Source organism: Camellia sinensis, chromosome 3 (genome assembly GCF_055761805.1).
Source record: "Camellia sinensis isolate YWXY chromosome 3, ASM5576180v1, whole genome shotgun sequence".
NCBI classification, from domain to species: domain Eukaryota; kingdom Viridiplantae; phylum Streptophyta; class Magnoliopsida; order Ericales; family Theaceae; genus Camellia; species Camellia sinensis.
Window position 1 is genome coordinate 114,024,355 of NC_138963.1, and position 72,089 is coordinate 114,096,443.

At 39.6% G+C, this 72,089-nt stretch overlaps 2 protein-coding genes across 3 annotated transcripts; one reads left to right on the plus strand and one right to left on the minus strand.

The window, feature by feature from the left end:
• Positions 1-38,647: 38,647 nt before the first annotated feature.
• Positions 38,648-55,694, plus strand: LOC145821779 (uncharacterized). Its single transcript, XM_082918344.1, has 4 exons — positions 38,648-38,908; positions 38,995-39,093; positions 39,335-39,539; positions 55,639-55,694. Exons 1-4 carry the CDS (start codon positions 38,648-38,650, stop codon positions 55,692-55,694), a joined length of 621 nt encoding a protein of 206 aa, XP_082774470.1.
• A 3,755-nt stretch (positions 55,695-59,449) lies between these two features.
• LOC114283822 (ADP/ATP translocase 3, mitochondrial-like) lies at positions 59,450-62,169 on the minus strand. 2 transcript variants are annotated; one of them, XM_082920552.1, is made up of 4 exons: positions 62,028-62,167; positions 61,236-61,302; positions 60,332-60,833; positions 59,450-59,891 (listed from the first exon to the last, which is right to left on the minus strand). In XM_082920552.1, exons 3-4 carry the CDS (start codon positions 60,809-60,811, stop codon positions 59,631-59,633), a joined length of 741 nt encoding a protein of 246 aa, XP_082776678.1. In that variant the 5' UTR covers positions 60,812-60,833; positions 61,236-61,302; positions 62,028-62,167; the 3' UTR covers positions 59,450-59,630. The 2 variants fall into 2 exon arrangements, with proteins under 2 accessions (XP_082776678.1, XP_082776679.1); XM_082920553.1 differs by lacking the exon at positions 61,236-61,302 and having other exon boundaries at positions 62,028-62,169.
• Between the last annotated feature and the right edge of the window lie 9,920 nt (positions 62,170-72,089).

A 72,089-nucleotide genomic window follows, 5' to 3' on the forward strand; every position in this document is an offset into this window, starting at 1 on the left:
CTAAAGGTGAACACAAAGTGTGATAGATGCACTATGTGAACAGAGTATGATAGATATACTAAAAGTGAACACAAAGTGTGATAGATGCACTATGTGAACGAGTGTGATGGATACACTAAAGATGAACACAAAGTGTGATAGATGCACTAAGTGAACAAGTGTGATGGATACACTAAAGGTGGGTGTGTGTGATAGATACAAAAAATGAGAATATGTGTGATAGATACAGAAAATGAGAATGTGTGTGATAGATATAGAAAATGAGAAGAAGTGTGATTGATACAGAAAATGAGAATGTGTGTGATAGATACAGAAAATGAGAATGTGTGTGATAGATACACAAAATAAGAAGAAGTGTGATTGACACACTAAGTGAAGAGAGTGTGATTGATACATTAAATAAATGAAGTGTGATTGAAGAAAGTGTGATAGATACACTAAGGGTGAATGAGGTGTGATTAATACACTAAATAAATGAAGTGTGATTGATACACTAACTGAACGAAGTGTGATTGATACACTAAATAAATGATCTCAAACAGAACTTCTTTGAATGAACCGTACATACAATATCGTGCATGAATGAGAAAGAAACTTGATAGGTACAATGCAATACAATGCATGATGTTTAAGGAATGCAATAAACAAGCGTAGCGGCGCTTTAGAAAGCACCTCATGAGGTGAGTGGCGGTGAACCGCTCTTCTCCGACGGGGATCTCCCCTTGTGCTCTTCGAATACTTACCTTCAACTCACAGTACAAAGGCTCTGAAATACTGACAAGGGTTCTTTACGTAGAACACTTTGGATGCTGCCGTTCTTCCTGATCATATTCACAACTTTCCCTATTCTCCAACGAGGTGACAGACTAGGTTGGTTCGGTATCCAGAATTGAGGTGCATACACGCTATCTCAACCTATGGGCCTTCCATACAGATTTGAAGCCGAGGATATACCCCTGGGTATTTAAACCAGACTTTAGTGTCGGAAATCCCGAAACTTTGCGTTCTAGGCATAAGCCATTTGAACTCTAGTTTCCACCGTCACAGTTGGTCTCCTAGGAACTCATCGCGAACACAGCCAAGATGCCTCTGGCATGAAACGGTACTCGAGGAGAGCACTTCTGATCGCCATTCTTGCTTGAAGCAGACTTGATCTTGAGCTTGAGGTAGAGGCACACTCATACTTCAGAGCATTGGCAAGACCTGAAGAGGTACACACAGAATGTAGTCTCAGAACTTACTGAAGTTAAAACAAACTCAGATACCCGACATTTTCCCTCTTTTCTTTTGCTTTGTAGTCTGGAACTTTCATAGCTTCAGATAGGTCCTGGTTTTACTGTTCTGACATGGCCTGGGTTGAACCCTGCGGTCTTATGAAAGAACGAATCTTGTTTTGCACAAATGTAGAGAACGGCACGGCACTCCGAGCGCAAAATGATTTTATTTTTGAAATTGAGAGATGAGTTTTTGACTGGGGCATTGAGCCTACGACTGAACACAGCGCACTACAACTCAACAACGGAAAACAAAAGGTAAACAACCTAAACACAAACACAGACACTAAAAAATGACTCAAGACAAGAATTGTGGTAAAACAAAAAGACACGACACTCATACGTGCACAGGGAGCCTGTTTTTCTGGGTATTGTTTCCCACCCTTTCTCATTTGTGATTCTCACATCACTCGGCCTTCAAGCTCGATTTTTCTCTCAAAACCCTTTCCTCGTTTTTCCTCTCAGCGCACATCTCTCTATTCTTTAATCTCTCATTTTTTTATCCCTCCCTAGGGTGGTTGATGGATAAACAAAAGGTTGTGGGCTCTTGCCCCTAGCACTCAGCTAGATTCTTCTTTTTCTGCGCGCAGCTAGTGAGTTCCTCCTACAGAGGGGTTGTGATGTAACTAAGCGTGTGGCGAATCTGCAGCTGACATCGGCTGTCGATGCTCTAACGGGGAGTTTGGACGTGGTTAGATCTGTCCAGATGAGGGAGTAGGATATCTTGATCCATTCCAGTTCGTGCTTCGCACTTGGCTTGATACCTCGTTGCTTGGAGGATGAGAGAGTTTTCAGCTCTTTTGTTGACAGTTTCAGCTATGCCCTTTTCTGGTAGGGAGAGGTGTCCTTCTTGGCAAGTATGGTGCCCTTTCTGGCAAATGCACTGACAACGGTGGAAAGATAGGAAGCTTGACTCAACTGTGCCCCTAGTTCATTATTTTGACAATTTTTTGTTTTTGACGTTCTGCTAAAACAATTTTGAACAACATGAGAGTTAGATTAACATGCTTGTTCGATTTTCTGATTTAAAATCATGCAAGTTAGGTTATGAGCGCTGGAAATTTTCCTTTTTGGGCCCAAGAAATGGTCCAGTTTTGGAAAAGTGGAATAATTTTCGAGAGAATAGTCAACCTCAGTAAAAATTCTCAAAAACTATTTTTGCAAACGACCACTGTTCAACGAGCACGGAACCTACCCTCGAGATGCACAACCTCAGATCCGAAGGAAAATTGTCCCTTGCTTGAAGGACACTGCATGGCAACGGAAAGTTGCCCCTTGTTTGAATAGCACCGCGGCACATTGTATGGCAATGGAAAGTTGCCCCTAGTCTGAATAGCGCCGCAGCACATGGCAACCAGTCCTCACAGTGACAATTACAACCAAATTCTCGGATACAGAGAAGACAAAGATGACTAGAACCATCACATGGACACAGCCAGATTTGAAGTGTTTTACGGCTGGACTTCAGAGTAAAGTTGCCTACGTATCCCAAAGATAGGAATCAAGCCTTACGTAGTTCGGGGTTAGGGTATACTCGGGTATTAACCTCTCCTTTTGCGCTCTAACTTTTGCCAAGGCTGCCCTTCTGGGTTTTCAGCCTTGCGAGCTCTGTTTTTCTTCTTTTCAATTCTTTTTGTTCTTTTTTCTCTTTTTCTTTGTTGTTTTTTTTCTCCTTTTCTTGCTCTAACTTTTGTCTGGGTCACCCTTCTGGGTTTTCGACCCAGCGAGCCACTCAAGAGTAAAAGTGTAGCTTTGTCCACATTGATTGGTCTGAGATCTCAAAGCCATCCGAATCCAGGAGAATGGCTGTTGCTCGCTGATGATGTAGAAGTCCATCCAATGGAAGGTGAATTTGTCCCTAGTGTTGTGGATAGGAACTTGGTTGTCCTTCAGCAATACTTTCTCCTTTCCCCCATTCTGGGATTTGGCATTCTTGCCGATCTTCGTCTTTGACTCTTCGAGCACCTTTGACATTTTTTGCCCCTAGTTCGAAGGTTGCTTCTGATCTAGCTTCGCAAGCTTCTATTGATAACATTTCTTGCCCCCTAGTTCGTGGGCTGCTTCAAATCTGGCCACACAGGCCTCACATCATGATTGGCCTTGGAACATTCTGAATCCGAGTTCAAGGTTTTGAAATTAAGAGGGGTCGAGTCTCGAGGCTGAGAGCGATCCTAAGAGCGATTCGACACAGGTCTTCGCAGGATCGCGCAAAACATTTTTTTTTTGAAATCTTTTAAGAAAGCGACTAGTCACTTGCGCTGAAGACAATGTAGAACCAATCTGGATCAAGCCAGGTTCCTTCTCAGTACTCACATTAACAAGCATGATCTCATTCATTAAGGGCTTAGCATGCCTCTCTTTCTCTCAATTGATCAAATTTTTTCAAAACCAGAGGAATTCCTTCCTCTTTGTTTTCACCGCAGTGTTAGAAAAAGTTTTGAAAAGCTTAGGTCAATACAATGATTTCAAGGCACAGAAGGGCAGGCAAAAAGTACTGTCGTTTCATTCAAATTTTTGGCACAACCGACACAAGGCAGAAGCAAGCACAAAAGCATGAAAAACCACTGCTGTTTCATTCAAATCTTTTGGTGTTACTGACTCCCCGGCAGAAACAGACTCAAAATGAAGCGAAAAGACAGACAAAAAACAAAATAGTGATATCCGAGGTAACGCCCTCGGGATCACCCAACTCCAACAAAACAGGACTAACTCGATACAATAAAACAGACCCAACTGACACAGTACAAAAAGACTGACTATGCACAAAACAACAAAACTGACCCAATACCTAAGTCAGAAAATACAAAAACTAGCATTCACAAATGCTCAAAACAGTGCCTGCCGCACGCCACATCTATAGTAAACTGTGTGCCACCCGCAGGTGGTTCATCCCCTGATCACATATTTGCACTATCCCCCAAGTTCACTGATCCAGTGGCAATAGACTTTGCTAAGCTGGTGCGGCGATGACCTTGTTGTCGAACAGATCCTGTACATCATGGCGCAGACAAAAGCAACAGTTAGTGTCATGACCGGTTTGTTGATGGTAGGCGCAGTACTTAGTCTGGTCATGCTTTGGAGGGAGAGGATCAGGTAGAGGTCGTTGTCCCAACGGTTTCAGATATCCTTTTCGGAGTAAGGCCTCTTGACTCGAGGTGGATATTTGGTTTTTTGTGAGCTACTTTTAGACGCACCGGTGAACGGGGTAGCTGTTTTTGATGCAGTGGTGGTAACCATGCCCACTTCAGAAGATCTTGCAGCTGCATCACCACTGGTGGTTGCATTTGAACTGCAGGAAAACGCCTTCCTGGGCTACTCTTTCTCCTGGTCAAGAAGGCCCTGTTTCATAGCGTCCTCGATCTGTACTCCCATCTCATGTAAGTCTGAAAAGGTGGGGAAGGGGAGAACGATCATTTTCTGCATAAGCTTGGGCTGGAGATTGCGCACAATCATCCGAATCTGATCTTTGTCAGTGGGCCTAGTGGTCATCATTGAGGCCTTGGACCTCCACCGGGTTACGAAGTCAGAAAAACTCTCCTTAGGCTCCTACCTAGTCGTCTCAAGATCACGGGTTGTGACCTCGATCTGGGTATTATAGGAGTACTGAGCATCAAAAGCCTCGGTCATCTCATCCCAATTCCTCTTAACATCGTCTTCTAATTTTGTGTACCAGATAGCCGCCACACCCGACAAGGTTCGGCCGAATAAAGAAAGCTTTTGTAGTCTGGTGAGGCCCATCGGCCTTAATATGTCTGAAAATAGCCGTAAGTGCACCATGGGATCCCCGGACCCGTCAAAGCGGTTGATATGTGGCATTTTAAAGCGGTCTGGCAGCGTCACGGCCGCATCGGTATACCCATCCTCAATGTCCAGGATGGACTTGATGCCCTGAGATCACCTTCAATGCTGTGGGATCCACCTCGAACTCAAAGGGAGAATCCGGCAGGTTGGTGGGTGTTTTGGACAATTTGGGTAGGATTGGGGGCAGAGCCGGTCCTGTCGGAATGTCTGTATCTCCCTGGACATTTGGTGCCTCCTCGGGTGCTGGAATTCCTGGTGGGGGAGGGGCTTGGTGCGAAGCAGATGCTTCGGTTTGCTGTTGTAGCCGGGTAATTAACTCTGCCTGTTGAGCCATGATTGCAGCTTGCTGTTTGGCAAATTCCGTCTGGCGGGTAGCGTCTTGCTGCATGAGTTTCATACTTTCTTGGAGTTGACGCATCATTTCCTCCATCCCTGCCATGTTCTGCTGTTCCGGCTGACTGACTGGTATATCTATCTCTGTGATAAAAACTAAGGCCTCAGCCTGACTGTTCACTGGTGGGGTGAATAAGGGCCACTGATCTGGTAACTGTTGAACCGGTGATCTGTGCCTAACTGGCCCTTTTTACCCTGCCTCTGGCAAAGGAACGCTGATTGCCCTTGAATTGAATCTCTGACCCAACAAAGTCTATCAACACAAGTCAAATGAATTCGGGGGATCTCAGAGCCTTTGAAGCTATGGTTCCAAGACTACCTAGCAAAAGAGAAAACATGCAGCATCTCAGTCTGATTTCACCAAAACACATATGAGCGTAGCTGAATGACCGTGCTCTCTACCAAATTCTGCCCAAAAGTCTGCCTGCAAACTGATACCCTTAGGTAAAACTGATTCCCAAATACTGATGCCCGTAGGCCTGATACCCAGACTTGTAAACTGTTACATGCATTCCTGTAGGGACACACCCTAAAAGCACATAGCAAGCAAGTGAGAGCTAAAACACCCCTATGGTGGGGTAGGGTTTCCCTGTCCTATTTTGTCAGGAGCTAGGGTTTCACTATGCACGCAGCGGTTTCAAACAACCCAAACTCGGGTAAGCAACCTGTCCTAACTTGGAATGGTCACTATGGATTCCGAATATGCACTAGGTCGAATGGTCAAAAAGGGTGCCGGTAAAACTGGAGTTTGTGTTCCCATACTGGCAGAGCCCGTAACTGGTAAGCCTTATGGCACGCAGCCTCTGGCAAACCGCTCAGGAATAACAGATGGCAAACACGGTGTCCTAGGCGCACCAATGCAAATGCAATGCAACGAAACACATAAGTGCAGTCAAAACCAAATATCATGAGTTCGAGTTAAGTTCTCTAAGTCCCAAGCAGAGTCGCCAGAAACTGTAGACGCGCCCTCGGGCCTTACTACAGTTTGGACTCAATTTGTGTCACGATCCTGTACCTAATCTCGCGGAGTGCAATGCAAGACCGATGAGTCATCAAAGAGTCCAAATCCGGCAAATCATTTTGGAAAACAGATTTTTTAGAAAGAAGTGCCAAACATGGACTGCTTTGCCAGATACAGAGTCGCCACCTAAATATTTATTTTGGGGGGATTTAGGAAACCCTGACTCATTGCCTAAGGCCACGCGTTTGTCATCACCAAAGTTGCCTCGGCTCGGGAACTTGGGTACGATTGGGGAAGGTCACTTCGTGAGCACCCTCGCTCGCCCGATCAAAGATCGGCCTCTACTAACCATGATATCGAGTTTTGAAAACAGTATGTGTTCTTATTCCGATTAATTAGCTAGAATTACTATGTGATGCGCACGGCAAAACAAGCATAGACTAGATCGCCTAATTTGGAACAAAGCATTGCATATTCGTTTGTTTGGAAATGTTTGAAGTTTGCTACTCGCAAGTAGGCTAAAATGCGGATTTCAATGAATTATCCCAATTCAAGTAATTCAACCTTCACCCATAGGCATTCAGGCAGTTTATCACATAAGCATATAGCCACATGGTAAGCATGCTGTCATGTTAACAATCACACTCATGCGAGATGTTAAAGCATAAATACTTACATCGTACTCCGCGCCAAAACAGAGAAGTCGTTAGCAATCATGCATGATCCAAGTCCTAAGAACTCTTCTTCCTCTCTTCCTAGAGCTTCTCTCTCTTCTAGGACAAAGATATAATAAATGATATGTTTTCTCACTCCACCGGCTGACTTAACCCTCTGCTGGGGCACGTGGCAATGACTAGTTGGCTCTCCTAAAAAAGGTGACTGACTGACAAGACAAGAGCATGACAAAGTGTGTACAACAAGCAAGATGACAAGGGCACTCTAACAAGGTAAGGACCTCGGGTCAAGACATAGGCTTCGACAAGTAAGGTCTCAATGATCTCGGCTAGGAAGGATAACACTTGGCCCACCTGTGCCACACCTCGGCCTAGATGTGCCACACCTTGGTCTAGGTCATTCCAGTCCCGGAACAAGATCCCTAGGTGCAAGGTTCAAGGATGTTGGATGCCTAGATGATAACATCTCGGCCAAAATGCCAGGGTAAAGGTGGAGGTCAACCAAAGTGGTTCCAAGATGGTCCTAGGTGTAAGAGGTTCAAAGGTGTGACCTAGGCTTAAGATGACCTCGGATTAACACACACTAAGCAAGGAACAAAGCATGCAAGCAACACTTAGATAAAACAAATCAAGGTCTGCAAATGCAAGTTTAAGCAGGACAAAGATCATGCAAATGCATGCAAGCATGACAAAGACAAGGTGAGGGTTGTTACACGTGAGGTGCCCCTTGGCTGCACTTGCGGCGTCCCTCCCTATACATGCCCTCAACAACTTCTTTTATTTCAGAAGGCTACCCTCGAAACTTAACCCTCACTGCATGTGTTGCACCTGCCCTCGCACGTGTGGCTCTTCCTCAGCACGTGCGGTTCTCTCATTGCACATGCGATTATGTATAAAGGTGTAATCCTAAGTGTTTCTAGGTGTTCTCCACCTTCCGATTCTGACTCCGCACTCGAAATAAGAAATTTTCAAATCCAGAATAGTTTGGGACAACCACACATGAAAACTACGAAATGTGACGAACTCACACAATTGACAAGGGCTCGAATTGAAATCAAAACCCTAATTAACAAATTAAACGAAATTAAAAGGAGAGTAAAGCGGGTGATATACGTGGGACATGACACATGTAATTGTAAGTCTAAGGGCAATTTTTATTTATTATATTTGATGTTTCATCATTTTATATAAGTACGATAGAGGACATTATTGTTATTTATTAATTTGCTTTCTCAACTATATTATGGAAATGGACTTTAATAAAGGATTTGATAATGGATTCGGGTAATGAAACTTGGGGCGTTATAAAAAAATTGATGAAGAGCCAAAAAATATGAGTAGACAGTGATCATAGGCAATAAGAGTAATTATGACCTTTGAGAAGTGTGATCATAAAACAAGTACATATAACAATTATTGTAACATGATAAACTCGATGTTTCACCTCTTCACAATGTTTGAACTTCAAAATGTTGCATGAGCAATAAATCCTCATAGCTTCGAAGTAGTAAATCCATTTTAACGGAGACTTTGAAGCTCTCACATGCTATCTGCTCCTAGTGGTATCCACTAATAACAAATTAGACTACTTCAGAGCTAATCAACTCACTTTGAACATTAGTTTGAAGCTCCTACATGTTACTTGGCTACAATGGTGGCCACTTATATATAAGCTTTTATGGCTTTTGAAGAAACTTCATCAAGTTTACTTGGCCAATATTGTGGTTATTCAACATTTTTATTTGTTGTTGTGAAACTTTGTATTTTTACAAAATAAAAATAATATATTTTGCCAAATTTCTTTGTATAATTATTCACATTATTTTGAATTTAATAGTCTGTATGTTTCAATATTAAAAATTTATTCAAAAAATATTTTTACTTTTATATTATTGCTCTATATTATTTACCGAGTCTTTTGATATTTGTATTATATTTTTCTTTGTATTCTTCCTAGACCAAATTACACTGAAACGTAGTCTTTTTTGTACCAAAACTATCCCAACTTCTTCCCCACGTATGCTTACTGCCCAAGCCTGTAACGCCTCGAAAATAAAGACAACAAATACCCTCATCATACTCAATAGATATGCATAAGCTTACTAATAATAAATCTCTCAATCATCCAATAACTAAAGCATTTCCCCGAAATTCTTTGATTCATTGATTCCTTTAAGATATTACACAAGATATCACATGCATTAATACATTCATTAATTCTAGATTATGAATCTATAGCATGTGAAAGATGAAAAGAAACAAAGAAGAATTCATGCCCTAATGGTTACATATTTCCAATACAATGCTTGGTTACAACAAAAGTGGGTCAAACCTAATACAAATAAAAGCCCCAAGAATGTACAAAAGATATATACAAAACAAAAATAAACGAGCCTTCAGCTCTACGATCCTCCCAAGCTAATTCATTGGCGAAGGTACACCATCAGCACCTGAAATTTGGTTTCCATATATGGTGAGCTAACACCCAGTAGAGATAAATTTGATGTTCTGTATGATGCTTAACAAAGCTATATGATGAATGCATATGAAAGTCATTTACCAAAACAACATACGTTTTCTCTTTCAAACAAGGCAATGCCATGTTTATAATTCAATTGATAAATCGTTATTTCCAAAATAGAAAATAGGGTAATGGATATACACACTGAGAATCTCTAGGTATGTGTTTGCTAGTTCTTATGCAATTTCTACATCAATCAATGCTATCATCCATTGATAGCCAAAACAAATATCTCTATTAAAAAAATAAATTTCAAAGAACATATATAATTTCCAGAATTTCAATATAGGAGTAACAATACATGTTCAACTCCTCATTTCCAATCAAACATGAATTACATCATTATTCCACAATCCTATCCCTTTCCATCTTTGTTCCAAAACCAATCAATCCCAATGATTTTTAATATTTCAAAACAACATCTATTTCTTTAAAAAAACAAAAAAAACCTGTTTCAAGAGAAATTCCATAATTTCCAATATGACATATCAACACAACCATTTGTACAATGTTTCAAAACAATCCATCCCGAAACCCTCTTTTATAACTCATTTCAAACTCAAATCAATTCCAAATCAAACCCCAAATACCCCAAATTGCTACACTATTCAAGGAGCACAAAACAAAGCTAAACATCATGCAAAAACATTAAAGAAACCCTTATTTCAATAATAGAAAGAGAGAGAAACGTAAACCCAAATTTGACGAAGACCAAAACCTGAACTTTTCAAATTAAAAGGATCACCTCCTTACACTCTGGCTTTTATCCCAAAGCACCATGGTGGTGAGATTCACAGGTTTGGGCAGATCAGAGATTTAAAGTATGAAATTTATAGAGAGAGAGAGAGAATGAGAGAGAGAGAGAGAGAGAGAGAGAGATGGTCCAGAGAACATTTAGAGAAAGAGAAATCAGAAAAGTGAAATAAAAGATCTTTTCCCGCAACTTTATACAAACAGACCGCTTGAGCGACCAAAATACCGCTCAAGCGTCAGACATAGAACATAGCTCGATTCGACCAAAACTTGGCTCGAGAGAAGAAACCAAACTCTTAGAGGATTAACCCTGCAAAACAGACCACTTGAGTGACCAAAACATTGCTCGAGCAAAGAATAGAAACTCTCAATATTTCAAACTACAACTAGACCACTCGAGCGAAAAAGAGACTGCTTGAGCGAAGAATAACCCCCTCCTAAAATCCCAGACTGCAAACACAAAACTTGGAAGAAAAGAAAGACCGCTTGAGTGACCAACTTACCGCTTAAGCGAACCTAAGAACAAGCAAACAGAAACTCCCTAGAAAATACTAAGCCCAACCATTTCAAAACAAGCTCAAAACCACATTCTCAACTCCCAATAGATAATATAGGACTAGAATAGATATACACAACAACAATAGATATCAGACTCCAAATCAAATAGTATAAAAGGGTCGGATCTTAACTCGGGCTGCTATAGCCTCCCCCTTTTAGGAAATTTCATTCCCGAAATTGAGCTAAGTCCACAACAACAACAACAATCGCATCCCTAACAAATACAGCTCATCTCTAACAGTATATAATGCATAACAACTCAACTTAACATGCACTGATCTCAAATTTCCAAAGTATTTACAATAGTCATATATTACAACAAAACATGAATTTAACTACAAAAGTTCAAATAATAGAAAACTAGTTTGGATACTTATCATGGACCTCAGTCTTACGCTTCCATGTCACTTCTTCAACCTTGTGCTGTCGCTACAACACCTTAACCAACGAAATAGTCTTGCCTCACAAGACTTGCTCTCGAGTATCTAAGACTTGAACTAGTCTCTCCTCATATGAGGCAACCTCGTCTACCTCTAAATTAGTCCAATTTAGCACATGCGAGCTCATACTTTCGAACAAGTTACCTTCCCAATTTGCTCTAAGATCTCAAAAGGTCCAATAAACCTCGGAGATAACTTTCCACTCTTCTCGAACCTCATCAAACCCCGTCTCGACGAGATTTTGGGAAACACATGATCCTTCACCTCAAACGATAAGGGTCTCCTGTTTTGATTGGTATAGCTCTTTTGACGACTCTAAGCCAAAACTAACCTTTTACGAATAAGTGTAACCTTCTCCATTGTCTCTCAGACTAACTCAGGACCCAACATAGTGCATCGCTTACCTCGGCCCAACATACCGACAATCTACAAGATTTTCCATACAAGGCCTCAAGAAAAACCCCTTTGATACTTGCCTAAAAGCTATTGTTATAGGAAAACTCTATCAAAGGTAAATGTCTCTCCCATGACCCATTAAAATCGAGAATGTAAGCCCAAAGCATGTCCTTTAAAATTTGAATAGTGCGCTCAGACTGCCCGTCAGTCTGAGGATGATAGGTAATGCTAAAGGTCAACTTAGTGCCCAAGGCATTCTGTAGGCCCTGCCATACCGAGTCATAAAACAAGGATCCTTATCTGAGATGATAGTCTTTGAGACCCCATAAAGTCGCACTATGTCTCTAACATACAACTCGGAAAGATAATCCACCGAATCACTTGTGTGCATAGGTAAGAAATAAGCAGAGTTGGTTATCCGGTTGATAACTACCCACACAACATCATTACCCTGTTGAGTCCTTGAAAGAATCACAACCAAATCTACCATGACGTGCTCCCACTTTCACTGAGTTATAAGTAAGGGTTGTAGCAAACCAGTTGGTCATTGGCGCTCGTCTTTCACTTGCTGACAAGTGAGGCATGTTGAAACAAACAGAGCTACATCTCTCTTTATCCTCTCCACCAAAATTGGCTACAAAGATCGTGATACACCTTCGTGCCTCCCAGATGTATCACAAGGCATGAATGATGGAACTCTTGGAGTACCTCCTCTCTACAAGACTCTGGCACAAACAGGTAGTCTAGATACCTCACACTCGAGTCAGAATGGACATTTAAACCATTTTCTACCTTTCCACTGGAGATCTTTCCCTAATAGTCTCTATTTCACGGTCATGTTGTTGTGCCTCAATAACCCGACTAACCAAAGTAGGCTATGCAATAATAGTAAACAAAATAGCCAACTCAATAGACTCACCAAGATGTAAGTCAAACTCGCTGATAACACCCAATATCTGTCATTCTTGTATGGCAATACTCACTACACTGCTCACAGTCTTCCTGCTCACCATATTGACCTTCCTTGGATGAAAATGTAACTCAAAGTCATAATCTTCAATGAACTCCATCCACCGTCTCTGCCTCAAATTCAAATCTTTCTGTGAGAACATATATTTTAGACTCTTATGATCATAAAACACCTAAAATCTTTCTCCATATAGATAATGCCTTCAAATTCTTAAGGCAAAGATCATTGCCACTAACTTTAGGTCGTGCATTCGGTAATTCTTCTCATGGGTTTTCAGTTGTCGTGAGCCATAGGCCATAACTTTCCCCTTCTATATCAACACACACCACAATCCCTCTCACGATGCATCATAGTAAACCGAATACCCCAAGCCTCTCTCTGGAATAATCAACACTGGAGTAGTGGTAAGTCTAACCTTAAGCTCCTGGAATGATTTTTCACATGCCTCACTCCACACAAATCTAACTCCTTTCATCATCAATCTAGTCAATGACAAAGCCAGTTTAGAGAAATCCTTTACAAAATGTTAGTAATACCCAGTCAAACCCAAGAAACTCCGGATCTCAAAGGCATTCTTAGGTTGGTCCCAACCTTGCACTGTGTCCATCTAGAGGATTCCAATGTCACCCTTTCTCTAGACATAATGTGGTAGAAACTTAACTTCCTTGAGCCAAAACTCACACTTCCTGAACTTAGCATATAGACGATGGACTTTAAGCAACTAAGTACAACTTGCAATGTTCCTCGTGTTCTTTTTCAGATGGTGAGTAAACTAAGATGTCATCAACAAACACAACCATGAAACGGTCTACAAACTCACGCAAGACTCGATTCATCAAGTTCATGAACCAAGCCAGTGCATTGGTTAGCCCAAAAGATATCACTAAGAACTCGTAATGGCCAAACCAAGTATGAAAGGCCATTTTCTGAATGTCCTATTTGTAGACTCCCCATTTTTGACCGTCCTCAAGACTTGGACGTCATCGTTTGAACACTCGATGATCATCCATGTTCGTGTTCATTTTGAGTTCCTGGAGGTCTCGGCCGCGTGTCTTGCCTCAAGATCTCTCAACTTGTCTATTTTGTGCTTGGTTGTGGACCAAGGACTTGTGTTTTTGTTTCTAAGGGAAGAGGGTGGCTTGTTGGCCATCCCCTCAACCCATCGGCCAAGGCATGAAGCCATCGACCTTGTTTTCTTGCCATCGGCCAAATGTGTTGGCCGATCGGCGCTCTTTTTGGTCGATCGGCCATGTTTTTTGGCCAAACCTTGTTCATCTACTTTAAGCAGATATTTTATGCCAGTTGTCACAGCTGCCATGCACAATTCACCCCTTCCACACACGTGTATGGAGGGATTTGCCCTTTTACTTAGCTTCCTCAAGAAGCTTTGCTTTTGGTTCTCTATGAGAGAGAACCATCTCTTTCCTCCTCAAGGGTTCAGAAAATTGAGTCTTGAGGGATAGATATACTTTTGTATCTATTCTTCTTTGTTTAGCTTTGTTTTGTACTCAAAGTGTAGTATTGTCTTACTATTGTACACAAACACACACTAGAACACCATCCTCTTGGAGCTGAGGTCCCTTGAGATTGATTTTAGAGTTCTTGGAGTGGTTTAAGCTTGGAAAAGTTGCTGGAGTGGTGTTCTTGAAGAGGTTCTACAAGGGTGAGCAAACTTGCTTTTAATACCCCATTCTTGCATAAGCTTTTAGCCTTTCTTGCTTATTGTTTTAAGCTTAACTCTAAACTACAATAAGTTTTTATTTTTGATGCTTTAGATCTTTGTTTAAGATCACTTTTTGGTTTGGGGTTGTTTCCCCCCTCTTAGGCCTTGTTAGGCCTTGTTTTAGGCCATCCCTTTTGGCCCTTGTTCTTGGCTTTGCATGACCTTCCTACCACTAAAATTCAGAGGATTTTCAGTGGTGGGAAGGTGGTTTTGGAGTCCTAAATAGGAGAGGGTCATCCCCTCTTCTTATTGTCTTGAATGCTAGTATAAATGACTTATATTGGTAGCATGTTTGCTTGGCTTGTTTTAGCTTCATTTCAGTATGTATTAGGCTTTGTTTTTCCATGATATAACACTGTTTTGACTTGGTTTGGACATACCATGTATGCTTCATGTACTTGCCTTGCAATCCTTTCATTTGCCTTAACATGCATCATGCTTTAAGCCATGTTTCTAGCATGTTTTTGGTTCGACTCCATGAAGTTTTTAGCCTTGTTGTAACATGATTAAGCTTTGATTTGAGTTGTTTTGACCATGTATGCCATGCTTTGTATATCCATAAGGCATTCTAGCTTGTTAGCCTTAAGTGTCCAAGTCATTAGCATGCTTTACTTGGACCATTTCAATTATTTGGCATCATTTGTTATGATATTTTAGTCCATATTTCATGCTCATATACTTGCACTTATCACTCCTTTAATGCTTTAAAGAGTTGATGTTTTACGCCTCATGAATGGGTCATTGTGTGTGCCATCATGTTTAGGTCTTTGGATGCCATCTAAGTGGGTTTTTGGTCTTGTTATACCATGCCGTAACTCTGTTTTTCATTGCTTAAGTCATGCCATGTTTGGTTTTGATAGGTGTAGTGTAACACCTCTTTTGTAGCCTTGCATGCCTCATACTTTCGGCCCTTTATTCTAGCTTATTTTGGTTTTGGTCCTTGCATGTTTTAGGCTCATTTTGGCATGATCTAGGACTGTTTTAGATTATACCTGTCATTTGCTTCAGATTTTGCATAGCCTTGGTTTGAGCCCCTTGGCTAGTTTCAAGCTTTAAGCCTTTTTCCATGACTTGCTTGCTTTGTTTGGTAGGTTTGCCACCTTTCCATGCATGATTTTAGAGCTTATAGTGTTTGTCACATGTCTATATTGGTCCCCTTTAAGTGTTCTTGAAAGTTGCTCTCCTATGCTTAGGTGATAGGCCAATTGGCATGAATGTTTGTATGTACCTTTGTCTTCATTTCCATAGCATTTTGGCCACTGATTTTGGGCATGGCTGAGGTCTATCCATCTTTAGTTTAAGTCCATTTTACCACGTTGTCGCATGCTTGTCTCATTTTGTATGTTGTTGCATACTTGTCCACCTTTACATGCCTTGCATGTTTGCATGTTCATGTTGCATCTTACCATGTTGTTCAAAGTTGTTACTTTACATTATGCTTATATGTTTGTTGCGTACTTGTTAGATTACATGTCATTGCATGCTTGTTATTGGTATTGTTGTTGCATACCTATTACATTGTATGCATGCATATTTGTATGCTTGGATTTCATGTCGTTGCATGTTTACTTGTTGCATGCTTCAGTTGTTCGCGTCATGCTTGCATGTTTGCATTGCATTATGTGTGCATTCTTCGCCTCTTGATCAAGCATGATAGAGGTTGGGGCCCCTTATGTGTTTTGAGCATTTCATTTGATATTGAATTGCACACTTGGCTCCTTTGGCCATCATGCATTGGAATGCGTGATTGGTGGCCCGAGGGTCAAGAACTACACTCCTTTGACTCTTAAACATGATAAGGGGTGTAGTTGTGCAGATATTGTCTTGTAAATGTATTGCCATGCTCTGTTTGTCCTCTACTGCAGCAACAAGAGCTTTTCACAGGAAGAAATGATCGATCGACCACATTCAGTGCTGATCGGTAACAAACACTTGGCCGATAGCCTTATATTTGGCCGATGACCTTCCTATCTTGGTCGATGGCATCATCTCTTGGTCGATGACCTCCCACAGTGTACACAAGATGGTTCAGAAGTTTCACAGAAGTTGGCACAATTTTCAGAGGTACAGAGCAGTGCAAACAGAGGCAACATGAAGCATGGCAACGAATTTCTGAGCGAAGCTGACCGAGCATGAATTCGTCCCTCTTCCGAGGCTGTTTACTATTTTCATAGTTTAATTAATTTGTTTAATTAGTTAAGGGTTGTGTAATAATTAATTAGCTTGTTACTTAGTTAATTAGATGATTTGTATTATTCTTTCGGTCCCTCCGTCGAGAGGGCCAATTGTTGTAATAAGCGTGCGTGTGTGTGATGCATGTCTTCCAACCTCCATTTCTTTCTCCCTTTTACTTAACCGTTTACGATGGTTAGTCTTAGGGCATGTTTCAATTAGCATCTTTATGCTATGCATGTTTGCATTCATTCATCTGTATTGCATGCACTGGGCTCGGCGCATCATACTAATTGCATCGTATTTCAGCCCCTACTTGAATATATGTATCAAGTTGCATCTCATATGCCATTCTTAGGATAGCCAAGCCTATTCTAGTTACATTTTGCATGCGATGCATTAGCCATTTTAAACATAAACTAGGATCATGCATGATTTCTAACTAGTTTCTTGTTTTGGCTTGGAGTACACTGTGAGTGTTTACGCTTTAGCATCTTGCACGTGTATGAGTGTTAACATGACAGCATGCTTGCCATGAGGCTAATTGCTTATATGATATAACTGCCTGAATGCCTGTGGGTGAAAGTTGGATTACTTGAATTGGGACAATTCATTGAAATCCGCATTTTAGCCTACTCGCGAGTAGCAAACTTCAAACCATTTTCAAACAAATAAAAATGCAATGCTTTGTTCCAAATTAGGCAATCTAAGTCTATACTTGTGTGTTGTGCGCATCGCATAGTAAATTCTAGCTAATAACCGGAATAAGAACGCATATGTTTTTAAAAACAAGATATCATGCTTAGTACAGGCCGATCTTTGATCGGGCGAGCGGGGGTGCTCATAGATGACCTTCCCCTCTCGTACCCAAGTTCCCGAGCCGAGGCAACTTTGGTGATGACGGACATGTGGCCTTTGGCACAAGTCAGGGTTTCCTAAATTCCCCCAAAATAAATGTTTAGGTGGCGACTCTGTATCTGGCAAAGCAGTCTATGTTTGGCACTTTTTTACAAAAATCAGTTTTCTAAAACGATTTGTCGGATTTGGACTCTTTGGTGATTTATCAATCTCACATCGTATATTGTGAGATCAAATTAAGAACCGTGACATTGAGTTCGAACTATAGCATGAAGCCCAAGGGCGCGTCTACACTATTTCTTCACCCTCAACTGGTGATATCCTAATCTCAAGTCAATCTTCGAAAAATGATGAGATCCGTTCAGTTGGTTAAACAAGTCATCTATTCTTGACAATGGGTATTTGTTCCTGACAGTTACCCGGTTCAACTTACAATGGTCGATATACAACCGCAAGTGCCATCATTCTTCTTCACAAAGAGAGATAGTGCTCTCTAAGGTGAAGTACTAGGGTGTATGAAGCCCTTGTCTAACAAATTCAGAAGCTACACCTTCGACTTACGCAACTCAGCTAACACAAATCTATATGGTGCCATCGAAATCCAAGTCGTGCCTAGCACCAAGTCGATAGAGAACTCAATCTCTTTATGTGGTGGCAACTCGGTTAGATCCTTCAGAAAGACATTCGGATACTCTCGAGTCACTCTCGGTAAATCACTCTAGACCACACTACCCTCATCAACTATTAATGGCAAAAAGAAAACTCAATTCTCCTCGACCCTTAAGGTTATACAATGGATGAATAAAACTATAACTTTGGTCACATAAGAAGTAGAAACAATCTTTGGATGACATACACACGGACACCCGCTACGGTGACAATTTATCAAAGCCCGAAAGTAGGTCAACTAGTCCATACCCAAAATCACATCAAAAGTATGCATGTTTAAAACGATGAAATCAAAGGAGAGTCGGCAATCTACGACCTTAATTTCACAAGAGTGGCATACTCGACCTAATGCCACCATACTTCCAACAGGTGTCTCAACAAATAGAGGAGACTCCAACTTAACTAACTCCAACCCCAAAGTAGATGCAAAAGAAAATTATATGGAAGAATGAGATGCACCCGTATCTATCAACACTTTGGTTGGAGAATTGAATAACAAGAAGTTACCTCTCATAACAAGAGGTACCGACAATTAATCCGGCATTGTAACAGCATACACACGCCTAGGAGGTCATTCATCTACCTGTTTACCCTTCGGAGCATAAGCCTGATGCACGGATGAAGCTGAAGTGGCTTCCTAATTGGTCCTTGAGGCCTGAACGGACTGAGTCAATAGGTGACTCTGTGTCTGTCTCGAACCAAACGCACCAGATGTGTCACTCGACTGAAGGCTAGCAAATTGTTAAGACCCTTATTTTATCAATTTTGCAAACCAACACATTTTGAGTTGTAATGTTGTGAGATTTTGAGTGTTGCTGGTGTTTGATAAGTTGTTTTTAGCTTGATTATCTACATTGACCACTTGAGCATTTATAAGCGTCCAATATCTCAATTTGAATTTAGAGATATTGAGAGATGTGTTTTACCGCTCGAGTGGTAAGTCTTGCATTCGAGCTAAGTGACAGTTGGAAGTTTGTTAGCACCGCCTTTCTAAATACACTTCTCAAGCGATTATTCTTGCACTCAAGCGGTCTTTGCTACTTTGGATTGTTTAAACCGTCTCAGATGCTCATTTCAGGGTCTGAATATTAAAGAACAACAGTTCTATCTTATAGAGAGTTATTGGTTTTCTCTTGATGGATTACTGATGATTGTCGCACATTATGGAATTGATTGAATATATCGACAGGCTTTGATTGAATCTACCTTCCTTGTTGTTCAATTGATGGAATCCAGACAGAGTTGAAATTTTTAGATTGAAGCTCAACAATGAACAATGCTGAATGAAGAGTGGGTGATGAATATTTCTGGAGTCTCCAAGTGCTTGTGTGGGTTCATAGGTGGTAAGTTTAGTGAGGTCTCTTGTAATCTTTATTCTTTCTTCTTAGTAGATTTGTTCACTCTTCTTGGGCCGTGATTTTGTTTTTTTAATTTTTTTATCACAATTGGAGTTGTCCCATTGTGGTGTTTTTTCATATTAAATCTTTGTATCGCCTTGGTTGATTGTTTAGAGATCATCTAAATCACTTTTGTCTTGGCTAGATGATTTAGACTAATTTGCAAATTGCTATGAATTGTTCTTAATTAGCTCATAAATCATGAATCACATTTACTTAGGGTTTTTCACAAACAAAGATCAAATGCCCTTGATTTCCATGCTCATTGGTTCGTACAATAAACACGATAGTTGTTCTATCACAATCACACATTCTTGGTTTTAATCTAATGTTGCTATTGTTAGTAGAAGAAGAAGCAATTTTGTAATCTACATAAAAAAAATACCAAAAAACCCTTTAATTGTTCGAAAAATCATAACTCTAAAAACTTTCAGCGTAAATATTGATTTATCCTTCGATTAAATCTATTATTAACCTTAAATGGCATCAAATCTCACCAACTCAAACAGTTGGTAAATTAGCAAGCTTATCTGCATAGAAAATAAAAAATTTAAAATATGAATACATGGAATCACACTAGGGCAACTACTTCTAAAGTTAAATCTCTATCTTTTTCCAAGAAGCTAGGAAATTTTTTCAACAAAAATTCCATTATAAACTCCCCATTGTAGAGCCTCGTTCAAATGTCAAAACCTTCAACAACAATTCCATGACAAACAAAAAAATCCATAAAAACGTTTTAACAAAAAAACCCGTAATCTCTAACCTTCAGTGAAATCTCCATTTTAAATAAAAAAAATCCACAAAACCCATATATTTTGAGAAACATCTAAATCTCAAAACAAAATCGCCATAAATTTTTTGCATCAAAAGAAAATCCTAATCTCTGAACTGCAACAAGAGCCCCAATAATTGTAAATAAATCCACAAAAAAGTTTCAATACTAAAAACTGGACCTTTTGCGAAGGTCACAAATGTCGCAAAAAGTGCATATGTCGTCGTAGAAGACTTTTTGCGACGAAGTAGTGACGAGAAAGGGAGGGTGGCAGAAGGGGGCATGACAAAAGGTATTTGTGATGGTTATAAATCATTGCTTTCTTGTAGTGATGGTTTAACCTGACACAAAAAAAGGAAAAAATATCACTTTTAGTGACGGTTTAAAATGCCGTCACCAAAAACTTTTTTAGAGATAGTAGTTGATAGAGGTAAAGTATTACTAGCGACAATCTCAAACATCGCAAAAAAAAACAAAAAAAGAAGAATTAAATCAATAATGTATTTGCAATAGTTTAAACCGTTACTAAAGAATTAAAGTAATATATAAATGCGACGAGTTAAACCGTCACTAATAAAATGCAAAGAAATGATAACTACATTAGCGACAGTTTATTATTATCACAAAAAAAAATATTTTCCTAAAATAAATATATATTTTATTAATTCATTGTAGTTTTGTAAAAAATAAAATTGTATATAATGTATTAAAATTATTTTGCTGTACAAATTATTAATACTTTCTAAAATAAAATACACACGCATCCACATTTATACTCACAAAATCATATAATATACGAATAATATATATATCCTGCAACAATATAGTGTCAACCAAACATTCATTACAAAAATATATAAAACAACCTCCAATAATACTAATAATTTTTTTATAATTCAAGAACTCAAATTTGTATTTGAAACTAAACAAAAGTATCGACAGTACAAATATATATATATATATATATATATTATAATTTGTTTTAGTATCAATAGCAAGCTCCAATATCGATTTGCGAAAATATCATCACGAACTCAAAAGGGTAGCATTTGCAAAAAGAAACCAAAAAAAAAAAAAATTACAATATAATTAATTTCAAGCTTAAAAAAATGTAAAGCATTTGATATTTATTTCAATAAATAAATAAGATTGTAACATATAGATAAATCGAGTGCCACAGAATGTATCTTCCAACAGCTTCTCTAACTGTTCTTAGACCTCAGGATGGTGTTTCCAAACGAGCATTCGGCTTTTTCGCTTTTAAGACAAAGACTTTGTAATATTCGGGCCCAATTGCAACTCCATCAATTTCACACAATGGATTGTCACTAATAAGAAGTCCTTCCACCAATTGGACTACTGGTATACGTGAACTATCCAAAAAAAAAAAACTTTAATTACACCCTACAATGATGATAATACGATTAAAATTAGGAATGGATGGAACACATTTCCTTATAATCTAACAATAATCAAATAAACATAAAAAAAGAAATCTAGCCAAATAATTGTGCTTAAACACAGACACAGTAGCCCCTAGTAGTTTATGCTAGTAGACATGAAACAGATATGAGATTAACAACAATAAAAAGACAATACAGGCGACACAAAACAAAGAACAAATAATCAATGTCAAGAGGTCGAATCCCATCTTTTCTGAAAAGTCATTTGTGCCTAGTTAGTTGTGTGTGTCAAGTTTCGTTGACATCTGACTCCATTTGACCATTTTAGTGTGTCAACCGACTCAAAAAACAGTTTCTAAAGGACAAGTTTTCACAAATGGAAATTTGGCTCGAGACTCAAAATTAGAACCGGTTTTAAGTTCCATCTTTTCCTACAAGTCATTTGTGCCTAGTTAGTCATTTTGTTAAGTTTTGTTGACAACCGACCCTGTTTGACCATTTTAGTGTGTCAACCGGCTTGAAAAAGAGTTTCTAAAGAACAAGTTTTCACAAATGGGAATTAGGTTCTAGATTGAAAATCGGGAACCATTTCAAGTCTCGTCTTTTCCTCCAAGTCATTTGTGCCTAGTTAGTCATGCGTGTCAAGTTTTGTTGACATCCCATTTGACCATTTCGTTGACAACCAATAGTACCTCAATTCCATTTTATTTAATTAACTCATCCAAATTCAAATTAAGTAACAAAAATATTAATAGAAGGAAAAATCACCATAATCAATCCGACACATAAACGGTCCAACCCTAAAATAATAACTAACTCATGAGAAGTCAATTTAAAGCCCTAACATACTTCTATATAACAAAAGGTGTAGAGATGCCTACCTCTTGAAGCTCTAACCAACAAAAGATTGGGAAAGGGGAGTGGAGGAGATGAGATCCAAAGACTCAAGCCTTCTTGATCCAAGTTTTTTTTGAAAATCCCCAAAGTTCTTCACCTGATACAACACTAATCTCTCACTAAGTCACTCCGTAAAACTCACTAATAAGTTTAAATAGTACACTAAAATACACTCAAAATCTTAGATTTTTCTTGAGCTGAGTCAAGACTAGGATTTTAAAGCTAACAGGATGAATTTTTGGAAGCAAAAATCAAAGAGAAAGGGGAGGGAGCACCCAAGGCAGAAGCTGCAGCCTTTCTGCAGAAAGTATGAGTTTTGCACTCTAAAATAACCCCACAAGATGTATAAATGTGTCCCTTGCCAATCCTAGTTTAATGCTTAAGGTAAAACTTCAATCCAATGGTTCATATTCAACCAAAAATAAGACCAACAATCCCAACCATGCAAAAAAAATTTCAGATTGTTTGATATGGGGTTATATAGGTGTAGATGTGATCGGCACAAAGTTTAAAGTAACTAAAGCTTAAATGGGTATGGAAGCATGGAGTTAGGAAAATGGTACAAAAGGTTGTATAGCAAAAACAAGTAATATCAACATCTTGGGAGTGGGGGGAAAGGAACACCCGGCAATGGAAAGCAATTATGATTTTAATATTTGCAAAAGTGTTTCCAAGTCTCATGTTTGAATTCTCAATCTAACCACATAAATAAAACTTAGCACAAGGTCTTTAATCAAAGTATACAATACAATTATGCCAAATACATACCTGATAAGTCACTACACCTTAAGCAACATGAGTAGCCTCTACAATCCAAGTCTACAATTCAAGCACAGCTCTCTAAAATTTTACGTCTTCCACAACTCTTTTTAAAAAAAAGTTGCCTAAAAAGCGCGGTTATAGATAACTTTTCTTGTAGTGAAACCAACAATTTCTTAAGCTTTTGCAAAACATTTACCATGAGGCATGATAGATAAGTGAAACAAAGAGGTTAACTATAGCACATCTTACATGAAAAAGATGTCATGGCCATATGGTTCTTGGTTGGATCAATAGCACACAAAGAATTTGAAACTTTAGCTACAAAATGATACAATAGTTACTATTGCGACAGAAAGCATATTTATATCATCACGAACTAATTAAATTTTATAGATTACAGCGTACCAAAGCTCAAGCATATTTATATCATCACAAACTAATCAAGCATTTTAGATTATATGTTGTTGCTAGATTATATTTATATCATCACAAAATCATACCACGCTGTAATGTAATTGGATATATACATACATATATATATATATATATAATCTAAAATTCTCTATGTAACATGCAAATGTAAATAAAAATACACAACAATGTTCACAAAAAAATATATCCAGAACACAAATTTATAAACTTTAGCTCTTAAAGAGCATATCTAACACTTCACTTATTTCATCATATGCCAAAAAAAAATTGATGATTAAAGAGCCAAAAGTGAGCTCCAATCAAGGAAGAGGAAAAGTTCTCACCAAATCATAAAAAAAAATTATTAAAACAAAATTTTAAGATAAGTTTCAGTTTTTTCAAAAGTCTTGATGAAAAAAAATAAAATTTCACAAAAGATTTGATGCATTCATAAAATATGATTTTTTCAACCAAATATTAAAAGCTTAATGTTTAATCAAGGTAATGAAAATTCCATGACCAAACATGAAAATTTCATAACATTAATCCAGTAAATGTTTACATTCATTAACCCATATAAATTCAAAAAAGAAAGTGAGGAACTAATAAAGAATTGCAAGGGAGAGAGTTCCTAATTTGAGTGTCTGCTTAAGAGTCAAATTAAGGGAATCTGAGACTTGAGGATAAAAGGAAAAACAAAATGAGGATTATTAAATGGTTGAGGATTGTTAACTATTGAGCTTTGTACGCTGTCCTAGTATCCATTCTATGAGTGTTTCTTTACTCAAATGGGAGGAGATTCTCATTTTTCCCCTCTTTTGAACATACAAAAATTGTCCCATTAATTATTTTAGGGATGGGCGTGCGAGAGAAGGAGAGAGAAAGAGAGAAGGGGGGTATCACAAACTAAAGTGCATTAACACAACTTAACCTAACTCACCGTTACTCTTAAATAATACCTTGAGTTCATGTTCTTCAAGGTCTCAAATTATTCAAGACATGGGTTCAGATCGAAACTTAACTAAATGTGACTAGATAAAATAGAATTTTAAACAAGTTTTCTCAATCTATTCACTGACTTTGAAATTTAAAGCCCATTTTATGCCATTCGAAAAATTCCAAAACCCTCCAGCTATCAACTAATATATACTAAGTTTCAAACTCAATTGGTTTTACTTGATTTGCTTATAAAAATAATTATTTACAATTAATTATATCCAAATAGGTCGCTTTCTACAGTACTTCAAAGAAATTGACAGTTCTCTTAATACACATGAGCAATCAACCCAAGGCCAAAAATGTAAGAAACTAGACTCAAACGATTCTAATGACACTGATTTGATAATTTTTAGATTTATACCCAAAGAGAAGAATACTTCTGAAGTTACTGTTAGTACTAATTTTATGGGCAGATTTTAACGCATCAATTTATATGGATTTTGACTCCCAAAAATTGTAAGAAAATTTTGGTATGAAATTCAATATGTAATTAAGTTACTGTAAAAATTTCAGCTAAAATTCAGTCGTTTAATATGGTTTCTTAATTTCTAAAGTTTGCTGGCAGATTAATATTCTTAGGAGCAACAATGTATAAACATTATGAATTCAATTAAAATTTCTAGAATACTATTACATACCCACATTGGCTCTTCAAAGGCCCACGACTTGTTAAAAATCAGTCATCCAAACACTATCTGTAGTTAATTCCTAAACTAAAATATTGGGTGTATGAACTCTCATGAAACACTTCGCCAATGTATACATCATCCATGCAATATAATATTGGTTAGGCATTATAATATATCATCCATCATCTACCCAATTAATCAACCCACTGCATATATTAAGATAATAGAAGGAAGATGAGGAACAAAAGAAGATAGGGTTCAAAAGCTTACCTCCTTGCTACGAAACCAAAGTCCAAGACTTGGACTGCGGCTGCTCTTCTCACACTGTTTCTCCCTCATTCTCACGGTTGTCGTTGCTGTGTTAATAAGAGCTTAGGTTTTTATTTATTTATGTATTTATATTATTAACCCTAAAATAATTACTCTCCTTATTTTTAAGGAAAAATTACTCAAAAATGCCATTTGGAGAAATATTATTCCATTTAGTCTTGGAAGTTTTCTTTTAAACCATTTAGTCCTTTTTATTTTTAGTATGTTGTATATATTTGATTTAGAGATTGGCGAGTTTACCTGTTTTCCCTTGGATGTGATTTCGGTTTTGATTTTTTCCTAATGTTTTGGATGGGTTTGTTAAGGTATGGTGTTAGTTTCCTTTTTTTTTTTTTTGGTTGGGGATTTGGTGGAGTGATTTGTGGGGTTGTTTGATGTTACCCATTTGTTCTGTGATTCTAATATGGAATCGTGGGTTGGTGATGTAGGTGTTGGGGATTTTTAATATTCAATTGCTGTGTTTGGTGTTGTGGTGTTTGTAGTGTTGTTTGCAAAATTGCAGGTCAGTGTTGGCACTATGTTATTGACGTGCTGTGCGCCATTTTTGTAGGTCAGTTTCATATGTTGTGTTTGTTGTTGAATCAATATCATTGGTTTTGGTTTTCAATTTTTGTGTAGGTATGTCGGGGAGTCTGGTTTTTAGAGTGACAATGTTTCTTTCGCATTATAGGTTGTTGTTTGATTGCTTATGTACAAGATGAGTTGTGTTTTTTTTTTTGGGTAACTGCATTGTTATGGGTTGTAATGTTATGTGTTGTGCTTTAATTTACCACAGGTGTGGAGTTTGTAATGTTGTTGTTGTGCTTGTATGGGCAGATTGGTACGGTTGTTCGCCTCCATCAAGCCTTCACATTTGCACAGTTAATTGATGGTGTATGTGGAAAGTTTGATTGCTTGGTATCGGGGTCGGTGTGTTTCTTGTTCATTATCTCCAGATACAAGAAGTTTATGGTCCATTGATTTTTTGATAGCATATACATTTTTGGTTTATTTTCGTTGAATGTGTTGGACATAACATCATTTATTTTTTAGTTGACATTGATTTTTTAATGACACTGATTCCATGCCTCATTGTTGAAAGTTTTGGTTTTGTTTGTTAAAACAACATTATGAATTTGAAGACGTAAAACTATTTTGAAATTATGCTTGGAACTTTGCCAACATGGTCCTCTTTTGTTTTGGTTTGCATTGTGATTGAAGTGGATGTTAATTTATATTTGTACAATTTATTACGTTGATGGATTAGATGTTAACGACTGCGCATCGGGTGGTGTTTGTGCTAAACGTAATGTGCCTCGACTTGGGGCACTTGATTCCCCGAACCATAATGTGTTATAGGCTTAGTCCGACGTGGGCCCTTTTTTTTTTGGTTTGCATTGTGATTAAAGTGAATGTTAATTTAAATTTGAACGAATTATTAGGTTCATGGACTGATTTGAACAAATTATTAGGTTCGTGGACTGGATGTTGACAACAGCGTGTTGGATGTTATTGGTGCTAAACGTAGCAGTCTTCGTGTTTGGGTACATCATTCCCTGAACCACAAGTTGCTACACAATCATTCCAATGTGGACTTCTCTTTCTTATTGGGTTTGCATTGTGATTGAGAATGGATTTTAATTTAAATTTGTGTGATATATTACATTATTGTAATGGTTGTTAAATTTGTGCGACATATTACATTATTATAATCGTTGTTTAACGTCACAAATCTCATGCTTGTAATGAAGCACAATGTGTGTTGTGTGTGTTCAACATAACGTCTCTGAACTTCATGATAGTGAATGGCTCATTGAGCTTCAACATCTTGTGCTTTGTGCACTTAACACCATTACAATTTCGATGATCTATCTATCAATGTGCAGATGTTCTGTATACCAAAAAAATACTGCTAGTAGTAAGTTGGCTTTGAGGTAGTTGGTATGAAATCCATAGCCATATCCCATCCAAGCAGCATTGCAAAATATAATAAAAACAACCGTAACACAATCATGAGTAGAAGAATGTAAACCTCCCCCCCTCACAACATGAAAAACACAATGATATTTGTGTAGTTTTTGGCTGAGCGATGGTGTGAACATATTGGTTGCTTATTTAAAATGCAAATGCCATAGCTCATTTATGAAAAATGCTAAACATAATGTTTGCGACTTGATTGAAACGTAAAAATTATTAGGGGGAAGGAAAATGTGTTTGTCACATTGCCATTAACAGAAAATACAACTCACTTGTCATAGCACATTTTTGACACTGGAAAAGATTTTGTTTCGCGAGTACGGTGAAACATTAAATCAGTTGGAGTAAAGAAAAAATTGTGTTCATCACGATGTGGTAAATGGGAAACAAACCCACATACCACAACATATTCATTAAAATTGAAAACATTAAGGTTCGCAACTTCAGAGAAATGTAAAAATAGTTCAGGTAAGGAAAATGATGTCACGATGCGATAAATAAAAAACAAGCCAACAATCCGAGACACAAAAATTAATCATTATGTGGCGCATTTAAATTGGCACCTTGTATGTCTTTCTGTTGTGGTTGCCCAATTTTCTATACTGACCATGATGAATACGCTGCACTACCTCACCCTTTGATGGAATTCTTTTCCATTTGGGCCTTCTAGGAGGATGCTTCACCTTTGGTGGCGTGATCATGTAATCATTAGGTGTGAACATCAGTTTCTCCACAATTGGAATGGGATTTATTGTTTCACAGTACGAAGCTCGAAACTTATCAATATAGTAGAACCTCTCAATCGAATCGTATATATTCCTTTCGCTGTTATGAAATGCAACAACATGTGAACAAGGGAACCTATTCAACTACCACTGAATAAAATCTAGTGAGAAAATCACACACAAGTTTCACCCCAGAAAAATCAACTTACATAGTAACAAACACACCGCAATAGCATCAGTAACAACTAAAGGACACACCTGCAACACCACACACAAACACATATACAAACACAAAGACCCAACAAAACTACCATTACGTATAATGTTTACTAACATGCATTTGAATAACATGACACACATTCTAACATTTACGTATACAATCGTAACTATAGTCAAAACGAAAGAGAATCCAACCACTTACTGACACTACGACAAAAGATACCACTACCCAAACATGTACATCCTACGCACTCCACAACATCGCAAACATATATAAAATTGGAAAAATAAGGGAATCATTGCGTCAATACAACAAATTAACAGAACAAACTCTGCAATGGCACCACCATTAAATTGACAGCAATATATGATCACAACACACACAAATCACCGCAAAATCAAACAAATGTCATACCCAAATGTTACATTACCTAAAATATAGCCGAAACATTCCACGACTATGCCCCTTTTCAATTCCAAACCCACCCAACCATTACCATCAAACAACATCATAAACAAAGAACAAACATCGCTGCCTACCTATCATATACACACACATACTTTAACATTAACCAAACACACTCAAACACCCTAAGGAGAATGAACCATAAAAACTTGTGGAATAAGAAATCGGATGCCACATACTCGATACCATCGTTCACCAACACAATCAAAGACACCGATCATGGGTGGAGGTAAACTTCATGCTGCCAGCAATCACAACGCTAACGACAACCAAGACAATAAACTTACATAGTTCCAATCACTTTCGACGGTTCAATGTTACAATACATCTAGTGGAGTTTTGTATTTCTAAAGTTTGAGAGGGAAGACAAATGTTATTTGGGGAAACTACGACTACCAAGTCAACATTACCAAAACAGTGTACACTGAAAGAACATTCAACGCAATAACATTGCCAGCCCCAAACCTTGCCATCTTTCATCTCTTCTGGAATGGTCGGCTAAAAGAGAAAACTAAAAAAAACTATACAATATGTGTAGACGTCCCCCGAACGCCCCGGGAGGATGAGTCCCGTTCTGTTCATTTGGGATTACTACAGTTCGGACTCGACTTGTGTCACGGTTCTTAATCTGAACCAAAGAGTCCAAATCTGGCAAATCGTTTTGAGAAACAGATTTTTGAAAAAGTAGTGCCAAACATGGACTGCTTTGCCAGATACAGAGTCGCCACCTAAATATTTTTAAATGGGGGAATTTAGGAAACCCTGACTCGGTGCCGAAGGCCACATGTCCGTCATCACCGGAGTTGTCTCGGCTCGGGAGCTTTGGTACGATCGGGGAAGGTCAGCTATGAGCACCCCCTTTCGCCCGGTCCGAAGACCGACCTCTACTAACCGTGATATCCGTTTTTGAAAACTTTATGTGTTCTTAAACCAATTATTAGCCTAGAATTACTATGTTATGCGCGCAGCAAACAAGTATAGACTAGATTGTCTAATTTGGAAATAAACATTGCATATCCGTTTGGTTTGAAAATGCTTTGGAATTTGCTACTCGCAAGTAGGCTAAAATACGGATTTCAACGAGTTTTTCCAACTCAAACAATCCGGCCTCCACCCACAGGCATTCAAAACAGTTTAACACATAAGCATCTAGCCACATGTTAAGCATGCTGTCATGGTAACATTCACACTCATGCGATATGCTAAAGCGGAAATACTTACATAGTACTCCATGCCAAAACCAAGAACTTGTTAGCAAACATGCATGATCCAAGTCCATGTTAAGTGCCTAATGCATCGCATACAAAATGTCGCTAAGATAGGCTCGGCTAATCCTAGACATGTCATGTGAAAATGCACAATTATCACGTATTCAGTTCGGAATTGAAGTATTGATGCAATTAGCGTGATGTACCGAGCCTAATGCATGCAATACAAATGCATGGATACACACATGCATAGCATGAGGTATGCTAAATTAAACGTGCCCTAATCTACCATCGTAAGTAGGTAAATAAAAGGGAAGAAAGACGTGAGGTTGGAAGACATACACACACTCACGCACACTTATTACAGATTTGCCCTCGCTCGGAGGGACCAAAATAATAATACAAATTAATTAACTACACTAGCTAATTAATATTACAAATTAACTAATTTAATTAACAAATTAAATAAATTAATTAAAGCAGGAAAACGTCTCAGGAAACGCGCCACCATGCGCAAGCTGCCTCTGTTTTCCTCCCTTTCCTCCTCTGGAGGTTGTCAAAACCTCAGGACTACATCCTTGGACAGAGGGGATCATCACCGGCTAGATGAAATTTCCACCGGCAGTGCTGTATGGCCATCGGCACAAAGTTGAAGCTGTCGGCAGAGAAAATAGTGCCGGTCGGCACATTACACTGCCGGTCGGCAGAGTATTCCTGCAGAGCCTGCAACTCACAGCAACAGAGGGGAAAACAAGGCATGGCAGCACAATTCAAAGCATGTATGCACCAACCATGTCTCTTATCATTGTAATGACTCAAAGGGACATGTGCCTCGGTTCTCGGACCACCAATCACGCATTTCCATGCATGATGGCCCAAGGAACCAAGTATGCAACTTTGATTTCAAATGCATGCAAACCAATCAAACAAATTAGGCCCTATTCCTATCACCAATTCAAGGAACAAGGCATGCATGCAAAATGCAATGCAACCTAGGCATACAAGCTAGGAATGCAACATGGCATGGCAATTAACTCATGCAAGCATACAAGCATGCATATGGCAATACAAATGAGTGAAAAGATGGACTTAAACATGAATTAGGCAACTCTAAAAAGGCCTAAAACAGTAGCCATAAGTGCTAAAGAGTGAGAGCTAAATGGCATGCACACACACATGCACATAAGGACCAACACTTAAGCATGAATCAAACAACATTCAAGCACACTTGAAAGGGGTAAACAAAAGCAATTAGCATGCAACATAAGAATTGAAATCATGTTAGGATGGTGCCAAACCAAGCAACAAAATCAAGCCAAAACATGCAACGAATAGTCCAAGTGTTCAAGGCAAATCAATAAGGCATTGAACTACACTTATCATGACCAAACATGGCGTGCATTAAACAACTAAAAACAGATTTTTAGCATGTTAAAACAAGGCCAAAGGACTCCTTAGATGGCATCTAAGTGGCCCAAATACAAAGGCATATACCATGGCCAAAACATGGAGCATTGCAACACATGCTTTCAAAGCATTAAAGAGACATGCAAGGCAATCCAACAAGCATGGAAATGGGACTGAAATAGCATGTAGGATGATTCCAAATCATCAAAACAATGCAAAGATGGCATGCTACACATGCACATACTCAAGGCCAACAAGCCCAAATACAAAGGAGCTATATAATGCATGCAAAGATCAACCCAAACGACTATGGACAGAGCTAAAACATGGCAAAATAAGCACATAATCTTCACAAATACAAGCCTAAAACATGCTCCAACAAAGGCTAACAACCTAAGGCATATTAAGGCATAAACATGGCATTACATGGCAACTATGCTAAACATGCATGGAGTTCCAAAACCAACTTGAAATCATGTTATATTATGGACATATAAGCATGAAAAACAAACCAAATATGCTCAACACACACTTAAGCATAGGCTTCCTTAAGAGGCCAAAATATGCCCTTTTCAAGGACAACAAGGAGAGGGGGTGGCCCTCTCCTTCTTGGGACTTCAAAGCATCATCTTCACCACTGAAATCCCTCAAGATTTCAGTGGTGAAGAGACCTCAACACCAAAATCCCGGAGCTAATACAAAATGGCTCAAAATGAGGCCTTTTGAGGCCTAAGGGTGGTCAAAAACCCTCAAACAACAAAACACTCTTAATAAACAATAAAGAGGGCCTAAAAATAGAACTTTTTTATGTTATACAACAAGCACAAAAACAGCTCTAAGATAGGTATAAAATCAAAGCAAAAATGGGGGAAAAAGGGACTAGTTTCTTACCCTTGTAGTCCTCTTCAACAATGGTGCTCCAATGGCCTTCTTGAGCTTGAATCCAACACCAAAATCTCAAAACACACTCTTTGGAACCTCAGCTCCAAGAGGAAGGTGAAACACTAGGTGTTTGTGTGCAATAGTAAGGCACAAAACACCTAGTATGCAAAATGAGAGGAAAAGAGAGATAGGTTGTGTATGTCTAACCCTAACCCTAGAAAACCAGAGCTCTCCTCTGTCTTCTCTCCTCTCAAAAATGTCTAAAGGCTCTTTTCTTTGCCTTAGAGAGAGACTCTCTCTATATGCCTCTTGTAAAGCTTACAAGACAAGCTTTGCAAGAGGGAGATCCCTCCATACACGTGTATGGAGGGGAGCAAAAGCTATACAGCTGTCCAAAAATATCTGCAAAAGCAGATGAACAGCAATCGGCCGGCAAAAAATGCCATCTTGGCCAAACAAAGTGCCGACCGGCAGAAAATAGTGCTGACCAGCAACAAAGAGTGCCGGCCGGCAAACAATATTGCCAGTGGCAGCAAAAACCAGCCGGTGGCATCTAGCCAATGCCGGTGGTGGGTGGGGATGGTCTACAAGCCCCACCTTGCCTTTCCAAGGCAAAACACAAGTGTTTGGTGCAAAACCAGACACTGAACGGTCGAGTTCGGGGATCCTGAGGCAAGGCGCGCGAGCCGAGACCTCCGGGAACTCCAAACGAACACAAACATGGAAGATCACCGTGTGTTCAAACAGTGACGTCCAAGTCTTGAGGACGGTCAAAAATGGGGTGTCTACAGTTGCCCCTCTTTGACAGAACTCGAAAGTCATAACAATGACGGGAGTGAATGTCAGAGCCCAGAGACGACCCATTTTTGACAAGGCCGAAGACTCAGACAAACATACAAGACAAATAAGATATGCGCCCGAAGGCAGGGGCAAAATGCAAGACAATGCACGAAGCCGAGCATAACTTATGATCATGCAAAGAAAGCTGTAATGAAGCAAACATGCGACAATTTTAAGCTAGCATACCAAACTACACTACAATGTAGAAAGGATGTAAGAGAATTATGGAATTCTCAATACGTCTCACTCGGGAGATACAATACCTGTGCGGCTCGTCTGGTTGCACCAGCTTCAAATGAACCGTACATACAATATCGTGCCTGAAAAGAAAACAAACTTAACAGGTACAATATTGTTAGCAACATGCATGACAATGCAAGGATGCAAGACGATATGCAATATATACAAAACAATGTATAAACAATGCAAACAAACATGCAATGTAATTGAAACAATGCAAGCTACATGCAAAGCATTTGAATCGTGATCCAATCACGAGCGGTTCGAAACCACACCTATGTCAAATAGATTGATGGAGGTAACAAGTCTGTCTACCATAGAACGGTCAATTGAACTATGAGTATTGTAGACAGACGCAAGAACAAGTATTGGGTGGAATGACACAAGTGGGGAAACAACCCGCTGGAGAAGGGACTACGATCCTAATGCCGGATGCAAAAATTACACTACAATGTAATGGATGGATATGGCACGCAGGCCAAACCAAATCTTGCCTAGGAAAGGCATGCATACATACAAGCCATGTGTAACACAGAAAAGGTGCCGCAACCCTCAACCAACATATCAACGTGGAATTGGCGCGATACACATACAGAACTGTGTTTTAACATGAAAAGCAAGGGCACATACCGGACCAAGCTCAACCTGGAAAGGCGCAAGCCATAGATGGAAGGCGATGCAATGAATGCATGCAATCTACAATGCAATATCTACAAATATGCAATGGAATGGATATGGATACAATGGATATGGAACGCAAGCCAAACCAAATCTTGCCTAGGAAAGGCATGTACACGTACGAGCCATGTGTAACACAGAAAAGGTGCCGCAACCCTCAACCAACATATCAACGTGGAATAGGCGCGATACACATACAGAACTGTGTTTTAACATGAAAAGTGAGGACACATACCAGACCAAGCTCAACTCGGAAAGGCGCAAGCCATAGATGGAAGGTGATGCAATGAATGCATGCAATCTACAATGCAAATGCATGACAATGCACTATGATGCAATGACTATGATTGCAACTTTCCCTATCTTACCAACAGGGCGATATACTAGGTTGGTTCAGTATCCAGAACTGAGGCGTAGACATGCCGTCTCAACCTATGGGGCTTCCATACAGATTTCAAGCCAAGGGTAAACCTCTGGGTATTTAAACCAGACTTTAGTCTCGGAACTCCCGAACCTTTGCGTTCTAGGCATAAGCCGTTCGAACTCTAGTTTCCACCGTCCCAGTTGGTCTTCTAGGAACTCATTGCAAGCACAGACTGGTGGCTTTACCAGACCACCGAAAAGTCGTTCGGGCACGAAAAACACCGAAGGAATTGCACCTTCAGAGGATTTAAGGTCTCCTAGACCGGGATGCAAAATGTATGCATGACAATGCAAGAATGAGGCACGCATGCCGTATGGAATGTAAGTTGATGCAAATGGACTTATATGCCAAATAATAAAAAAAAAAAACGCGCACATCAATGCACCGGAGGTTTTGCACCTCCCAAGGATTTAAGGTCTCCTAGACCGTACGTGTCTAAGGTCTCGCCAGACCGTGCGTGTTTAAGGTCTCGCCAGACCGTGGTATTGCACGACGGTATGATGCGCAAAATAGCGCAATGCGTTAGGCAACGCGAGTGCACAGGACAGTGCGATGGAATGCATGCAAAATGCAATGAGATGCGCAAAACAGCGCGAAATTGAAATGCACAAAACAGTGCAATGCGCAGAACAGCGCGAGGTTTGAAATGCACAAAACAGTGCAATGCGCAGAACAGCGCGAACGATTTTGAAATGCACAAAATCAGTGCAATGCGCAGAACAGCGCGAACGATGCAATGCACAAAACAGTGCAATGCACAAAACAGTGCGAACAACTTTGAAATGCACAAAACAGTGCGATGCGCAGAACAGCGCGAACAATACAATGCACAAAACAGTGCGGTGCGCAGAACAGCGCGAACAATACAATGCACTAACAAGTGCAAGTAAGGTGCGCAAGATAGCGCGAACAAATGCAATGCACTAACAAGTGCAATGCGCAAAATAGCGCGAAGGAAATGTAATGCACAAAACAGTGCAATGAACTTGTGCAACACACATGGGGTAACTTTTGAATTCAAAAGGATACAAAAAGGATACACCTTGCACGAATTCGAGTGCTACGCACTGGAGACACGGCCCGCGGTCAAAACGGAGGTCGGTTGAGCGTCGGAGATGCACTTTCTTGCACTTTCTTCAGCTATGAAGACCAAAAACAACTCAAATGGCCTAAACAAGGCTGTGGGAACCCCACCGGCCGAAAGAGGAGGCCACCGGCTGTCCATCGGCACAAAAACAATTCCATCGGCACAAAACAGTGCCGACCGGCACAAAAAAGTGCCGACCGGCAAACAGTTGCTGGTGCGGGGCAGTTTTGTCTTTTCACCTTGGGTGTTATAAAATAGGGCTTCAAGCCCTATTCCTTCACTTCTCCACCGCCGAAATCCCTTCCTTTCTCTCTCTAGGGTATTTCTCTCTCATTTTTCGCCCGTTTCTTCGCGTTCTACGCCCGTTTCATCGTCGGATTCGCGATCCTCTTCGCGTTTCGGACATTTTCCACCGATCACATTCTCGTTTCGGTGCCTCGTTCGGCGTTCTCGCTTTCTCGGGGTTTGTTCCCCTGACTTTCCTCTTCATTTCCGTGCCTCTTCACATTCCGGCCTTCCCGGCCATTTCCGACCCTCTCGGGAGTTGACTTTTCGGTTGACTCTTCGTATTCCGGCTCGGTTTTCCCTTTTCCGGCCATTTTCACACCATTCTCTACATGGCGGACGACATTCCACGTGGCGGGACTCCCCCGGACCACGAGATGGATCCCGGGGTCGAGGTCTTACCACTGAGCGAGCGCCCGTTCGACCCGGTGACCTACCGGTCGGCGATTCACGTTCTGCCCCCAGACGGCCTGCGTCAGTTCCGGAGCTTTGAGAGGTACGCGGCCCCTGAGCTACTGCTGCGTGAGCCTACCTCCCACCTTTCATTCGGCACTCCCAATGTAACTCTTCATCTTCTGCTTTACTTTATGCAATGTAGGATACAAAACTGCCATAGTTAGCTGTATTCTCTAATTGCTGAAATCTGATATGCCGTAGACCGTAGTTGACTGTAAACATACATACAACTGATATCTGCTTGAGACTGACACATGCACACACACTGCACTAGTCCTGAATCACGCAAACACACGGCACACACTGTATTCTACTGCACGCACACTGGTACCCAGTATTTGTCTGAATCTGTCAAACTTGCATACATGCCACATCTGTTCTGAAACACTCAAACACGCTGACACAGCACACGTATTTTACTGTAAGCACACCGACACCTGGTATTTGCCTGAATCTGACAAACTTGCATACATGCCATATCTGTCTTTTCAAAACTGCATTTTGAATGTTGTCTTGCCATTGTCATTTTCTGTTTGCAGGAGGGTTCCCATACCATTCGCGGGTATGGGAATACTGGTGCGCGGGAGTGGTATGACGAGCTCCCCGATGCGGTCCAGCGCATCGTGGACCGAGCGGGCTTCGGCACCTTCTGCCGAGGGCTCTCTAGGCTCTCCACATGCAGGCCTCTTCTCGCCGCTTTGGCGGAGAGATGGTGGGACACCACCGATTCTTTCCATTTTTCTGCTGCGGGGGATATGACGATGACCCCTTATGACTTCTCGATGCTCACAGGCATCGGGGTAGGGGGTGATCCGATCCCCTTCGACACTGACATGGATGAGTGGACCGCCGCTCAGGTCCATCTACTGGGGGAGGCGCCACCGCTAGCTCGTCCAGGCTTCGTCCGATATTCCTGGTTCGAGGCACAGTTCAGGGTCCAGCCCGCATTGGGGGAGGAGGTGCAGATGACCGAGGAGGACGTGGAGAGGTATGCCCGCGGCTTCCTCATGTTCCTCTTCGGGACTACTATCTTCGCCGACCGGGCGAACACCGTGCCTCTCTGTCTTCTCAGCGCACTGGTGGACGTCCGGGACATCTTGCACTATGACTGGGGCGGCGCTGCTCTGGCCACCCTGTACGGCTATATGAGCTCGGCTTCTCGTGGCAGCGGCCAGCTGCTCGGAGGTTACTGGCGGGCTTGGGAGGTACATTTCTTCTCCGCTTTTCATTTCTGTCCGATATTCTCTGTACTCTGTACACTGCGCACACTGTAGTCTGCTTTACACTCACTGTATACTGTACACACGGCACACACATACATTCTGTTTCACACTGACTGTACGCTGCTCACACTATGCACTGCACACAATACACTGCACAACACACGGCTCTGCTATTTCCGCTTTATTCTGTATATTCTGCTTTACCCGATAGTCATATTGACATCTGTTTTGCAGCTGTGGGTTTACGCCTACTTCCCTAGGCTTGCACCTGTGCCAGTTGCGGAGCCTCCTCCGGCTGTTCCGTTCTCGATTCGCTTTGACGGGAGATGCACCCGGCGACCACGGGAGACATTCGGCTTCTTCCGCCGATATTTTGACACCATCACCCTGGCCGAGGTATGTTTTACTTTCAGTTCATTTAGCTTCGCTTTCCCACTGCATATTTCAATAACAGTAGATAACAAACTGTCTGTCACTTTCAGATCACATGGCGGCCATGGGCCTCCTTGCCATCGGCGATGCGGGGTCGGTTCCCTGGTGCTGAGGAGACCTCGCGTTTCCGGATCTTGCTAGAGGGCCCGGTCTGTCGGGCTTGGTACCTGGGGGAGCGTTTTCTACGCCAAACCCGCGGGTTACCTGAGCAGATAGTCCCGGCTCACCCTCCTGCAGAGATGAGGGAGACCGAGGGGCTGACCCCTGAGCAGCTGGATGATTACTCCATCGGCTGGGAGGAGGCCGGCTTCCGAGGCACCGGCGACTATCAGGTGTACGTGCGGACGTACCTGATGCGACCTTTGAGCGGCCGTCGAGCAGAGGGGGCCAGGCCTGTGGCATCGGCGGCAGGGGCCGGAGCGGGAGCAGGGGCTGGATCTTCGAGGAGGGCCCGAGTCCGTGGCAGGGGCGGAGTGCGGGGTGGACGAGGAGCTGGCTGGCCTGCCCTGCCCGCTGTACTGACTTTCCAGGGGCAGGGTGGGGCGACCTATCAGATCCCCTTCGCCCCTCCACCGGCTGGGCATGAGTTCATTGACATCCCCGACCTTCCGCCGGTATGTATCACTGCACTTCGTACAGTTATTTCATTTCAGTTTACTTGATATTCCACAGAATACTAATGCATCTGATACCTTTGCAGGCTTCTTCTGAGTACACCCGTCAGTCGTTGGCGATGAATGCCTCGATGATGGGGATGCTCCAGCGGACATTTGACCTTCTAGCCGTCTACAGCATACCGGTATGTCCTTCTGACACTGGCCTCAAACCATTCATTCACTGCTTTACATAATCTGATGCACGGCACAACACCCGATACACTGATCTCACAGTATCTGAACACTGCATACACTGCATTCTGCACTAAACTCTGTACTGACAAACTGCTCACGGCATTCATACACTGTACTCACACACTGCATTCTGCACTGATAAACTGCTCACGGCATACTGATGCATTTCCCTTTTTGTGTACTTTTCAGCCTCCTTTCCAGATTCCCATGGCAGGAGGTGCTCCAGCTAGACCTGCTGTCCCTGCTCGGGGGAGAGATGAGGAGGGCAGGATATTTCCCCGTACCAGGGGAGGGCGTACTCACGTCGGGAGTAGCTCGCGAGCTCCAGTCCCGGACGATGACAACGACGAGGAGTCAGAGGCGGAGGGAGGGTCATCGGAGGAGGAGACCGGAGGCGATTCTAGCTCGGGCTCTGACGACGACGCTGATGATGCTCCTGGACCCTCGTCCAGGAAGAGGACCAGGACGGACTGACAGCCCTTGGAGTCGCTGGACATAGATGCAGATTTTTGCTATCTTTTCTTTCTTTCTTTGTACTTTTCTTTTTGGTTGGTAGATAGATTACCTTGTACTGCCGCAGGCAGATTTTTGCTTCAAAAACTTGTACATGTGAAAAGATAATGAAATGAAACGGACTTTTTATCTGAAAAAGTGTTTACATCTATACATTTCATGCATTGCATCGCATCTCATCATGTTACACCTCAATGTAAATGAAATTGATTGGTTGTCTGAAAATTGAACATTTGCACTGTAATAATCAGATAACTAAACAGCCAACAGCAAAATAACCCAAGCAACCCACTGCCTGATTCTGGACACACAACCCTTGCTTTACTGGGGATTAATCTGCACACAGCCCATAACACAGCATTCGATTCATTCTGCACACAGCGAATTCTAAACAAAACAGCCCAATCTGACAAGACAGACCTCAAAGATGGAACCGGTTGGAGTCAAAACACATTCAAATGTAGAGAATGGCACAGCATTCTTGAGCATAAATGATTTTTGAAATCGAATGAGGGTTTTTCAAACCGGGATATCGAGCCTACAACTGAACACAGCGGGGAGGACTCAAATACAAAGGTACACGACCTAAACACAACGAGACACGCTCGAAAAAGACCTAAAACAAAGGTTGAGGTAAACAAAACAAAAGACACGACATGCAGACGCGTTAGCGAAGATGGGGGACCTCGGACCACGAGGAGCCAGTTTCTCTAGGCAGTGTTTCCCGCCCTGTCTGATTTGTGATTCTCACATCACTCGGCTCTCGAGCTCGGATTTTTTTCTCAAAACCCTTTTCCTCGCTTTTCTCTCAACTTACACCTCTCTATTCTTCATTCTCTCATTTTTCATCCCTCCCCGGGGTGATTGATGGATAAATAGAAAGGTGTGGGTTCATGCTCAACACCGTTAGCTCACAGCTATTTCTTCTGACGGGTAGAGCGTTCTTCTGGCAAGTACGTCGATGACCGGGGTAAGATAGAACGCCTGGCTCAACTATCCCCCTAGTTCATCATTTTAACCATTTTTTTTTTCGTTTTTGCTTTCTAACAAAATGGTTTTGATCAAAATGAGAGTCGGATTAACGTACTTGTTCAATTTTTGATTTGAAAAGCGTGCGAGTCAGGCCGCTAGCACTGAAAATTTTCCTTTTTTGGGTCCAAGACAATGGTCCAGTTTTGGAAAATGGAATAGTTTTCGAGAAAATAGTCAACCTCAGTAAAAATTTTCAAAAACTACTTTTCAAACAGCTGATGCTCAACAAGCATAGAACTTACCCTTCGAGATGCGCAACCTCGGATCGGAGGCAATGGAAAATTGCCCCTGGTTTGAAGGAGGGTGGGAGGCAACGGAAAGTTGCCCCTAGTTTGAATGGCGGCTCACGGCGGCTGGTGGCAACGGAAAGTTGCCCCTTGTTTGGGATGGTGCCGCAGCAATCCGCAGACAGTCTTCATTAGCGGTGGTCGAGCTCTTAGACACCGAGATGACGAAGACGGTCACAACACATATATGGACACAGTCGCCTTGGGAGCGTTGGCGACGAGACTTTGAGATGAAATCGAAACCATTGCATGGACTGAGACGCTTATGAAAGCGTTGGGGGCTGGACTTCATGATGAAGTTGCCTACGTATCCCAAACATGGGAATCAAGCCTTACGTAGTTCTGGTTAAGGTACTCTCGGGTGTTTTAACCTTCACTTTGTTTGGCTCTTATTTTTGCCAAGGCGCCCAATGCGGGTTTTCGACCTTGCGAGCTTCTTTTCATTTTCTATTTCTTTTTCATTTCTTTTTCTTTTCTATTTTTTTCTTTTCTTTTTTCTCAATCTTTCTTTTTGTATTTTTCTCTTTTTTTGTATTTTTCTCTTGCTCTAACTTTTGCCTGGGCCGCCCTTCCGGGTTTTCGGCCCAGCGAGCCTCTCAAAGGGTAAAAGTGTAGCAAGTCCATGCCAAATGGTTTTTGAAATTGGAGCCTCTCTGTGTCTAGGAGAACGGTTGTTGCACTGATTTGCGGAAGAATCCATCACGATTGCTCCACGAGCTTCTTCCGACGGGATCTACTCCTTCTGATTCGGCTTTGGTGCCTCTTGCTCGAGGGCTGTTTCGAAACTGGCCACACGGGCCTCCATGGCGTTTGTCCGTTGAACTTTCTGAACATTCTGAACGGGTTCAAAATCGGAAAGCAAACGGGTTGAATCTTGAGACTGAGAGCGATCCTAGGCTGCGCAATCTCAAGAGCGATTCCACACAGGTCTTCGCAGGGCCGCGTAAAACATTTGCTTTTGAAAGTTTTTAAGAAGGCGACGAATCGCTCGCGCCGAAGATAGTGTGGAACCAATCTGGATCAGGCCAGGGTCCTTCTCAGTACTCACGCCGACAAGCATGATTTCATTCATAAAAAGGTTTAGCACGCCTTTCTTTCTCTCAAAATGATCAAAATTTTGCAAAACCCGAGGAATTCCTTCCTCTTCGTTTTTATCACCGCAGTGTTCAAAAAGTTTGTTTGTGAAAAACTTAGGTTAATGCAATGAGTTTGGCACACAGGAGAGCAGGCGAGATGTACTGTCAGCCCATTCAAATTCTCCGCCACTTATGCTGAAAGCAAGCATGAAGGTTGAGACAGCAACAGCTGTTTTGATCGGCTTTGTTGGTGCAACTGGCCCTTCGGCAGAAACAGACTCAAAACAAAACAGATAATAATTACAAAACAAAATGGTGTTCGGGACAACAACCCCAGAATCACCAGGTATTATATACAACGGGGACTGACTCGATACAACAAGACAGACCCTTAAGCAAAAAAGACTGACTCAAAACAAAGAGACAGACTCAAAACAAAAGACTAACATCGACATCTAAGCCAAGATTTACAAAACTCGGTTTCACCGATGCTCAAAAATGCGTGCCAGACGCTTCATCCAAAATGTACCAAGTGTTGCCCGCAGGCGGTTCACTTTACATACTCGCAGTATCTGAGCCCTCAAAATCCAGCAACTGAGTGGTGACGGGTTTGCCCGAGGTAGGTGGTAGGATAACCTTGTTATCAATCAAATCCTACACTTCATGGCGAAGGCGGGAACATCCATCGGTACTGTGACCGGACTGCTGATGGTACGCGCAGTACAAGGTAGCATCATGAGTGGCGGGGAGATTCTTCGGGAGTGGCCGGGACTCCAAAGGCTTAAGATGCCCATTCTTTGCCAATATCAGCAATGCCCTAGACAAAGGCATGTGGAGGTCGTGAAAGACCCTGCGCCCTCGGGGCAGGTACTTTGTATTTTGAGGATTCTTGCCAGACGCGCTGGCGAAAGGATCAGCTGGCGCTGCCTTGGCCTTTTGAACCTTCCCCGGTGCAGGGTTGGGAACTACTGGAATTGTCTGGGCATGACGGGGCCCATCCCGGTTTTCTGTCTGGCTTGAACTGCCCTTGGTTGGAGCGGGGAAAGCATCATCTACAGCTTTGGTCACTATTGTAGATGTTTGTTGCTTGTTCATCCCTCTGGCCTTCAAAGCCTCGACTGCCCACAGCAGTTGCTCAATAGGGTCGGCGTCTACCTTTGCCTTGTCCTTTCCCCTGGCCTCAGCCTGATCGAGGGTCTGGGTTGGTGCTGACATGTCGTGGCTATAGCCGGAAGCCACCTCTGGCTGGCTGAGCTCTATCACAATCCGCCCCAGTAGCGGGGGCTCCTGTGGTACAAAATTCCCGGCGTACGGCGCCGCTGGCGGTGAAGCCGACATTCCATAGGCGAGGTCTGCCACAGACCTTTGGAGATCGCCTATCATCCCCATCAATTCGAAGGTGGTGGGCTCACGAGCCTGGTATAACTGGGGAGCCCAAACCGGGTGCACAACGGGCGACCTGGGCGGATATGACATACTGATGCTGGCCTCACTCTGCGGAGTGGTTCCCTGCTCCGGTGCGGCTGTCATAACCACAATTTCTTCTGAACTTTGTGTCGCCATAAATCTTGCCTCAGCAAAGGGGAGACACTGGCTGTTCTGTATCAACTCTGCCACTCTCTGAACTGAAAGGAAAAACAGACAGTATTTCAGCCCAAACCGATCAAACACGGGTGTAGCCACACAACTGTACCCTACTGCTGATCACTGTTCCCAAATTTCTGTTCCCGAAATACTGAATCTGATACCCGCGGATAAATGATTCCTGATAACTGATTCTCAACAATACAAATTCTGCCGTCTTCAGGCCCGATACTCAAACTCGTAAACTGGTATATGCGTTCCTGTAGAGATACACTCTAAAAGCACATAGCAAGTAAAGAGAACAAAACACCCCTATGTTGGGGTAGGGTTTCCCTGTCCTATTTTGTCAAGAGCTAGGGTTTCACTACGCACACAGCGGTTTCAAACAACTTAGCATCGGGTAAGCAACCTGTCCTAATTTGGAATGGTCACTATGGATCCGAATATGAACTAGGTCGAATGGTCAAAAAGGGTGCCCCGGTAAAACCGGGGTTTGTGTTCCCATACTGTCAGAGCCCATAGCCGGTCAGCCTTATGGACATGCCTTGACAAGACAAGCCTCCGGCAAACCGTTCAGGAATGGCAGATGGCAAACACTGTGTTCCTAGGCGCACCAATGCACATGCAATGCAAAGAAACACATAAGCGAAATGAAAACAGGATATCACGAGTTCGAGTCAAGCTCTCTAATAATTTCCCCAACAGAGTCGCCAGAAACTGTAGACGTCCCCCGAACGCCCCGGGAGGATGAGTCCCGTTCTGTTCATTTGGGGTTACTACAGTTCGGACTCGACTTGTGTCACGGTTCTTAATCTGAACCAAAGAGTCCAAATCTGGCAAATCGTTTTGAGAAACAGATTTTTGAAAAAGTAGTGCCAAACATGGACTGCTTTGCCAGATACAGAGTCGCCACCAAAATATTTTTAAATGGGGGAATTTAGGAAACCCTGACTCGGTGCCAAAGGCCACATGTCCGTCATCACCGGAGTTGTCTCGGCTCGGGAGCTTGGGTACGATCGGGGAAGGTCAGCTATGAGCACCCCCTTTCGCCCGGTCCGAAGACCGGCCTCTACTAACCGTGATATCCGTTTTTGAAAACTTTATGTGTTCTTAAACCAATTATTAGCCTAGAATTACTATGTTATGCGCGCAGCAAACAAGTATAGACTAGATTGTCTAATTTGGAAATAAACATTGCATATCCGTTTGGTTTGAAAATGCTTTGGAATTTGCTACTCGCAAGTAGGCTAAAATACGGATTTCAACGAGTTTTTCCAACTCAAACAATCCGGCCTCCACCCACAGGCATTCAAAACAGTTTAATACATAAGCATCTAGCCACATGTTAAGCATGCTGTCATGGTAACATTCACACTCATGCGATATGCTAAAGCGGAAATACTTACATAGTACTCCATGCCAAAACCAAGAACTTGTTAGCAAACATGCATGATCCAAGTCCATGTTAAGTGCCTAATGCATCGCATACAAAATGTCGCTAAGATAGGCTCGGCTAATCCTAGACATGTCATGTGAAAATGCACAATTATCACGTATTCAGTTCGGAATTGAAGTATTGATGCAATTAGCGTGATGTACCGAGCCTAATGCATGCAATACAAATGCATGGATACACACATGCATAGCATGAGGTATGCTAAATTAAACGTGCCCTAATCTACCATCGTAAGTAGGTAAATAAAAGGGAAGAAAGACGTGAGGTTGGAAGACATACACACACTCACGCACACTTATTACAGATTTGCCCTCGCTCGGAGGGACCAAAATAATAATACAAATTAATTAACTACACTAGCTAATTAATATTACAAATTAACTAATTTAATTAACAAATTAAATAAATTAATTAAAGCAGGAAAACGTCTCGGGAAACGCGCCACCATGCGCAAGCTGCCTCTGTTTTCCTCCCTTTTCCCCTCTGGAGGTTGTCAAAACCTCAGGACTACATCCTTGGACAGAGGGGATCATCACCGGCTAGATGAAATTTCCACCGGCAGTGCTGTATGGCCATCGGCACAAAGTTGAAGCTGTCGGCAGAGAAAATAGTGCCGGTCGGCACATTACACTGCCGGTCGGCAGAGTATTCCTGCAGAGCCTGCAACTCACAGCAACAGAGGGGAAAACAAGGCATGGCAGCACAATTCAAAGCATGTATGCACCAACCATGTCTCTTATCATTGTAATGACTCAAAGGGACATGTGCCTCGGTTCTCGGACCACCAATCACGCATTTCCATGCATGATGGCCCAAGGAACCAAGTATGCAACTTTGATTTCAAATGCATGCAAACCAATCAAACAAATTAGGCCCTATTCCTATCACCAATTCAAGGAACAAGGCATGCATGCAAAATGCAATGCAACCTAGGCATACAAGCTAGGAATGCAACATGGCATGGCAATTAACTCATGCAAGCATACAAGCATGCATATGGCAATACAAATGAGTGCAAAGATGGACTTAAACATGAATTAGGCAACTCTAAAAAGGCCTAAAACAGTAGCCATAAGTGCTAAAGAGTGAGAGCTAAATGGCATGCACACACACATGCACATAAGGACCAACACTTAAGCATGAATCAAACAACATTCAAGCACACTTGAAAGGGGTAAACAAAAGCAATTAGCATGCAACATAAGCATTGAAATCATGTTAGGATGGTGCCAAACCAAGCAACAAAATCAAGCCAAAACATGCAACGAATAGTCCAAGTGTTCAAGGCAAATCAATAAGGCATTGAACTACACTTATCATGACCAAACATGGCGTGCATTAAACAACTAAAAACAGATTTTTAGCATGTTAAAACAAGGCCAAAGGACTCCTTAGATGGCATCTAAGTGGCCCAAATACAAAGGCATATACCATGGCCAAAACATGGAGCATTGCAACACATGCTTTCAAAGCATTAAAGAGACATGCAAGGCAATCCAACAAGCATGGAAATGGGACTGAAATAGCATGTAGGATGATTCCAAATCATCAAAACAATGCAAAGATGGCATGCTACACATGCACATACTCAAGGCCAACAAGCCCAAATACAAAGGAGCTATATAATGCATGCAAAGATCAACCCAAACGACTATGGACAGAGCTAAAACATGGCAAAATAAGCACATAATCTTCACAAATACAAGCCTAAAACATGCTCCAACAAAGGCTAACAACCTAAGGCATATTAAGGCATAAACATGGCATTACATGGCAACTATGCTAAGCATGCATGGAGTTCCAAAACCAACTTGAAATCATGTTATATTATGGACATATAAGCATGAAAAACAAACCAAATATGCTCAACACACACTTAAGCATAGGCTTCCTTAAGAGGCCAAAATATGCCCTTTTCAAGGACAACAAGGAGAGGGGGTGGCCCTCTCCTTCTTGGGACTTCAAAGCATCATCTTCACCATTGAAATCCCTCAAGATTTCAGTGGTGAAGAGACCTCAACACCAAAATCCCGGAGCTAATACAAAATGGCTCAAAATGAGGCCTTTTGACGCCTAAGGGTGGTCAACAACCCTCAAACAAAAAAACACTCTTAATAAACAATAAAGAGGGCCTAAAAACAGAAATTTTTTATGTTATACAACAAGCACAAAAACAGCTCTAAGATAGGTATAAAATCAAAGCAAAAATGGGGGAAAAAGGGACTAGTTTCTTACCCTTGTAGTCCTCTTCAACAATGGTGCTCCAATGGCCTTCTTGAGCTTGAATCCAACACCAAAATCTCAAAAGACACTCTTTGGAACCTCAGCTCCAAGAGGAAGGTGAAACACTAGGTGTTTGTGTGCAATAGTAAGGCACAAAACACCTAGTATGCAAAATGAGAGGAAAAGAGAGATAGGTTGTGTATGTCTAACCCTAACCCTAGAAAACCAGAGCTCTCCTCTGTCTTCTCTCCTCTCAAAAATGTCTAAAGGCTCTTTTCTTTGCCTTAGAGAGAGACTCTCTCTATATGCCTCTTGTAAAGCTTACAAGACAAGCTTTGCAAGAGGGAGATCCCTCCATACACGTGTATGGAGGGGAGCAAAAGCTATACAGCTGTCCAAAAATATCTGCAAAAGCAGATGAACAGCAATCGGCCGGCAAAAAATGCCATCTTGGCCAAACAAAGTGCCGACCGGCAGAAAATAGTGCTGACCGGCAACAAAGAGTGCCGGCCGGCAAACAATATTGCCGGTGGCAGCAAAAACCAGCCGGTGGTGGGTGGGGATGGTCTACAAGCCCCACCTTGCCTTTCCAAGGCAAAACACAAGTGTTTGGTGCAAAACCAGACACTGAACGGTCGAGTTCGGGGATCCTGAGGCAAGGCGCGCGAGCCGAGACCTCCGGGAACTCCAAACGAACACAAACATGGAAGATCACCGTGTGTTCAAACAGTGACGTCCAAGTCTTGAGGACGGTCAAAAATGGGGTGTCTACAATATGCTTTTGAACAAATTGGTAAAATCAACATCACAAAAACCCCATGTTTACCTCTACATTTTCAAAAACCATATGGTGGAACAATGTACAAAAGGGTCTTTTATAATGAAATGTGACTTGTGATGACCAGTTTCGTTATACGTCACTTCACTTTTGTCTTCATTAGGTTTGTAGTGTTTGGAAGTTTTTCTCAAATAATTCTTGTTCTTGTTTATTCAGTGTTGAATTTCACTTGTTTTAGAGGGTGCAAGGCTGAGTCTGGAGTGCCTGGGAATGACCCAGAAAAATTCTAGGTTGCTGGACCAGGGCCGCACATACGAGGCCTTGGGCCACAAGTGCGGAGTGGGGGCCGCATGTGCGGGGAGGGCGTGAGTTGCGGAGGTTGCACACTGCCTAATAAGCAGGTGCATAGTGTGAGGTGAAGAAGATGGCCACACGTGCGGGGGATGAGGTCGCACGTGTGGGAAGTAGGCTCCGCATGTACGGGACACGAGCAGTTTGAATCTCTGTTTTTTTTTTCTCTCTCTCTCTTTTTAGCTGTGTATGTATTACATTTAGGACATTTCTCTCTCACTCTAAACATCGTTTTGCTCCTCCTTCTCTCTAAAAATCTCTACCAAACATCCAAGAACCTTGATTTCTTACAATCCATGGGGTTTTGATCTATCATCTTTCACAAATCTTGGAGAGCAAAGTAAGAACCTCACTTTGTACGGTGGAGATCAACTTTCTACAACTTTGATTTCTAGGGTTTCTTCTCTCATCTTCTGCAAAACTTTGAGGTAGGGACTTCCTTGAGTTATATATACATGTTTTGCAATATAAATGTTGATTTAAAAGTTTTTCTTGAAGTTAGTATGTTGATCTTGATTTGGTTACCCAAAATGTAGAGATTTTCAAAAGTGGGTTTTAAAAACCTCAAATCTTTCTAAGGAAGCATATTGTGGGGTGAAATTATCTTAGGCAAGAAGATGGTGTATTCTTGGGGGTTCCTTTTCAAGTGTTTGGTGTGTGTGTGTGTGTGGTTTGTAAAGAAGAAAACCTAGAGATTGGGGTTTTTTGGAAAAATGTAGAGATTTGTGGATTTTCTTGGGTTAGGTGAAGGGTGAGTGAGAATTTTGTATTATTGTTTGCAAATATAATATAGCTCCTCGATGTGTGAGAAATTGGAGGTCATACTTGAATTTATTGACAAATGCATATGTAGTTATGAATTGATCCAATGTTGAGTTCCATGAAATATGAAAATTGTGACCTTTGGGAAGTTGATGTTCAAGAATATTGCATGTGGTCTTAAAATGACTAAAATGTAAGGAAGGAAGATGGGAAATGTGGTTGTCATTGTATTATTGTTGAGATACTTCAAAATGGAAGGATGTTATGAAGTATTGATCATCATTGCATTACACATACATTCAACTGATTATTTTGCATTGAGTTTGGAAATAATTACATTGAGAAAAGAATATTTTGAAATGAGAACTGTCGAAATGTTTCGGGGTAAATACGTTAGTAAGTCTGGATAGGAGGTATAGATGAACTTGATTAAGTTGGCCTGAGAGTCCGGGGTGAAAGACCTAAAACACGCGCGGAGGAGGTACCACTTCCCTTCCAGTCAGCAATCGGTAAAGTGGGGTTTGGTAGTGCTAGTTGAGCCTACTTGCAGACACCAACTTAGAGATTACCTAAGTCGTATTTACCGTCATTATTGATTAAAATTGGAAGTTTTGGAATTGTTGAGATTTCAATTGCTGTTGAACATGGTGATTTTTAAGAAAAACATGTAAATGAAATTCTTTTTAAAATGGCATTACATGGTATTTGCATTTAACATTGGGAATTTTCATAACTGTATATATTTTGTAAGGATTTCTCTACTGGGCTTTATACTCCCCCCTATAGGATTTTGGTGTAGGAAAAGATGTGGTGATCCCGCTGAGTTAAGGGTGTGGATATATTTTATGAAGAGTAGATGACTCTGTTTTTTGTTGTGAATTTATTTGCTAGCCAAGGGCTTAAATGTATGGGTTCGTGAAACCATTTTTGTGTAATCGGGCTCAAGCCTTGGAATATATAAGCCTTTAAGGGCATTTTATTATTATTATTATTATTATTATTATTATTATTATTATTATTATTATTATTATTATTATTATTATTATTTATTTTTTTTATTATTATTTATTATTTTATTTTTTTTGGAATTTGATGCTCTACATGCTATAGATTCATGTGTTTTTATACCGTTGAATGCATAATTCACATGTAGGACTTTTGTATACATTTCAATGATTAACGATGAAAAAGGTTGGAGATATATCATTATTCCTAAATAAATATTGGTCAATGTACCTAATTTGTATTGGGATATTTCGGGGCGTTACATGATTTATTAGTCTACAAGAAAAGGCAAGATTAGATGGTTTATAAGATCTAGATTTGGAATTTATTAGTACTTACCCTATTTTTAATTTATTATTATTATTAGCCTTAAATTTGTGAACTTCCATAATAAATTTATTTAAAGTTTAAGATTAATTAAATTTCCCTCCAACAATATTTAATTTTCACTTTAATATTTACCACCAAAATATTTGAGACTTGAAAATTATTATTATTTACATTTTTAATTTTATTGTTAGATTCAGGTTCACATAGAGGGCTACGCGTTTTGATTAAAATTATGCGATTGAGTTTTTGCGATAGTTTGAATGACCGTTGCAAATGAGAAAAAATACGCAAAAATAAAATCTTTTGCAACAGATTACAAAGAGTATTGCCCAAAAAAAAAAAAAAAAAAAAAAGGGCAAGGCAAAAGGTTTTTTTGATGGGTAACGTACTATCGTGTATAATATTCTTTTTGCGACGGTTTTAGGTTATCCATCTCTAAAAATAAAACTTTGGCAATGAATTTTTTTACCATTGCAAAAACTTTTTTTTGCGATATTTTATAAATCGTCGCAAAAAATTTCGTGTCTAAAGTCCCATTTTCTACTAGTTAACGTACAAAATCCTAGATTTTGCGATAGATCTATCAACAAAAGTCACCAATGCGTGTACGGGGAATGCTTCCTTTACCGTCCCACCGTTGTTGTCATCACCGTCCCACCATCCTCGTTCTTCATTGGAGGATTGTAGTGAGTTAGACAGACCATGAAGGCTCTAATGTGTGAGGATTATATTTGATTAATTTGGGTTTCAGACGTCGCTTTTGTGTGTTTTATATCAACCGGTGGATGCTTTATTAATGACGTGGCTTCTTGTGGTTAATCTGGATACGATCTGCATAGGGAAGGATCTCTAGAAAGGATCTGAATCCATGCACAAGACAATGCCACTCGTCTTGCAATTATAAATGATAGCAATTATTATTATTATTATTATTTATATATGGTACAAACAAAATTACATAGATTTTTGGATTAATTGGTGATAAATCCAATCTAAGGGGGGTTATAATACATTAGGAGGATATTTTTTATTGGTCCACACTTTGTGAAATAATTTGATGAGAAGTCTTAGAGAATATTTTTGTTTCCAATTTTACCCCTTGACTTTTTGTTGATTATCTGTTGAAATTTTTTTAACTGTTTAAGTTTTTTATCGGTTCAAACTTTTTTATCTGTATAAATTTTTTATTTGTTGAGTTTTTTTATCTGTTCAAATTTTATTTGTTGAAATTTCAATCTGGTCAAATTTTTTATCAACTATTCAAATTTTTTATCTATTGAAATTTTCTATCTGTTAATTTTTTAACTACAAAAATTTAGTTTGCGTAGATCAAATCTTATAGATGTATCTAAAGATCAAATATCACAACAACATCATTATCAAATTATCCAACTTGCTAGAGAGCGTTTGTCTATCATCACCAAACACTTCGCTTCCCTAAAATCTAGGGTTTCACAAGTCTTTCCTCCAAAAACCCTAACTATCTATACATTGCTTCAATTTCTAGGGTTAGGGTTATAGTGACAAGTTTGTTTGTTTGTTTGTTTGTTTGTTTGTTTGCTTTTTTTTTTTTTTTTTTTTTGAGCGACGTGGTGACATCTACAGTTTAGATTCACGTTCTTGGAGGAATTACAACTACCTTCCACTACAAGAAAAAGCACATTTGGCGACTAAATTTTAAGTCGCCAAAAGTCCGTTTTTAGTCTCCAAAAGTCGACTTTTTACTTTCCCCAACTAATTTTTTTAGTCGCTGGTTTTGTCTCGTATAGATGGTCGACAGAGGTATTGGCGACTAAAACTTTTTTTAGTCGCCAAAAAGCAGCTCTTTCGCGACCAACATTTTAGTCGCCAATAGTGATTTACACTTTTCAAAATCATACATTTAGCGACTAATCCTTTAGTCGCCAATACTCATTGAATCGCCGACTAATCCATTTAGTCGCCAAAATAAAGACTTTTGGCGACTAATAATTTTAGTCGCCAAAGGTGCTTCCGTGAAAAAAAAAAAATTACCAACTTTTTTGCTTTTTCTAAGATTCGAACCACAGACCTTCTACTTTGTACACCTTTACCAACACACTCCCTCCACTATGCCACCACAAGATCACATGAATATATATGCAATATATATTATTTATATAGTATATTTACCCGTATTAAATTTAAAACTATATATATAAATATAATTATTTTTATTCAATATTAATTTACGTAAAAAATAAATTAATTATTAAAAAAAAAGGAGCCACTTTTGGCGACTAAAGTTTTTTTTAGTCGCCAAAAACCTTAGTTTTGGCTACTACCAATAATTTAGTCGCTAAAAAAATTAATTTCCGTCTAAAAATAACCACTTTCGGCGACTAAACTGATTTTTAGTCGCCAAAATCACCACTTTTGCCGACTAAACTCAATTTTAGTCGCCAATTGTCCACTTTTAGATACTAAAAATTTTTTAGTAGCCAAAAACCGTTACATTTGGCTACAACATTTTTTTTTGTCGGTAAAACACCTACAATCGGCGACCAAACCATTGTTTAGTTGCCAAAGCCTATACTTTTGGCTACTAATCTTTTTTAGTCGCCAAAAACCTTCACCTTTGGCTACTAAAATTGTTTTAGTTGCTAAAACCCATGTAATCAGCGACTAATATGATTTTTAGTCGCCAATAAGTACACATTTGGCTACTAAACTGTTTTAGTCGCCAAAAGTCTTCAGTTTTGGCTACTAATTCAATTTTAGTCGCCAATTGTCCTACTTTCAGTGACGAAATTTACATTTTTGGTCGCCAAAACAGCTTTTTGTTGTAGTGTTCGTTGCTTCGCCTTTCAAGCATTCGAGTGGAAAATCTCTACGAGTAGTGTTCTTCGGCTAGCGACTCAGTAGCAGCATAGAGCCGTTCTGATTTTTGAAGTTGAAGAAGAGTGAGAGAAGAAGAAGTTGCGATGGTGAAAGAAGTAGTTGAAGATGATGATGATAAGACAAAGAAAAGAGAAAGAGGAATAAGAGTTTGGAGTCTAGATTTGTGATCTATGAACACAAAGAAGAGAGTTGATAGAGAGAGAGAGAGAGTTGATAGAGATCTCAGTGGCTGGGGGTTTGATCTGAATCTCTCGGTCAGAAGTCGCCGTGATTGGCGGCAGCGTAATAGTCTAGGGTTTGAGATGGACGCCTATTAACCACTGTTTGCATTAGGAACAATCAAAAAGCCAGTATTGCCAATGCGTCTGGTTTTGCAGATGAGTACCGTGCCATGGCGGCTGTCGGCGGTGCTTCGTAGCGATGGCAGCAAGAACAAAAGAGAGACCGCCATTGATGTTTATCTCTCTCTCTCTCTCTCTCTCTCTCTCTCTCTCACTTGTGGCTTTTACTTTCTCTCTCTACTTTGTGAATATTCAACGAGCTTACAGCTTTTTCAATATGTATAGATAAAGATCAAATAGCTAGTTTGGTCATTTTGCATAACATTATCCTTATGGACAAGGTATTTTAGCACGTGGATCTCTAAACAAGAAAAATTCAATTTTGGATTTATCACCTAAGTGTCCTTTTTTGTGTTCTTTTTTTTTTTTTTCCATTAGATGAGTCCTTTTTTGATTATATTGTGGGCTCTTTGTTGTTACAAAATTTATCTCTGAAAAAAAAAGAAAAAAAGAAGAAGACAATTTCAACATGTTGAAATTTGTTCCATTTGCCTAAATTTTACTAACAAAAAAATCATCCGTATATATATTTTTTTAAGGAAAATTTACCCATAAATCTTATTTTCTAAAAAGTTGAACCATTTAGTCATAAAAGTTTTTTTATGCACCATTTAGTCCCATTTTATTTTTCAAATTGTTTATTTAATTTTGATTATTTCACAAGTTACAATATTACCCTTTTGTGGAATGTTTGTTTCCTAAAAATCTGTAACATCATAAAAACTAGTCTTTTTTTTACATCACAACATCATCATCAAAACAACATCAAACATCATCATCAAAACATAATTAAAACATCAACAACATAAAACATTAAAACACCAACAAACATCAACCATGAACAAAACATCATCAACACTGCCTAATCATGATTCACCGACTATCTAGCTCCGATTATGGTCTCCATTCCTAAGTCTTGGAGCTTTTCTTCCAACTCTCGCTAGGGTTTTCACTTTCTTGCACCAAATTCTCTCTCTCTCTCTCTCTCTCATGTACGTATAATCTTTCTTCTCTCTCTAGACCTCAACAATCTCTGCCAAAAAATTAGGGTTACTGTGGTGTTGCTTTCGATTCAATTCGATTCGATCTTCCCTTCTCTTCGGATGAGAAATCTCGAAGAACTCACATTTGAAATCGCTCACTCTATCTCGAACTTCAAGTTTTCTGGCCAAAATCGACGGCCACGATGGTCACGGCCTTTCTCTCCCCTTCTCTCCTTTCTCGAGGTGCCATGGATTCTGGCGCGACGCTGCTCTAGCGGTCCCTTCAGCGCTGTTCATGCTCTACTTGGCGAGTCAACGCGGTTTATGTGTTTCTTGCAGAGGAGGACGATCCGCCAAAAACTGTCTAGGGTTTGGAGCTTCTCTTTGGGGTTTGTGGTGCTGATTCGGAGTCCACAAACAATGGCAATCAGACAAATTGGGTAGATCTCTAGTTTTCTTACAGAACCGATCGGAAGATGAGTCCGATGACAGAGCCAAATCGGACAATGCAGCCGCAGCGGCGGAGCCCTGTTTTGGCTACGGATTGGCAAGGAATCGCTTCCGAGAAGATGGGGTTTTGGTGAGATCTTCGCCTTTGCCTTTGCCTTTGCGTTTGACTAGTGGTTGTTGATCTCGCCGTAGACATCGAAGTGGTCTCTGAGGGAGAATAATGTTTGATGAATCATGTTGGAGAATAATGTTTGATGAATAATGTTTAATGTTGAAGAATAATGTTTGATGAATACTAATGTTTGATGAATAATGTTTAATGTTGAAGAATAATGTTTGATGAATACTAATGTTTGATGAATAATGTTTAATGTTGAAGAATAATGTTTGATGAATAATAATGTTTGATGAATAATCTTCGATGTTGAAGCATAATGTTTGATGAATAATGTTGAATATGTAGTTGATGTTGTGATGTTGAAGAATAATGTTCAAGATGCAGTTGATGTTGGAGAATAATGTTTGATGCATCATGTTGGAGAATAATGTTGAAGAATAATGTTTGATGAATAATGTTGAAGTTGTAGTTGATATTTGTGATGTTTGATGTTTGATGACGTTGGGAAATTATAAAAAAGCCTATAGTAAGCTTTTTGGGCTATAAGAAAGCTTCTTGTTTGATGTATATGCCCTCTATGGTCAATTTCTCTATAATGGGACTTTTCAGTCTATAAGAAAACTTTTAGGACTAAACAGTGTATAAGTTATTAATTTGGGATTTATTGGTACATCACCTTTTTTTTAAAATCTAAAATAAATAAATAAATATATTTATAAAACAATTGTTGAACCTCACCAAGTTGTTGATTTGACAACTAAATTATATATTTATAAAGCATTGTGTATTTTTCAATTAAATTTTTTTATCTAAAATTATATTCTCTAACTTTCTAAAAGAATTCTATTATACTTATATCTCTAAAAATCCTAACATATTGATATTTGTTTCTCCACAACGAGTGAAGTGAAAAGAAAAAAAAAAAGAAGAAAAAAAAGTTGAAAAAAAAAAGAATTCTATTATCTCAATATTTGTGCCTAATAAGATATAATGAAGAAGCAAAAGACTGAAAGGTAAACAGGCACAAGTGAAAAAGAAAAAAGAAAGAAGAGAAAAAACCCCAAATTTGTGTATAGGATATTCACTAGTATTTTTATTTTTATTTTTTATTTATTTATTTTTTGAACAGCGCTAGTATTTGTCTAGTAACCTAAGTATAAGTATGATAAAATTCTTTTAAAAATTTAAAAATATTTTGTTAGAAAATTTGTTACAATAATAAATTTTTCTAAAATATTTTAGATTCTTAAAGATATGTTTTTAGAAAATTGAATATATTTTTGATTTGTGTAACAAGTAGTTAGTCATTTGTTGCCACATCGCCTAAGATATGTAAGAGTTCTTACCTAATGGGTTGGAAGAAAACCTTTTCTTGACGTGTTTTACTTTGTTCTGTTTGCCTTTCAATGATTAATTTTTTTTTACAACAAAAAATCAGCCACATATTTTTTTTTTTATAAATAATATATATATATATATATTTAAAAAACAATTGTTGAACCTCACCAAATTGTTGATTTGACAACAAGATTCTACATCAAGGTGAGTTATCTACATGGACATCCCCTAAATTATTGAAAAGTATTATTTTAATTTCTTGAACTATAAAAACATACAAATAGAACTAAATTATTAAGTATAACTTTGCCCCCTAAACTATTGACGTGTTTCACTATTGACAGGTATTAATTTGATCTCCTGAACTATACAAACATACAAATAGAAATCTTAAAATATTGAGAAGTATCGCCTTACTCCCTAAACTATAAAAGTATACAAATAGACTTCCTATAGTATTGGCTTGTTTTACTTCCACTAGAAGGTCCAATTGGTACATTTTTATAAATTATGAGACTCATTTGTACACTTTTATAATTTAAAAAATCAAAAAGATATTTCTCAATAATTCAATAAATCTATTTATATAATTTTATAACTTAAAAGATCAAAATAATATTTTTTAATAATTTAAAAGTATTCGTGTAAATAATCCCATATAAACTGGAATTACACCCAACAAACAGTCATGATAGTGAGGTGTAACACTATCTTCTAATAAGGCCATCAGTGTCGATAACACATCTACTTCAATGCGTCATAGGCTAAGATTCTCACGATAAGTTATTTAGTGTTAATAAACAAAACAACAGAAAAAACAACCACATTATTTGAGTGTTTGAGGAGCATTGCTCCACGTATCAGAACACTTGGAGCAATTTTAATGGACTCTTTAAATAAAATTTGTCACGTAAAGCAGTTAGTGAGAATAATATTAAGAATTATAAAAAAATAAAATAAAGTGCATTAAGAAGATTTTTTATTATTTAATTAGTATGTGATGTTTTATTATATGTGTAATTTAAAGATAAAGAATCTTTCATAATTATATTCATAATATTTTTTTTTATAATTCTTAACATTACACGTTAGTTAATCTAACTGTCTATTATTTAAACGGGCTTTTTAAATATTAACTTAATTTATTTTTTTATTTTCTTTTGCTTTATAAATTTACAGAGCCATTGAAGGCACTTCAAATTCCAAGACCCGCTATCTTCTTTCTCTCCGTGTTGATGTGACATACCATAAAACATTATCAATCACAAATTAGTTTTCGTTTAAAAAAAAAAAAATCACAAATTAGTTTAGATAGAGTTAAATAAAGAGTATGTTTGGAGTAATTAAAAGAAAGAAAAAGAAAAAAAAGAGTAATTAGTTAAAATACAAATTGTACTTTTTATCACATTTTGTTAGCAAAAAAATACTAGCATCTCTAACCAATTAGACATATAATATATATTAGTTAAAATTTTTAGTATAATTTATTTTTTTCAACTATAATGAACTAGGTATATGATTAGATATTTTGTCTCAATTCACATTCACTAGTTAAATATAACTAGTCTTCACAGGTTAAACAAAATCTATTTGGCCATTATGATCATTTTTATCGATCTTTAATGTTGATATGATATTTTGTAAAATGAGTAGTATTTAGATAAATAGTTAAAATAAAAAAATAAAATTAAAGTGAAAACATAAAAAAATGAATATGTAAAATAAAATATATAGTACATTATAATAACTTTTAGATAGATAAAATGTGTAATAACATTGATGCTCTTAACCAATCAAATTCAATTTAGAACCCCACTTAAATTTGCCTTAAGAGCATAATATAATTTTTTTAATGTTCCCTGACAGTGAGGAAAGGCCGGTGTTGGAGGTGGGTCGACTAACCATGGCCACAAGTCTGAGGGCCTATGCATGAGGCTGAGAAATGTAGTAATGACATGAATGATTCCTTTCGATCAATCCCTTGTACCACTTGTCCATACAAAATTTGAATTTTTTTTTAAATTATTTTTTTTTTTTTTTTTTTTTTTTTGCAAATCTATAAGTAATTTTTTTAATTAAGTTCTAGTTTTATTTATTTATTTTTATTTTTTTCAATCAATAAAAAAAATTACAAATATCAAACAAATCACGAAGCTAACAATAGCTAGAACCCCCATTAATAAATAAATACTATAAACATCAAACTTTTTTATTTTATTTTATCTAATATCAAACATTTTTTTATTAGAATTGAATCCACAACCTCAGCTACCTGTGTGTTGACCTAGACAAATTCAGGAATTTCAAACGATCTTGGTTTGCTTCAAGTTTGTGGAGAAGTGGTTTTGAACACTGCAGGAAATTCAACTTTTAGCGGCGTTTTTTAAACGCCGCAATAAGTGCCTAAAATGCCACTAATTCTTTTTGTGACGCTTAACACCAAACGCCGAGGACGCGGCCGTCGCTATAGCATTGTAGCGCTTTAAAAGAGTCGTTAATTTGTTATAGGCGGCGTTTTAAAACGCCGCTAAATGTGGTACATAAGGCAAAGTGACGTCATGACAATTTTAGCGACGCTTTAGAAACGTCGTTAATTTGTTATAGGCGGCGTTTTTTAAAACGCCTCTAAATGTGATACTCAACTGCAAAGTGATGTCCTGACAACTTTTAGCGACATTTCGAAAACGTCATCATAGCTTTTTTAATTTTAAAAAACCTATATGGTGGGGTTCTGAAAAATGCCATTACATCTTTATTTTTTTAATTGTTTTTTTTTTTAAATTATTACTTGTAATAAAATTGCAAAGTAGCACTAATATGAAACAATAACTCCTATTTCCATTCAAATGAACATTTGTCAAAAGAAAAAGGCAGAAAAATAACAAAAGAATTGATTTGAGACCAAGCCAGTATCTAGTGATATGTGAAAAGGTCTATAATAACATTACGTGCTCCAACAAAAAAATATTTGAAATAATAAACCAGGCAAATTTTGGAAATCATCCAATAATGGGATTAGTTATGAGGCTGCAAACATCAATTAAACCATTAAACTGCCTTCCACCACCATTCTTAGCAGCTGTAGCATCATTAGCCAAACGTGTTCGAGCATAATCTAGGGAATAAACAAAAAGAGAAGATGAAGCACCATCAGCAGCACCTGACGCCAAATTCCTGGCAAACCACTTCCAGTAACCATCATTGTCTCTCTTGAAATTAAACAGCCTCTTAAAATAATCTTTGAAAGCAAAGTTCAGGGCCTGAAAATGATTGATGAAATTGCAAATTTTGTGAGACATTCTATAAAACAAGACATGGTTGTCAACAAATGATAAATCAAAACGGAAACTTAATGAATCACATCGACAAGCTAGCATTTTTAATTCAAACTTCCAAAACTGACAGGATGAAGCTGTTTGGAGGACCTAAATCAAATCCAGATTAGACATCACTTCCTTTCAAATTTCAGGATGTCAATCCATCCCTTTGTTAGCAAACACATATATATACACTAATTATTATGCAATTGTTATTTCTGCAGACCACACACTCACATGGGGTTGTCCCATCATGTGAGAGGCAGGGTTGTGGAAGAGATGTTTTAGACTGTGGAGATAACTGCTCCCATACTAATCGAGAGCAGAAAAACAAAACAAAAGAAATGGCAAGATTAACAAATATAAACAAAAGATAGGCTAACCTGGGTTGGGAAATATCTGATAACATTGGTAGTGTTGCTTCTCCACAAAGCAATAATGCCTTCATCCTTAATTGTTCGCGCAAAGCAGTCAGAAATTCCTTTGTATGGTTCAGACAGCCGACCAGCTTTGATCATCTCATCCTGGTTCTGAATCAATAGCTTAACTCGCTCTATCGGAGCAGCAGCAGTCTTGGATACAGCAGCAGAAACTCCTCCCATGAGGAAGTCTATCATAAAACTACGAAAACTTTTTTCTGCGGGAGCTTGTACAAAAACAGAGGATAGTGGTGATGCAAATTCCAGGCCAGTGCCTTGGAATGTTGGTGGCAGAGGACTCTGCAGACCTCCATTTACATATGCACCAATCATATTGTGTAAACCAGTATTCCTGGAGCGCAAGTTAGGAGAAATTCGAGATAAGAAATAAGATTGCCCATGTATCTTCTGGGAAATTGATGGATGCTGTGATCCATCCACCATATTTGCAACTCAAGGTGGCGGCCTGCAACAGAAACCAACATTAATTACATGCAAGAATAAAACAAAAACAAGCATATCAAACAAAGAACACAATAAAGGTTTAAATACAAGGAACAATAGAGAGAAGGGTTTTTCCCTACCCAATCTTTTCGCTACTATAAACACCGGTGCCAAAATATTTATATCACTTTAAAAAAATTAAAATAAAAACATATTGTTTGAGTCAAATGACTTTGGAGGGAACAAATAGTTACCGAGTATTATGTATACCATCCTTGAGGTTTACCCATCTTAATTTTCAAATCTAAGCAATATATGCGTGCATGCTAAACAATTTTCAAACACAAATATAATTAAGGGGAAAATAGATCAATTCATTTAGGCTGCAAAAGCATGCTAAATAAAAGCGACAAACGCGTTGTACCTTAAAATGCACAATAATATGTCCATAATGCAATCCCACAACACACGTAATGGCAGCCATCAACGAGCTAGAACATTTTAGAGAAAAAGAGGTTTAATCTAAGAGCCTTCATATAAAAATAATATTATCAAGACTAAAATATAGTCTGTCAGAAAATACAGCAGTGGAGCTATTCTCTAAGTGCTGCCTTATCAAAGATATCAACCCTATTAACTTAAATAATAAAAGACCATGAAATTACTCTAAACCTTTGATAATAATAATGAAGGATTGTCCTCAGTAGAAATAAAACAAATTGTTCAAGTTATAACATCAATCCCCCAAAAAGGAAATGGTCGATCTGAATAGCATAATACCTATATATCAATACATGACAAATATGAATTCCATTCAACATTTGTTAGGTCCTTAATAGATAAAGTACAACATTTAAGATTTGTCTCGGACCATAATGGAATCTCTAATGCTATTTGGGAATAAGTGAACAAGTGTTTGGGAGTAGATTGGGTACATTTCCAGCTTGCTTTCCTCCAATGCCAACTTGGGCATTTGAAATAGCAAATGGTAAGATTAAGTCAGCTCTGCAGAGGAATCGAATAAGATAAAGGCATTGCTATTCCGATTTTCCACTCAATTAAGATTTATGGAAACATTTAGATACTATACTTCATGTGATCAGAATACCATGATTTATGACTATCACTTCTCTTGCGCTTGAGGATATCCCCAGTCTTAGAAATAAAATATAAGATAAAGAGTACTTAAAGTTCATGGGTCAGAAAGTTCTCTAACCTTAAGATGCCCCCAGGGTCAAATGGAGCAAGGCACCATTCTGGTGAATTTAGTGGTAGAGATCCATAATCAGGAGAGTTGACACTGCATTCCTGTTATATGGAGAAAGTTAACCATGCAAGGATCTGCAAGGGATTTAAAGACTTTAATATAGGAAAGACAGTAGCGATAATAGGGGACTTGGTGCACCTTCGTTCTTCTGTAGACAGGATGTTTATAAAGATGTTGTACGCCAAGAAAAAATCGATCAACCAAACCAACAGCATTACAAGGAGGTGAATTGACAAATGCGGTGAATTGACAAATAGTTCCATAAAATAAATGGAAAAAAAAATGAAGGAGAAGAAAAGAATATAGTATCGAAATTAAGCTACAAAATATTTTGTGAAAAGTAAAAAAGCATCAAACTTCCTCATACAACTTGATTATAAGCTAAACTAAAATCTGAAACAAACACAGATCTGACATTTCAGGCTAAAAAAGATAAGAAAAAATATAGGTCACAATAGCACAGAGATCTGACATTTCAGGCTAAAAAAGATAAGAAAAAATATAGGTCACAACAGCACAGATTAAGAGTGAGAGAATGAGAATGAGAATGAGAATGAGAATGAAAATGACAGTTCTAAAACTTTCATATAGAAGAGAGCAGGTCAGTCAAATCCACAGTTTGACTTAGAAAAACTCGAGGATTGGTGCAGATCTGCTCTAGCCCAACTAACATGATGATCAGAGGGGAATGAGAAGAATCAACCCTGAGCTAGCATGGATTGGAATCCGAAGAGCTAACTCCCAACTGTAGTAAACAATTATCTAAACATAGGGGTGCAATGACACAGGTAAGAAACTAATAATAAAAGTTTACTCTGCAACATATGGTAGTAATCAAATATTAATGAAGATTAATTAAAAATCAAATCTTAACTTATGGCAAACATCAAGTGACCAAAGTGCAAAGTTTAAAAATAAAAAATAAAAATAAAAGAACTCTCTGTTCTAGGCAACAAAATAGAGGATGAATTTGATAAATAAACAAAAATCAGAGCAAAAAAAGAACAACAACTACTTGGTAATAATCTATCGCTTGAATTATCTCCATCAATAATGCTCACTGCTATATGTTTTTCCTAGTTTGATGCTACATTACAGTTCAAAGAGTATTTATTCAATAGATTTTTAGGCAACCACTAAGTTTAGTGCCAGCCCAGTCCCAAAAAGTGATTAACCTAGAATGGTTTAATTTAAACAGACCAAAAAAGTATGAGAACCACTCCACCAGCAAAATCTTGACTGAGAATGAAGGGATCAGGTCAAATCATTGATGAAGAGATTTTATTGCTATGAAGAAACATCAAGACACTGACTTATAAATAATGCTACAACACTTCTCAATATACATGCAGAATTGATTTGTAAAAGATATTACAAACTAAGAATGCTACAGAGTCTAATCATATTTTCTGAAACTGAAGATATTGTATACTTATAGTTTTAGATGTTAATGTAGCAAACCCGTAATTAACAATATATAGCACATTTTTCTTGTAGTTTCTCTTGGAGTTGATAATTTGAACTCCACTAAAACAATGTAATCAAGAGCAAAAGACTAGTCAAATTTAAGCCCTAGTCATTAATATGGATGGGACCATTTACACCTGCATGAAATGTTTAACCTGTTACTTATAGGGGAAACGAATGCAAAAAGAAGAGATATAAAAAGAAAGCTCAATGAAGTAAATATGGCATACAAAACAATTGACAAGCATAATGTTTTTTTGTGTTCTACTTCAGAGGACAGATACTGTCCATAATATTATATAGAATGTAAGCACTATCCGAAATCAAAACAACTCACTAAACATTACAAGGAAAACTAACCACCCAGCAGTGATGCAGAAAAACCAGGAAGCACATAAGTGTAGACACCCCATTTTTGACCGTCCTCAAGACTTGGACGTCACCGTTTGAACACTCGGTGATCATCCATGTTTGTGTTCGTTTGGAGTTCCCGGAGGTCTCGGCTCGCGCGCCTTGCCTCAGGATCCCCGAACTCGACCGTTTAGTGTCTGGTTTTGCACCAAACACTTGTGTCTTGCCCTTGAGAGGCAGGGTAGGGCTTGTAGACCATCCCCACCCACCACCGGCAGTGGCTAGAGGCCACCGGCTGGTTTTTGCTGCCACCGGCAATGTATATTGCCGGCCGGCACTATTTGTTGCCGGTCAGCACTATTTAGTGCCGGCCGGCACTCTTTTTGGCCAAGATGGCATTTTTGGCCGGCCGATTGCTGTTCATCTGCTTTTGCAGATATTTTTAGACAGCTGTCTTGCTTTTGCTCCCCTCCATACACGTGTATGGAGGGATCTCCCTCTTGTAAAGCTTGTCTTGTAAGCTTTACAAGACATATAGAGAGAGAGGCTTGTCTCTTGAAAAAAAAAGGGGTTGGAGAGTTGATATTTTGAGAGCAAAAACAGCCATTGTTGAGCTCTTGTTCTAGGGTTTGAGTTAGATACACTTTCTATCTCTCTTTCCCTCTCATTTGTGCACTAGGTGTTTTGTGTCTTACTATTGCACACAAACACCTAGTGTTTCACCTTCCTTTGGCTCTTGAGGTTCTAAAGGAGTGGTTTTGAGGTTTTGGTGTAGGATCCAAGCTAAAGGAGGCCATTGGAGCGCCATTTGTGAAGGGGTCATCAAGGGTGAGAATCTAATCCCATTTTCCCCCATTTTTGCATTGATTTTCTACCTATCTTAGAGCTGTTTTTGTGCTTATTGTATAACATAAAAAAGTTCTGTTTTTAAGCCCTCTTTATTGTTTATTAAGAGTGTTTTGTTGTTTGAGGGTAGTGGACCACCCTTAGGCCTTGAAAGGCCTCATTTTGAGCCATTTTGTGCTAGCTCCGGGATTTTGGTGTTGAGGTCTCTTCACCACTGAAATCTTGAGGGATTTTAGTGGTGAAGATGATGCTTTGAAGTCCCAAGAAGGAGAGGGCCACCCCCTCTCCTTGTTGTCCTTGAAAAGGGCATGTTTTGGCCTCTTGAGAGAGCATTATGCTTGAGTGTGTGTTGAGCATGTTTAGGTTGTTTTTCATGCTTATATATCCATAATATAACATGATTTTAAGTTGGTTTTGGTACTCCATGCATGCTTAGCATAGTTACCTTGTAATGCCATGTTATTGCCTCAATGTGCCTTAGGTTGTTAGCCTTTGTTGGAGCATGTTTTAGGCTTAGTCTTGTGAAGATTATGTGCTTATTTTGTCATGCTTTAGGTCTGTCCATAAGTGTTTGGGTCGATTTTGGCATGCATCATATAGCTCCTTTGTATTTAGGCTTGTTGGCCTTGAGCATATGCATGTGTAGCATGACATCTTTGCATCGATTTGGTGATTTGGAGTCACTTTATATGTTATTTCAGTCCCATTTCCATGCTTGTTTGATTGCCTTGCATGCCCTTTAATGCTTTGGAAGCTTGTGTAGCAATGCTCCATGTTTTGGTATCTATGTATGCCTTTGCATTTGAGCCACTTAGACACCATCTAAGAAGTCCTTTGGCCTTGTTTTGACATGCTAAAAATCTGTTTTAGTAGTTTAATGCATGCCATGCTTGTTGTGATAAACATGCTTCAAAGCTTCATGACTTGCTTCAAGTACTTGGACCATGCTTGCATGCACTTGCTTGTCTTGTTTAATATGATTTGGCATCATTTTATAACATGATTTTAGAGCTCGCGTTGCATGCCAATTGTTCATGATTGCCTCTTTCAAGTGTGCTTGAATGTTGCTTGCTTTGTGCCTAAGTGTTGGGCCTTAACATGTGTATGTGTGCATGTATGTTTAGCCTTCATTTTTGGACATTATGGCTACTGTTTTGGGCATTATTAGAGCTTCCTAATCCATGTATAAGTCCATCTTTCCATCTATTTGCATTGCCATATGTATGCTTGTATGCTTGCATAAGCTTGTCACCATGCCATGTTGCATCCTTAGTTTGTATGCTTAGGTTGCATTGCATCTTGCATGCATGCCTTGTTCCTTGACTTAATGATAGGAATTGGGCCTTGTTTGGTTTGATTGGTTTGCATTGCATTTGAAATCAAAGTTGCATACTTGGTTCTTTGGGCCATCATGCATGGAAATGCGTAATTGGTGGTCTGAGAATCGAGGCACATGCCCCTTTGAGTCATTATCATGATAAGGGACATGGTTGGTGCATACATGCCTTGAATTGTGCTGCCATGCTTTGTTTTGCGGCTGTGAGTTGCAGGTTCTGCAGGCTTTCTTTGCCGACCGGCAGTGTCAGGTGCCGGCCGGCAATCTTTCCTCTGCCGACAACTCCATTTTGTGCCGATGGCCACACACCAGTGCCGGTGGTAATTCCACTCAGCCGGTGGCACTCCCCAGTGTCCAGGGATGCAGTCCTGAGGTTTTGACAGCCTCCAGAGGAGCAGAGGAAAGAAAACAGAGGCAACCTATGCATGGCGACGCGTTTCCCGAGGCGATTTTCCTGTTTTAATTAATTTATTTAATTTGTTAATTAAATTAATTAATTTGTAATATTAATTAGCTTGCGTAGTTAATTAATTTGTAATATTTATTTGGTCCCTCCGAACGAGGGCAAGCCTGTAATAAGTGTGCGTGGGTGGTGTGTATGTCTTCCAATCCCCACTTCTTTCTCCCCTTTTACTTACCTGCTTTGATGGTTAGTATTAGGGCACGTTTAATTTAGCATACCTTATGCTATGCATGTGTGCATCCATACATTTGTATTACATACATTAGGCTCGGTACATCACGCTAACTGCATCTGTACTTCAATTCTAAACTGAATATGTGATAGTTGTGCATTTCTCACATGCCATGTTTAGGATAGCCGAGCCTATTCTAGCAACACTTTGTATGCGATGCATTAAGCACTTAACATGGACTTGGATCATGCATGTTTGCTAACAAGTTCTTTGTTTTGGCACGAAGTACGATGTAAGTATTTCCGCTTTAGCATATCGCATGAGTGTGAATGTTGCCATGTCAGCATGCTTAACATGTGGCTAGATGCTTATGTGTTATAAACTGCTTGGATGCCTGTGGGTGAAGGTTGGATTGTTTGAGTTGGAAGAACTCATTGAAATCCGTGTTTTAGCCTACTTGTGAGTAGCAAATCCAAAGCATTTTCCAAAACAAACGGATATGCAATGCTTGTTTCCAAATTAGGCAATCTAGTCTATACTTGTTTGCTGCGCGCATAACATAGTAATTCTAGGCTAATAAATGGAATAAGAACACATAACGTTTTCAAAATCGGATAACATGGTTAGTAGAGGCCGGTCTTCGGACCGGGCGAAAGGGGGTGCTCATAGCTGACCTTCCCCGATCGTACCCAAGCTCCCGAGCCGAGACAACTCCGGTGATGACGGACACGTGGCCTTTGGCACCGAGTCAGGGTTTCCTAAATTTCCCCATTTTAAAAAAATATTTAGGTGGCGACTCTGTATCTGGCAAAGCAGTCCATGTTTGGCACTACTTTTCAAAAATCTGTTTCTCAAAACGATTTGCCGGATTTGGACTCTTTGGTTCAGATTAAGAACCGTGACAATTTGAGAGTCCGAGCTGTAGTGACCCCACAAATGAACAGAACGGGACTCACCCTCCCGGGGCGTTCGGGGGACGTCTACAATAAGCATACTTGAAAATTTTACACAGAATTAACCATTATGAGAATATTTCTTTCTGTAAAGGGAATAACTCCTCAACATGTTTGAAATATAATTTTCTCACAATAACTTCGATTATTTTCAGAGAGTAAATTCATTGAACATATAATGAATGTAGCTAGAATAAAATCTGGCTTCATTCTCAACAGAAACAACACTGGAAACATCATCATCACAAGTACAGTTTATCAGGGACACAAATTTGCAGGAAGGTGGTTGAGTACCCAACAACATATGAATATTTAAACCCACCATGTCCCCGTGTCCTAAGATACTCGCAACGGTTGGATTTCGCAAGAATCTCAAGACATAATCAAATCTTTACAAGTGGTTCAAGACAATGAAACAGAGAAATTTGGGGGCCGAAGATCTTAGCCTCTATACAAATAAACACGTGATAAGTATTTACATGAAATATGATTAAAGAAAAGCGTGGTTACTTGAATGCAGTTGCCACTGGACCTATGCCGGAAACTGAAGCCACGATAATCTCCCTAATTAATCTCTACGATGAAAAACAATAACAATTACATCAAAAAATTAAGCAAGAACAATCAAAATGTTGAGGTGGTTTTAATCGTTCAAAATCACCAGAATCTTGGTCATGATGGTGGTCAAACCAATCCACGCAGCATGTTGAATCAAGCCAATGTCTACAAAATCACCCAAATATTAAAGCATTCTAGGGTTACAGACACACATTTATTTGTATATGTATATATATCGAGAGTCTAGGGTTGGGAAATAGTACCAGAGGGCATCGAATTGGTGTCATCATCTTCGACCTTGGACGCGGACTGGAATGCATGGCTTGAAGAAGTTTCCACCGAGTAGATTGGAAAATGTACAGGTTCTTTGAAACAAGGGACTGTTTGAATTCGACTGAATTGGTGAAGAATTCGAGTGTGAGAAGGATTCGACGATGATGAGAAGAGTGATGGGAGAGAAATGAGTTCACATGGGTGAACAAGGAGTGAGAACCGATGAGTCGGCGAGATTGGGAGATTGTGAAACTCGAAAATGTTGCGAAGCTTGAGGGACTGGGACTCCATCTCTCTGCAACTTCGTAGTACAGGCAGTTGGCGCCAATATATAGGGTTAAAAGGCAGCAATACATATAAATTAGGTTTAATTACAAATTGATATATGAATCGGCCCTATACATCATCAATGTGAACTAAGCATCTACCAGATGCAATCTCAAGTAGCCTAAGAATTTCTTATTTCATTCAAATGGGCAAAAAATTAAATTGAAGTAGATGAGTAGCGATCTGTAATGACATATTAGTGTAGAAAACACAGAACCATACATAAATCACCAATGGATCAAACTCTATTACACACAGAAAATTAATAATTTCAATTTCAATAAATATATATGCCTAAATTTCTGCAAAATACAAAAAAATTTATATAAAGAGAAGGGGGAAAATGCCGATATGAGATGGAGTGATATCAGTCATAAGCTTGAATCTCAAATGAATGCTAGAACTGAAATTACAGAAAAATCAAGTGCATGAAAAAAGAAAACAATCCAGATTTATATTCTTTAATATTTTTTCCCCAGTTTTCTCAGCAACCAAACAAAGAAAAGGCAATGAAACAGAGCATATATAACTCATCAGTGAAAAACAATTACTGAAATAGAGCACATACAACTCATCAATCACTGAAACAGACACACACACACACACACACACACACACACACACACGGGAAGGAAGAGCTTCAGAGAGACAGAGGGTGGAGCTCACCTTAGTAGACGATGGGGCAGATGGTGGAGACCGATCTGAATCTCTGACGCTCTGCGATGAAATCACTGAGATGAAATCGCTTTGAATCTCTAAATCTCTGAGATGAATCTCTGAATCGCTCTGATAAGGGTTTAGAGAGGGTTGAGAGAGAGAGAAAGAGAGAGAGAGAGAGAGAGAGAGAGAGAGAAAGAGAGACAGTGGAGCTCACCTTCGTTGGTGCTCGCTACCTCGCTCTGAGAATGAATAAGCGGTGGAGCTTCGAAATCGCTCTGAGATTTAGAGAGAGCGAGAGAGCGCGCTCGAGATCTAGGTCTTAGGTGAGTCTCAGATTCAAAACTAGGGTTTGAAAAAGGGGGAGATCATGCGCGTGAATCACAACGCATTTGGAGGCGTTTTTCAACGCCTCCTATTACAAAACGGTAACGTTTTATTAAACAAATATGCGACGTTTTATAAAACGTCGTTAAATATTAAAAAAAAGTGACGTTTAAAAAAACGTCGCTAAACAAACGTCGCCTAAACTCTTTTTTCTTGTAGTGGAAATACTCTTTTCGATCTTGGGGGGAGCTTGTGATCCGCTGATAGTCACCTGAAAAGGAATAAACACTCCGGTCAGGGGTGCCGGAATTAGCACTCCGATGGTCAAGTCAGTCTCCACACTCAAGAATGCTTGTATTCTATGTTTAGCACAACAATTCTCACATACCTTTCTTATTCTGTTGCTCCTTTATTTATACTTGTTCCCTGGGCCTCGGGGCCAGGCCCACTTTTTACTCATCATCCTCTTATTTACTCGGTTCCATAGTTCAATATTTATTCGGCCTATCTGTCTTGTTTGGCATTCTGATCGTGTAGGATAAAGCCGAGTAGTATCTGTCTTCCAGAGTACGCTTCCGACTCTTCCAATTATCCGGCTCCCACAATTGCCCCCCAAACACCCCACCAGCATCAGTTAGTCGGCGTGTTTGGCTTCTAATTTGGGCAGTAAAAAATTCGGCGGTTAATCCTCTTCCCGATGCGCGTCAGAACGTGTACATGATTTTTGGTCACTGCAACGCTTTCCCGCCTCATTCATGCTTCTCTCGCATTTATTACGATTTGAAACTTCAGTCCCTTCGAATGAATGCTTTTTCAAATATTAGAACCTCCTGGATTGCCAGTCGGTGTCTCTTTTCTAACGCGTTTTTTGCGACTCTTCTCCGTCTTCTCCTTTGCCATTCGTAAGTTTTCTTCTCTTCTCTTTACAACCCTACTTTCCGTATTTATCTTTGATTTTAGAATATCCTTGGGTCCTTACCAGGATGGCTAAGCATTTGAAAGACCTCCTTTTTGAGGGTCGAATTTCTGGGTTCCGAAGACATTTATCTATCCCCGATGATGACCATCTATCTCTAGTAACGGACAATACCCTTGATATAGAGAGGGACGACCAAAACACAATCGTCATTCCTTTCCTATCCATTGCGGAGGGCGGAGTTCGCTTTCCCCTACACCCATTTCTTAGGGTCATCCTCCGCTATTGGGGTTTGATTCCTTCGCAACCCAATGTGAATTTTTTTCGAAATATAATGGGAATCGTAGAGTTGAACCGGCGTCTCGGGATCAATCTTGGCATTCCGGCAATTCGGCACTACTACGCTTTAGCCAAATCCTTCGGTCGGCTCGTGCGCTATTTTCTCAGGGCTAAGGACACCGACCATCACTTGGTAATGATGCTTTCCAGCGCTGGCAATCGAGTTGATGATGTAATGGTCAATCTCCGAGGCAACTGGGAATTCGACGAAGGCGAAGATCGCCTAGACCCTATTCCCAGATGGAGGGGTGAACCAGGTTACCGTATAACTCCCTGTTTGTTGATCTTTCTTTTATTCGACCTTTTCTCGAAGTCTAACCCTTTGTTTTTACAGGCAACAAGTTGAAGAGGATTCTGACCTCGGCTGACGACGAAGTCCTTGCGAAAATTAAGACTGCACTAAAGTACTTTGGCCGTCCAAACGTATATAAGCAAGGGAGAGCCGCCCATATTCTCCTGTGGTACGAGCCTACCTATACTACATTCTCGGCCATGGACGACATTCCGATCCCAATCCGCCGACAACACCTTACGGCTCTTGTCTTTCCCAGCTTCAAGGCCCTCAGGCAAATTGGCCTCGAAGCTTTTGATTCAGACCAAGACTTAGAGCCGGTGGTCGAAGCAGTTGCCGAATCAATAAAGGTGTTCACTGCGGAGGCCAAAGAGGTCGACGAAGCTCTGAAATCAGCGTTTGCGGCAGTCGGTCTTAACCAACCTAACTCTTCGTCCACTTCGGGTCGAGCGGAGTTTTCCTTCGGTTATATTTTTACAAACTTGGGAGATCTACCCGACGCTTTTTCTGAAGGCATGGCTGGGGAAAATCTCATGCAGATGGCGAGAAAGAGAAATGCCGAGTGAGTGGCCGCCCGTTTTGAGCCTGCCCTGGTTGAATCTTTACAACTGCTTACTAGAGAAGAAACGACTCAAGTTGTTGTGGCCGAGATGGAGGGGGCTGAATAGCAGGTTACGGAAGAACGGCTGGTTTCAAAAGAGCGGGGTGAAAAATGTTCCGCCGAGGAAGGGGTT

What these genes read in the sequence shown, in the direction of transcription:
- LOC114283822 (XM_082920553.1), bottom strand. Translation starts at nt 60,811, where the DNA reads ATGGTGGATGGATCACAGCATCCATCAATTTCCCAGAAGATACATGGG. An exon ending in TCAGATATTTCCCAACCCAG is followed by an intron (nt 59,892 to 60,331) that starts GTTAGCCTATCT and finishes AATCATTTTCAG; the next exon opens with GCCCTGAACTTTGCTTTCAA.
- LOC145821779 (XM_082918344.1), top strand. Translation starts at nt 38,648, where the DNA reads ATGCGACCTTTGAGCGGCCGTCGAGCAGAGGGGGCCAGGCCTGTGGCA. An exon ending in ACATCCCCGACCTTCCGCCG is followed by an intron (nt 38,909 to 38,994) that starts GTATGTATCACT and finishes ATACCTTTGCAG; the next exon opens with GCTTCTTCTGAGTACACCCG. An exon ending in ATCGGAGGAGGAGACCGGAG is followed by an intron (nt 39,540 to 55,638) that starts GCGATTCTAGCT and finishes TTGAATATGTAG; the next exon opens with TTGATGTTGTGATGTTGAAG.